This window comes from Sebastes fasciatus, chromosome 3, assembly GCF_043250625.1.
Source record: "Sebastes fasciatus isolate fSebFas1 chromosome 3, fSebFas1.pri, whole genome shotgun sequence".
NCBI lineage: Eukaryota > Metazoa > Chordata > Actinopteri > Perciformes > Sebastidae > Sebastes > Sebastes fasciatus.
This window is the reverse complement of record NC_133797.1, coordinates 14,515,317-14,584,962: the sequence shown is the minus strand read 5'-3', so window position 1 is coordinate 14,584,962 and position 69,646 is coordinate 14,515,317. Positions and strand designations below refer to the sequence as shown.

General features: G+C 40.2%; 2 protein-coding genes and 1 long non-coding RNA gene across 4 annotated transcripts in view; all 3 read left to right on the top strand.

The window, feature by feature from the left end:
- Positions 1 to 13,184: 13,184 nt before the first annotated feature.
- Positions 13,185 to 32,714, top strand: LOC141764169 (adhesion G protein-coupled receptor E5-like). The gene is made up of 17 exons (XM_074629163.1): positions 13,185 to 13,504; positions 20,993 to 21,067; positions 21,533 to 21,673; positions 21,757 to 21,888; positions 23,659 to 23,808; positions 24,128 to 24,165; positions 24,399 to 24,509; positions 24,610 to 24,763; positions 24,894 to 25,013; positions 25,095 to 25,294; positions 25,419 to 25,592; positions 26,308 to 26,502; positions 27,773 to 27,990; positions 28,122 to 28,280; positions 29,209 to 29,377; positions 29,557 to 29,658; positions 30,796 to 32,714. Exons 1-17 carry the CDS (start codon positions 13,474 to 13,476, stop codon positions 30,835 to 30,837), a joined length of 2,211 nt encoding a protein of 736 aa, XP_074485264.1. The 5' UTR covers positions 13,185 to 13,473; the 3' UTR covers positions 30,838 to 32,714.
- A 9,815-nt stretch (positions 32,715 to 42,529) lies between these two features.
- Positions 42,530 to 43,894, top strand: LOC141765282 (uncharacterized). The gene is made up of 3 exons (XR_012593440.1): positions 42,530 to 42,543; positions 43,588 to 43,697; positions 43,810 to 43,894. It is a non-coding gene; the product is annotated as an uncharacterized LOC141765282 (long non-coding RNA).
- Positions 43,895 to 60,284: 16,390 nt separating this feature from the next.
- The window catches only part of LOC141764170 (adhesion G protein-coupled receptor E5-like), a 19,973-nt gene continuing 10,611 nt past the window's right edge, over positions 60,285 to 69,646 (top strand). The window contains exons 1-4 of one of the 2 annotated variants that reach the window (XM_074629164.1): positions 60,285 to 60,610; positions 68,466 to 68,540; positions 69,006 to 69,146; positions 69,230 to 69,361. In XM_074629164.1, the coding sequence (XP_074485265.1) occupies positions 60,580 to 60,610; positions 68,466 to 68,540; positions 69,006 to 69,146; positions 69,230 to 69,361 (379 nt within the window). In that variant the 5' untranslated portion in view covers positions 60,285 to 60,579. Of the gene's footprint in view, positions 60,611 to 68,465; positions 68,541 to 69,005; positions 69,147 to 69,229; positions 69,391 to 69,646 lie in introns of both variants that reach the window. The other variant, XM_074629165.1, reaches the window with a different exon arrangement.

Sequence of the window (69,646 nt, the reverse complement as noted above, 5' to 3'; positions counted from 1 at the left end):
ATATTACAGTAGGAGTACACAGCAGTGTTACATTTACTCTGGACCACACGTTGCTTATGTTAGCCTTAAGAGGCGAGGAAAGAATAAAAAAACATGCAATCAGTCTTGTGGCTGTATCAGCACACAAGGAGAGTAAAATACTCCCAAACATTCATTTTCCTCTACGCCATATATTCCAATAATAATTAAAAGCTGTTGCTGTTTTTAGATAAAGATCAGCGTGATGTTCCTGCAGTAATAATGATAATGGTAAAACGCGATCATTCAGGAAGGAGCCAATGAGGTGACAGCTTCCTCAGGAAGTGATAGGTGGAAGTGGGGTGGCTGTCAAGACTGTTGCTATGGTTTCCACCTGGTAAACTCAAACAAGCTGTGGCGGGGCGGCGGTTTGTAGAAACAACAGTTTCTTCAGGACGTAGGAAGCTGATGGAGCGATAGGAAGCGGAGTTCCTGTATTGCGTTGGCTGCAGAGCCAAGTTGACTACCAGAGTGCATAATATCACACACCGCCTTCGATCTGATCTCGCATTGCGTCAGAGAAATGTTCCTGTTTCTAACAAGCGCAACAGGAAGCCACAACAATTTGCCCATGACGCTGATCTTAACAAATGGCTTCATATCAATCAGGTGAAATGTTGTCATGCACAGAAAGAGGAAGAGTCAGAAACTCCCTTTGTGAAAATGGAGTTTAACTGCTGACAGGAAGGGCTATGTCCACGGGTCACTGCAGGAGAAAATATAGGCAGCACAGTATTCCATTAGACAAGTATTTCTATGATCTGGATGAATAATATATGAAGGTGCTTAAAAGCCCCGGCCTTGACATATGACACAGCAATCGGTGGAAATGTCACAAGATCATTTATGTGATAAGAAAAAAAAAATCTGTTACGTAAAAGTGGGTTTATTTTTTTCTGGCCATTTGTCTTGTGAAATACTGGACCTCTTCATGTCTCTAAAATTCCTTAAAGCTGCACATTTAATTTAATATATATTTACTGTATATTAAAAATGGAAAAAAATGACTGTGTAGTGTTAAAGGAGTTGCTCACAGTGACTAACCCGCAAATGATTATCACCCAACTGCATTTCCTCTACACTCTACAGAGTGTTTTAGCTCACCGTTTTGTTTTTTTACGTCCCACAGATGTACTGTTTTGGTTCACTCTCACCGGGGCAGGCAGCTGTTTTCAACCAAAAAGCACCAATTATCAGATAAAGTAAGTGACTAACTGGTGAACATACTGGAGCATTTAGCAGCTAAAGAGTCTGCTATTTCCCTCAAGAGTTCGTGGAGACTAAAAATAGAGCAAAAAGAATTTTGGACATACACTCAAAAATAAAAAAACAGTGTGTAACAATTAGGGGGATCTATTGACAGAAATGGAATATGATATTAATAACTGTGTTTTCATTAGTGTATAATCACCTAAAAATAAGAATTGTTCTGTCTTCGTTACCTTAGAGTGAACTGTTTATATCTATATACAGAGTGAGTCCCGTCTCCACGGAGTCCGTCATGTTGCACAGTGGTGCAACATGTTTCTACAGTAGCCCAGAATGGACAAACTAATCATCGTTAACTTTTCCTGCTTGGGCCGCAGTCGATAACGTTACTCGCTTCCTAACCCTAACCCAAAACCTGACAAGGAGCGCCACTCTTTAGGAGGTCACGAACCAAAAATGTTGGGAACCACTGCCATAAGAGACTTTTGCAGTTTACAAGTTTAATTCTGTATTTTTAATTGTTTTATAAATCTAAAGAAACAGAAACCTTGGTTTGATAGTTTGCCTCAGAGCTCAAGTGTGAACTGAGAGCATCTACACTTTGCTGCGGCTGCTGTTTCTGTTCTTGGTTGTAAAGGTGCACATTTTCACATGCAACCTGGCTCGACGCAGCGCTGGCAAGAGTTACTGGCCTCAGCCTGAGTCGTGTTATAATAGTTTCAACAGTGAAGCAAATGACAAAGAGGACTGTTAAAGCATTTAACAAGAGTTTGTGGTATCACAGGACTATGATGTGGTTCCAGGATATTCATCTACAAACAATCCTAATTACAGTATACTGTATCTATGGTCTTTCACTATCCTGGGACAAACTCTGTGAAAACCTTTCAGGAATAAAGTCTAGTGAGATTCAGACTGAAGAGTAGGGTCACTATCTCCACCACACTAGAGTGACTTCAGCAGACACCACACTTTGTCTTAGTTTGATGTGTTTTTTAGATACATTTTAGTTCCCTTAAAAGCATTTTTTTCTGATGATATTTGTTTAACATATATAATAGTAGGGTGGCTGTAGGAGGGAATAACACATAATAACAGCCCTGTTGTCAGTAGCATCCAGCGGTGGTTAACATTAAAAACACAGCCAGCTCCATCTGGCTGTAAAGACGCTGCTGCTGCTGCTTGTTGCTGAGCACCATAAATACAAACCAGTGTTGGTACGTCCTGTGATCACGGCCTTCCCCTCCTCGCTTGAAACTCAAACCACATAATAGGCCATCTTAATCACACATAGTAGTGCACACACACTTCCACTACACTTTCTTGCATAAGCTGCACAATGCAGGAAGGTCTTTTGAAGCCATGACGGATTGAAGGCAAGTAAACTGTTAGAATCTCAAACACAATCGTGTGTGTGTGTGTGTGTGTGTGTAGTGTGTGTGTGTATGTGTGTGTGTGTATGTGTGAGTGTATGTATACCTTGCCTACTGAAAGTGTTTGTGGCGTCAGAAGGAAACCACTTGTTGTTCCGAAAAAGTTTTAGCAGCACTTCTGGTTAAAAATACCTGGTATAAAAGCAGTAGAGCGAGGGAGACGCGCAGACTGATCGAAAGACAGAGACAGAGCGAGTGTGGTTCAACATGTGCAGTACATCACATGTTTTAATACTTCTATTTGTTTAACCCAACAACATATTGGTTTTGCTTTACAAAATTCATTTATTCTGTACTTGTGTTAACGAAAACTAAAATGAGAACTGAATGAAATCAGTTATTTTCTTTACAATTATCCTCGCTATTATTGGGCTATACAGTATACAAATAGTTTTGCAGTGACCAACCATTAATAATAATGACATATGAAAACATATTTGCTCATAACAGACCATTTACTGTAATTGAACTAGAAAAAGAAAAGCAAGTGATGCTGAGTCAATTCTGTACTTTCTCACTATGAGCAATAACCCGCACAATCGACCCCTGACCTGTAATCTACTATTTTTAGTTACACTTGTCCCTACTTTAATTTCACGATGTTGTATTTTGCTTCATGATGTTGCATTACTGTAAGTTAGGAGTTGAACATATGAGACCAACAAGGAGTGATGACACTAGAGAAGAAAAGTGAGAACAAAGAGAGAAGAAAAGAGGCATTCAAAAAGGATGTGAGAGGGGGAGGAAAGAGGATGTGACAACTGAGTTAAGAACATAGAAAGATAATCTCTTTAGTCATCTGCAGTTTCAAGTGTCCTCGTGGAAAATAACATAATAATATGATGCCAGATTTAGTGAAAAGCTCTTTTCCAAAGCTTGTGTTTGTACAGTATGTCTTTGTGCCCAACTGACTCTCAGGATGTAAACAGCAACTGCAACTGTGTGATTATGATCCATTTTGTCATAGCCCGGCTCCTAGGCCATGACAAATACGGGAAAGGACGCAGTGAATGATTATAAATTACAGATATTTATTACAAATAAATGAAGGAAGTACAGAAATAACTACAAATGTGGAGTGTGTCAGTCAGTAACATCAGTAATGTAGATGTGGATGTGTGAGCATGATGAAGTGTGATGTGTTGTGAGTGTAAACTAAAGAAAAGTCAAACAAAGGCAGCCTGGCAGGTTCTGACAGGGATGAGTCCAGGTGAAGGAAAAGAGAGAGAGATCAGAGCAGCGCTTGATTGGGGCTTTTATGCTCAAGACGCGCCAGCATCAGGTGCTCTGCATCAGGCATCCTCTCCTGTGATACCTTCAAGGACACAGGGAAAGAATGAATGGCAAATCCACACTGGTATCTCAGTAGTGAGGCAGGGGCCGTCACATTTACTCTCCTCTGTTTCCATGTGTGCCAGCAGCTCTGGGCACTGACATTTAGTCATCTGTCAGTATTATAAAAATGTATCCCACATTTGTTAGGGATGCACCGATACCGATACCGGATTGGATATCGGGCCGATACTGACTTAAATAGCTGGATCAGGTATCGGTGACAATGGGGCCGATCTATTCAATTCAATTCTATGTTTATATACATTATATACAGGAATTTTAATTCCTGTTTAAGTTTTGACCAACTGGTTATAAAATGGCATTACAATGTTTGCAATTGAATTGTAATTTATGTAAATAATTCCTGTTATTTTTGAAGATTTGTTTTTTTACCAAGTTTCTGGTGTACGTTTTATTATTTTAATAATAAATAACAATTCAGTAAATTTATATCTATGTATTTATTTCTTACATTTAGTTTTACAAAGTTAGGAAAGCAATGTTGAAGCCAAGCCTGATGTTGCCTTACACATAACAGAATGATCCCCGTTACTTCCACACATTGAGGCATAAAGCTTATTAATCAAACACTGGTATCGGATCGGTACTCGGCCAGGTATTGTTTTCGGTATCGAGACAGAAGCTTTCCACCATATACTGAAATGCACCATGAAGAGCAACTTTTAAATAAATTATGCTATGACAATGACATCAAAGTAACACTACATTTATGGGCAGCTGGGGTAATTGCAAGATATATATCTTACTGTGAGATTGTCTGTAGTTGACGATGGATGATTAATATTTTGTTTATTGATGATGACCCCTTGGGGATCCATTCAAACTTTCCCACGATCCATGTCTGGCTTGTGAGATTATCTTTGAAAAACAACTATTTAAAATACTGTTCTCTTTGATGGTTTTGGGTGGAGAATAAACACCTCGGCTGGAGCTGACCACGCACACACTAACTGAAACCATTTTCAGACACCCGCACTGTGGGTGTTTGGCCTAGTAACCTGTTTTACAAGCCATTCAGATCAGCAATTATGAGGACAAATATGTCATACCTATAAAGCACAACAGTTATTACACTGCAAACCTATGCAGCTATCTAGTGTATGTGTTTTTTATTTACTAGCTATGGGTCATAAACATTTCTGTTGCCCTGTGAGTACATCATGACTTCACTTCAGTCATGACAGTTTTGTGTGTGGCGATGCTCATGTGATGTTCCACCCTTAACACCAGCTAAAACAAGAAATGTGAAAAAGATTCTCATGTTGCTATGTATAGTTTGTGACAAGAAGTCATCTAGAAGGAGATGCAGTGTGAGAGTTAGTAAAGCAAAGAGGCTATGATGTATGTATTACCAACAGTTTTACAGTTTTTCCATTCCCCTCATGCTCCTTGTTGTTGAGAATGTATTAAAGTTGTATTTGATCCATCGCTGTGATCATCCTGTCTGCTCTAATCAAAGGGATGCTCTTGTCCTTCATTCTTGACCTTGGAAATAGTGTTTTGACAAGACAATCCCAACTCAAGATCTACTTACTAGCTTTTTGCAAAGCTTTCAACTGTATTATACTGTCTACTATGGAGGACGGAACCTGCCAGAAATAAATGAATAAATAAACAAACAAAATGACTCGATAAATATATGAATATCTCAAAAGTTATATATAGCAAAAATAATATAAAAACTCTTCTGTTTACTTTTTCATTTTTTTTATTTATGTATTTATTTTTATTACATTTTAAATGTTTTTTTTATTTTATAGTTATATATTATATTTGTTATATAATAACAAAATGACAAATGATTACAAATGATTGTATTACTTTTTTTTTGCAATTTTGTTGCTTAGGCAAAATCATCAAAACTTTAACTTTTGTAACCGTGCCTTAAACATAGTTACCAAAAGTACAAACACATTTTCTGCTTTGCACTTTGTTTGCAATTCTGCAACGCACTCCTTGCAAAACACAGTTTCTTACATTAGACACACACGTTCAAGAATGAAATCTCTTCTAAACACAAAAAAAATTACAGTTTTTCTCAATTGCTTACACAATAACACTGGTACTTGAGACACAATAACCACATCCTTGTAACAACTCATGTACCAACCCCCTGAACCAATTCTGCTAAAACACAAGCACATATACTGCTTTACGCTCAGATTGCAGTTCTAAAACACACCACCTCAAAACACTACACACAATTATCTACATTTGGCCCAATCTACATTAATAAAATCTTGTGTGTTCACATAAAATAGTGTAACACACAAAATGCTAAACTTACATCCCCTACTATCCACTCTGACTCCTCACATAGACAAACACATGTTGCACGGAAGTGTCTCAGTTCAGCTATTTTGCGAAGTGAAAATATGTCACACACTCATGCACACATGCAGTTCACAACTAACCCAGGGCTTTCTCATAACTGTCTAATTCCATTAGCAATCAGAGCTTTAGCAATAAAAGGGCCACAGGTGAACTCTTGTGTTTTGGAGCAATAGATACCAACAGGAGAGAGAGGCATAGCAAGAGGAGTGAGAGGAAGCGGAGGAGGATAAAGAGGAAGAGAGCCATAATCCACTGGCGACTTTGGTTGACCATGGTCCAACAATGAGAGAAGCTGGGCAGAGAGTACAACCACATTTACTGTACGAAGGTTCACAGTAGGTAAGAAATCTACTCTCATTATAGTATTGTAGCACTGCATATCAATACAGTACTCAATGCGGTAGCATTGCAAGTGGGCCATAGTACTGTAAACAAAAAGTATGTTTCATAAACAGTACGTATGAGATCAATCATATTCCTACTGTACCTATACACAGTATTTATAGTATTGGCCAGGGAGAACATTGGCTGTGATGTTGATGAGGTGCTGTGCCCAGACTGAAATAGAAAACAGGATGCAGCCTCATTTTTTTTTTTTTTTTACTGTATACAGTACATGCTCCTATTGTTTGTTCTGTATGTAGAACACTTTACACATCCAACTTTGTGTTTGTTGGGATATACAAAGTGTCTTGGGGAAAAAAAACTAAAACATGTTTTTGTTAATATAACAGTATATTTGTGTGTTTTACATTTTTAGTATAAAAACACATTACGCAAAATATTTGACAACATTACATATTTTATTCTACAGGAGTAACACTGAATATGCAAAAGGGACAAGTCTCCTGATAATTAATTTACACAAGTGTTTTCCATTCATAGTGTTTTACATTGAGTACATCAGTGTTCACCTGGTTCTTAGAAATGTCTATTCATATGATGGGTGTGTGTTTATCATTTGGACACAAAATACCATTTTGAAAAGACATAACATTGTTTTGAAGGCAGAGTTTCAGTTTGCAGGAGATTTGTGGAGTTTTGCCTATTGTGTGTGTGTTTTTGGATTTGAGCGTTGAGTTCTGAGAATAAGAGGTATGCTTTCAGAACACGTGTAAATTGAACACAAATCAGTCTGATCCTTAGCACTATATATAGACCTCAGGTCAGCTCACCTCTTTTGTGAGAACTTTGCAAACACGGAGGCAGTGATAGCGAGACGAAGAGGTAGATGAAGAGGAAGAGAGAGAGGTAGAGGAAGCGGAGAGGAGGAGGATGAGGAGAAGAACAAAGAAGATGACATTGCTTGTGATGTTGCCACAAGTGTGTTTGCAATAAAGAACTGTATATGGGGAACTCACTAGATATAGTCTGACTTCTAGTCCCTGGTATGGCTCAAGCACAATTCCCATAAAGGAAGTTACAGTTTTTCTCAATTGTTTACACACAAATACTGGTACTTGACACACAATGACAACAACATGTAACTCATGCACCAACCCCCTGAACCAATTCTGCTAAACTACAAGCACAATTCCTGCTTTACACTCAAATTGCAGTTCTAAAACACACTTTTTTCAAAACACTACACACAATTCTCTGCATTTGGCACAATTTTCATGAAGAAAATCTCGTTTTCACAAGGAACACACTGTCATTCAAAATTCTAAAGTCAATTGCCCTACTATGCACACTGACTCATCACATGGGCAAACACCTGTCACACAGTGTTACAATTAGCAATCAGAGCTTTAGCATAAAAGGGCAACAGGTGAGCTCTTCTGTTTTGGAGCAATGGATGCCAACATTGGAAACAGAGGCAGAGCCAGAGCCAGAGGAGTGAGAGTAAAAGGAGGAGGACGGGGAGGACGAGGACGAGGAAGGCCAAGGACCGTAATCTCTGATGAGATCCGAGCCACTTTGGTTGACCATGTGGTCAACCATGGTCTAACAATGAGGGAGGCTGGGCAAAGAGTACAGCCAAATTTGAGCAGGTACACTGTAGCATCCATCATCCGGACTTTCCGAAATGAGAATAGGTAAGACATCTACTCTCACTAGAAAATTGCAGTACTGCATATCAATACAGTACTCAATGAGTACAGTAGTACAGTATTGCCTGTGGACTGTTCTGTAGGACTGTAAAAATAAAGTATCTTTCAAGTATTTGGGAAATGTATTCCTACACAGTATTTACAGTATTTTACTATTTGTATTGCAGAACTGAAAGATTACCAACACAAGGTGGTCGGGAACGTCTTCTGTCCCCTGAACAGGAAACTGAAATCATGAACATGGTCCTAGAAAATAACGCCATGACATTACGGCAAATACAAAGAAAAATAATAGAAAACAATGAGATATTTCAAAATATTGATAGGGTAAGCTTATCAACACTGGACCGTGTCTTGCGCAGAAATAATCTGAGGATGAAGCAGGTCTACAGGGTGCCATTTGAACGCAATTCAGAAAGAGTCAAAGAATTGCGCTATAACTATGTGCAAGTAAGTCCTATACAATCCCACAATTGATGCATACTCTCAACACTGCATAAATTATACATATTTCAGTATTGTAATCATAATGATTGTGCTTCACAATAGTGACCACTCCATGTCTGTTTCAGAGAGTCCTTGAGCTAGAGGTGGCTGCAGTGGAGCACCAGTTCATCTTCATTGATGAGGTTGGATTCAACCTCACAAAAAGACGAACGAGGGGAAGGAATATCATCGGCCAGCGTGCCATTGTTGAAGTCCCTGGCCAGCGCGGAGGGAACATCACAATGTGTGCAGCGATTACCCACCATGGCGTCATCCATCACCATGCTACCCTTGGCCCGTACAAGACTGCCCATCTGATCAGATTCCTGGACACCCTACACAACACACTCATTCCACCAGATCAGATAGACGGCCCAGAGCAGCTCAGGTACGTTGTCATTTGGGACAACGTAAGTTTCCACCAGGCTGCTCTGGTTCGTAACTGGTTCACTGCCCACCCACGCTTTTTAGTTGTTTATCTCCCTCCATATTCTCCATTCCTCAATCCTATTGAGGAATTCTTTTCTGCCTGGAGATGGAAAGTGTATGACCGAAATCCACAAACGCGTATACCCCTTCTCCAAGCTATGGAAGACGCATGTGGAGATACAGCAGTTGATGCTTTTCATGGCTGGATTCGACATGCTAAGCGATATTTCCCCCGCTGCTTGGCCAGGGAAAACATTGCTTGTGATGTGGATGAGGTGCTGTGGCCAGACCGAAACAGAAGAGAGGATGCAGCATAGTTTTTTTTTTCGTTTTTTTTTACTGTAACTGTATACAGTAAATTCTTCTGTTGTTTTGTATGTAGACCACTGTATGTGCAACTTTGTGTTGGTTGGCCCACTTCTTTCAAGCATTACGATGCAACCTCTTTTGATCTGAGTGATAAAGTTACACACAAAAACAGTGAAGTACAAATGCAAGAATGGATCTTACAATTATGCAGTTCTTAAAGCCTGATCATAAAACTTTGCACATACTGTATGGACTCATAGATTCACACGCAACATACTGGTGTTTTTAAAGTTTAGGTCAGGACAGAGGGAGTGGGGAAAAAGCCTCCAGTTACGTCATGTTTCTCAAAGACAAATCTTAACAACATGTGTTACACGTCTGTGGTGTTGCAGGTAGCTGCCTACAGATGGACAGATGGATTAAATTAGCACAATGATCAGCCATTTTGAGTATTTGCATACATACAGCGCTGTGTCAGTATGGAAGGGTGGTCACGGAAGTGTCTCAGTTCAGCTATTTTGCGAAGTGAAAATATGTCACACACTCATGCACACATGCAGTTCACAACTAACCCAGGGCTTTCTCATAACTGTCTAATGATCACTGCTACTTGTTAGTCTTATAAATAACACTCTCCCTCTGACAGATTACATTTTTCCCATACTGTTTCTCCTTTTGGATGACTAATGGTCACGATGGATGTCCATTTTATGCATGTAGGATTAAGGTTCACTGGCTGCCAACATGAGCGCATACACACACACACACACACACACGCGCACACACTGACTGGATCTTTCCATATGGAAACACTAAAGCGTACAATCGTACATTTACAAAGTTGCAGTTACTTTTCACAGCCTGGCACTTGCTGAAAGATAGACATCGATCTGTGCACCCCGCCTACACAAACACACACAAATCACATGTGTGGGTGATTAGTCTGTCTCCATGCGTCTGCTCATTTGTCTCCGTATGTCTGCTCCTCTGTCTGTGCGAATATGATGAGAAACGATGACAGAGAGTCAAGAGGATGCTTAAGAAAACCAAGACAGAGAGCGACAATGAGAGACTGAAGGGAGGAAAAGAGGTCCTATCAACTAGCTTTTCTCTCCCTGTGATGAGCTTGGGAAAGGAGAACACACAATCCGCTTCTGATGGAAATGACCCATGCGTGCAACGGTTACAGTGTGTTGTGCAACAATTCTGTATGTTTTGCTCTGTGGAAACAGCAGACAGTTGTTGACCATTCGCTTACTATCCACTGTCACTGTGTGGAACATGCATAGATAACCTATCTACACCTATCATGTGTACCACACGCTCATGACAGAAATTAATGTGGTAGACGCTGTTCCTGTTGTGTGGTGCATGGTAACCATGACTACTACCATATCACACATCTGAGTGTAAGTCTAAATCTACATATTAAAAAACTAAAACTACACGTTAAGTTATGTTCCTACTCCACTCACTCAATACTCAAACACAGTTCCATAGCCTAGTTACCGTAACCTACCGCATGGTAGGCCTGTCAAGCTTTGGTTTTCTCCACATGTAGAAGCAGTGTGCATGGGGCTGTAGTAAAAGCAATACTCCACATTTAAAGGCTACATCCTCACTAATACGTTTTCGTTTTAAAATGCATAACTTTTGCACGTTTATGCGTAGCGTCCACTACTCCGGCGTTTTTGAGCCCCTGAAACAACGTTTTGAGATGTTTGAAAAATCTACTTTTCAATGCCACTGACCCCGTTTTAGTTTGAAAACTCCGGGTTGCGTTTTGGTCTGGACGGACAGAAACCTTTGAACCTTTGGGTCTTATTAGTCATGATGTGTCCTTCCCTGATTCGTCACACCCCGTCACGTGACCCTTTTCCGGAAGAAAACAGACAACATCAGCCTCGACCACCATTGGTTAATTTCAACATGGATAACACGTTACAAGTGTTGCTGACCTTGTTGTCTATGCTAGTAGCTGTTGTGCAGTTAAATTCTGCTTTTTATAATGCTGCAACTGCCTACATGCGCAGAAGGAAAGCTATTATTTGAGCGCTTTGCATGAATTTCCGTGTCCAGCGCCGCTTTCTGTTTACACCAGCACGCACATGCCCAGTGTACATGAATGTATGTGTGGTCATATGCGTTTTCAGGCGTGATAGTGTGGATGGAGATTAATTCTGAAACGGTGTACAGCGCACTGGTCATTGTTGTGAAATAAAAGACGTATTGCCCTGAAGTGGTTGGCTGTACATACTAGCTGTACATTATCCCCCTTATTACACAGCTACTGACACAAAAATGGTCGGTCAGAGTCCGACATCAGGTTTGTTATACATAGCAACGGTCTGCTAGAAAGAAATAACAGACCATAGAATGCCGTGATTGACCAATCAGAATCTAGTATTCAAGAAAAGCCATTTAATAATTGGGGTTTAAAACAAGTCAACTGGATGCAAAGTTTTTAACCAACGTTAGCTACAGCTGATATAATCTGCCAGCAACAGTTTTCAGTCATTTTAAGATAACAAAATTGCATACTAGAAGCATGTTTTTGTCCCGTTCTTTATACTTTCATGTGGTAAACCTGCCACAGTTACCTCTGTACACTATTGGTGCTTGTCAGATGAAGCAACAGTAACCAAAGGCAGATGGGGCGTAATGGTGAAAGTTGAAGCTGCTGCAATTGAGTTTTTGTTTCCATGTAGTTAGACTCACCCAGCAACCGCCAAACCAAAGTAACCAAACACCCTAAATAAAGTGTTCTCACATATTTGATATTATTCCTTGAATGGTTTGTACTAGTTGAGTTATTATGATTATCTTGATGTAGTGATACAATATACTTAATGTTTGTGGATTATTTTAGCTCAGAGCTTTATGCATGTTAGATGATATGTAGAGTTATAACGACTTATATACCATCCTGTTTCCTCTGAACCACATCATTGTGGTTTTGTGGAGAATTTCACTTTAATAGAGGTCATCCTGCATCCGTCTCTAGTCTGTTTTCTTACTGTCTGGGGGGTTGAGAAAGCACAGAAGGTTTTTTCACTGGAATTGGGTGAAGGGCTGAACATTTGGGGGGGAAAGGAGAAAAAGTAGGAGGAGATTGAGAGTAGAAGTTGGGAGAATGGGAACCGATATGCGATTACTTACTGGCAAAACTCAAGTACAACAGCAGCTGTTTAGACTGAGTGTTAGTCATCGGCCTCTCTTCGGTCTCTGTTCCCTCCTCCTCTCTCTCTCTGTCTCTCATGAGAGTGTTGTGAATAGCTCCTGAAATAGAGCCCGCTGGAGCGTAAAGGCAAATGTGAAAGACGGCGTAGACAGAGGGGGGGTTTGTGTAAGCAATGTGATACGGTGCCAGCGTGAGAAATGTGTTCACATGGAAAGATACGGAGTGAAAGAAAAGAGCAAGAAAGAGTGACGCGACAGAGACAAGGCCACACAGAGAAGTGAAAGGGAGGAAAAGAGAGAGAGAGAGAGCAAGAGAGAGAGAGAGGGAGGGGTTGTGAATCAGGGGGAGAGCAAGGCGTGTTCAGACTGAGAGTCTGAATCTGAGAGAGGAAGAAAGCTGGCCAAGGTTCACTGTTATTTTCTCTGACATACAATCATCATCTACAGAAAGGATTTATCTTTTTTCAGGGGGTTTTTTACTCTCAAACTGGATTTTATGGACCTTGGACTAGAGAGAAGTCTGAAAAATACTCAAATATTTCTTGAACTTTGTGACAGGATCTAAACTTTTATTACAGGACATCAACCAGATCTACAAGATTTACAAGTAATTCATAGTTCTGATAAAGTCATCAGCTGTGTGGGGATATTGGTTTGCCTTTGACATGGGGTCTGGGAAGGAGCTACTTATTCTTGGTAAGTAAATCAATGAGAGCACAATGTGTGTGTGTGTGTGTGTGTGTGTGTGTGTGTTGCGAAAAATGAAGAAACCAAAAGTACAGGGAGGTTTGGTGGAAATGTTCATCAGCTGATGTACTTCTACTTTTTTGTTTTAGTCAGACACACCGCTTCTTATTCATATATGACAGCTATGGAAACATGTAAATACATGTATTTCTTTATCCATATATAAGCTTCCATTTCTCAATTTCTCACCACTAATATGGCAACTATTACCAACGGTCACAACTTGTTTATTTGATAGTAGAATGGGTGACATTTTTAGAAACTTAATTCTAGGTCACATGGGCAACATCAGTAACGGTCACCCGGTCAGACAGTGAGCACTGTGCACAGCCCTTCAGCTGTGTTTGCTGCTGTGACGTATGGACGAAGGTCAGAGTGGCTGCTGTGCAGTAAGAACCGCAGTCACCGGACCGACGCTGCAGGGCGGCCCAGGTCAGTTAGAGCAGCTCCTCAGGCCGTCAGAGTAAAATAAACCCAGAGCCTGAATGAGTTGTGGCAGCGTGCAGAGGTCTGATGGCGCACAATGACTCACAACAGGAAGAAAATAAGCGTGTTTTAGTAAACCACAAACCTTGACAGGATAGAAATATTTGTGGTTTATGCATCTGTGTCAGGCAGATTTCTGAAGCTCACCACCATGGGACATATTTATAACATACCAGTAAAATTCACTATGACTACAGTGTGTAACTTTTTACACACATGTTTTTTTACTCCATCTTTGTACTGATATCATTGAGTACACTATATGGTGACCATGTTATTAAAAATCGATTAACCTATGTATTGCGATTTTTTAGAAGTATACAGAATTCAGAAGTATAAACCATTACATGTCCCTTATAAATTAAAAAGAAAAAAAAACACTAATTTATAAGGGAAATGTCGTTAGTCTTTGATTTATGGGTTGCTGGAATTTTTTTTTTTTTATAAATAATGACTGATACAGTATATCTGACTTCAGGACATCTCTGACTTCATACATGCTGAAAATCTGAAATTTTCATTTTTCACTGTATTCATTTAGATATTTTAAGTAAAAGTCCCTAGAAGTGTATGATTCAACTTTTCCCATGGGCTAGTGTTACAAAAGTTAACAAAAATCGCAATAAATCTTAATATCAAATCGCAATACTTAAAAATCGCAATACCTATCCAATCGGCACCCAAGTATCTAGATAGTATTGAATCGGGAGATAGGTGTGTCGTCCCAGCCCTACCATGTCGGACATACATATTACATCATATCATATCCAAAACATAATAGGGTGTACTGAACTACCATATAACACTATACTACTACAGGTAATATTATATATCCAACTGTGTAAGTATATCTGAAATCTGCTATGAAAATTATTAAGTAAAACAACAAAATACATTAAATATGTATGTCAATATAAAAAGTAATATTCTGTTTATATATTTATCCATTATATTTAATGATCATATCACAGTTTGGTTTCCTAACCAGAGCCAAACGACACACTGTTGGTTCATGTTTGCAACAAAAGCAGAGGTACTCAATATAACAAAACCTCTGATATTAACAATTACTTTTATATTAACAATGGTGTGAAAAGGAGTCACTTATAGTGACAAACCCATCAAGAACTATCACCCAACTGCAGTTTCCCTCAACTCTACAGAGCATTTCAGCTTCTTACAGCTCAGAGTTTTGGTTTTCTGGCCCACAATTTTCTGGTTTTGGTTTTCACCACCTTGTTTCCTGTTGCAGCACGCTGCAAATATTTCAGTCACAAGTTGGCAGAGACCAAAAGAGAGATAACATAACATTAGATTCTACCCGACCTGAAAAGCCTCGGCACATCTCTCTGTGGTCCGTGTGCAGCTGGGTTATCAAGAAAGTGAGTATTTGAGGCACACAGCTGGAGAACCGAGACTACTGCTGGACAGAGGATAACGCGGTTGTGTCCAGAAAGTAACCCTCAAATTACGAAAACTTGCACTGACTGCAATGATGTTTTGAATTTGGACTGCTGTTACCCATTTTAAACGCTAGCTGTCAGTGCTCCTTTAAAGAGTGTGAAATTGAAATGTCCTATAGGAGGCCCAGTTTGAAAATACAGGAGGGGCTGTCATAAAAAAAATAGTTGAGCATTTACTTGAACAATGTCATTCAAGTTTGAAAGATTTTGAGGCAACACAATCAGACAGATGTTTTTTATTCTGAGGAGCTATTCCATGATTTATGACCCTAAAAACAGAATTGTGTCCAATGATTTTTTTTTAGACTACAGACGAGCCAGAACAGCTGCTCATGATCTATGCCTAAATTCATATACTAAAGGATGTCGAACACAAACTAAAGTCCATCCATGGTTTGTTTTATTGGTAATCAATATAATCGCTATTGTAATTTGGTATGTTTAGTTTACTGAGCATCAAGGTATTGAACCAAAAAGGTTTTATTATTTTTTTCAGCACTGCTAGCAGAAGCAAACTTTACAATAGTTTTGAAATAGGTGTTGAATTGTAAACATGTGACTAAACAGCTTTTATTAGTCAGCTTAACTTTTAGTTAAGTTAAATGAGGCCTCTGGGTTATAAGAAATTGCAGTTGCTCTCATATGCATGCGACATAACACACACACACAGATAGAGACGAACCCTGGCATATGCAAAAAGGGTTGGTTGCGTTTATAACTTCCACTTTCTATCAGTCCCAGAGGTAATGCAACAGGAAGAGAGACAGACTGACAAAAATGCAACATACAGCTTATGAATAAATGCGAGAAAGAAGAGGCACACAGAGAGGACAGTTTATGTTACAGACAGCTTCTCATTCACCACTCTGCTTACTGGTGAATGAAAGTCAGCTGCGAGCTGAGCACAAAGTCACTCTTTGTATATTTGCAGGCTTTGTTTCTGTCCACAGTTATTTAGTCATGAAGTTAGACTCAAGTCACACTGTTTCACACACTCGCTGTCAAACTCTGCCTGGATTTCCTTAAGTGGTGTTAGTGTGGGAGCTCCAGCTTCATCAGAGAACGACAGAGGGCTCATTGTGATCGAGGGAGGGAAACACAGGAGGGTTTGGAATATTCTTGTACTTACGCCATATGAGGGGGCGTCGTTTTCTTCACCGGTGAATCATGAGTCAAAAAATGTGACTGACATGTGTCTGTTGTGGTGTGTGGGTAATATGACCAGTAGGAGGTGGAGTTTAGCAGGAGGAAGAAAACAATCACTGAAATCATGCACATATATAATTCAAAAGGTGGCATACAGCAAACCAACACTAGCTCACCTGAAAACTGTCTAGTTAAACCCAACAATTAATGAAAACACGTCACTGAAAGATGGCAGACGTAGTCAGCCTGATGTCACAGCAGCTACAATTGATTCCAATAGTGACCCATGTACCAACACGACCAAGGCTGCGGTCGAAAAGTCAAAAAATGACGTGCTAATGTCTTTTTCTAACCACTTTTCCTTGACCTCGGTGAAAAACGTCATGGGGTCAAGGAAAGATGTGAAGGAGAATTCATAAGGACTTATAAAATACAACCGCGGCGTTGAGAGAATCCGACTGCACTTAAGTTACACTAGGCTCTGTAATTATGATGCAACGGCGGCGGTTGTTAGTGACGCAGGTCTGCTGTTGTGAAACTACAATGTTCTGAAGATGATCTACAAAAGGCCAATGCTCGCCCCGTGCGTTGTTAAACAGGTCTTTCAGTGACAGGCTACTTCACCCGCAGTGTGTGAAAGAGAGACACCACAGCTCCTTCTGCTGCTTTAACTCTTTACATCAACAGATAATAAAGGGTTATCTGACCTAACGTGGACAACCGGTGAAAAATATCACTTCATTACTAAGGTTGGAATTGAAATTAAAAAAAGTAATATATGATAAATATTTAGTTAATTGTTTGAGTTATGGAGAAAGGGTAGGACCATGTATAGGCTGTGACAGTTACTTCATCCCACTCCTTTTAGTTCATGGAATATTTAATTATGTTGATTATTTGTTTATTGACAGATTTCTAAATCTTTACTGTTCATTTTATTTGTTATTCTTGTTTTGTTTTTTACTTAGGTATTTGTTACATGTTTGTTACAAGAGCCTACGGCCAAGTCTGCAGCACACCAACACTTTATATTATGCATAAGTTGATATAACTAACTTTAGACTGGAATGATGAGGTGTGTGGGTTTGGATTCCTAAAGTAGCTACCACGAAGGGTTTAGCTGTTTTGGGTGAAACTTATAATTCCATACGACAGTATATATACATATATATATATATATATATATATATATATATTGAGGATATATATATATATATATATATATATATATATATATATATATATAGGCCCTTTTCTCAGCAGGCATCTTGACATGTCATTGCAGGGTAAACGCAGGTTTAACTAATAATATTAATGTTCCTGTTCCATTTAGGTGGGCCAGGGTCCTGGTATTGTGCATGCGGGCTCACTGGAACGGCTGTGACATTAATAAAGAACGGGACCATAATTCATTTGATCAATTAGATCTGTGTTTACCCTGCAATTACATGTCAAACTGGCTGCTGTGAAAACGGCCTATTCTAGTTGACTATGCTCTATTATAAATAACTGACCCCAGACAAATATTTGGAACGAAAAGGAATAACTATTACTGACTGATTTTTGAAATGTACAAACAATATTTACCCTCTCAGTTCAAAGGTACAAAAAAAATAACACAATTTAGACTCCTTTAAAATAATAAATGGTAACCCTTAAAATGATATTAAACAAAATTACCTCTATGAAAATTAGCAGATCAATTAATTACCTGAAAGAAATACCAAAATATTACAATCCTCTCAGGCAAAATCCCTTTAAATAACCCTGTTAACCACAAAGTGAGCTCTTTAGCAAACTAGACCAAACCTCACACTCCCACACACCCTAACACACCTTCACACCCTAACACACCTTCACACCCTAACACACCTTCACACCCTCACACACCCTAACACACCCTAACACACCCTCACACCCTCACACACCCTCACACCCTCACACACCCTAACACACCTTCACACCCTAACACACCTTCACACCCTCACACACCCACACACCCTAACACACCCACAAACCCACACACCTTCACACCCTCACACTCCCACACACCCTAACACACCCACACACCCTAACACACCTTCACACACCCACACACCCTAACACACCCACAAACCCACACACCTTCACACCCTCACACTCCCACACACCCTAACACACCTTCACACCCTCACACTCCCACACACCCTAACACACCTTCACACCCTAACACACCCACACACCCTCACACACCCACAAACCCACACACCTTCACACCCTCACACTCCCACACACCCTCACACTCCCACACACCCTAACACACCTTCACACCCTAACACACCCACACACCCTCACACACCTTCACACCCTCACACTCCCACACACCCTAACACACCCACACACCCTCACACACCTTCACACCCTCACACACCTTCACACCCTAACACACCCACACACCCTCACACACCCACACACCCTCACACACCTTCACACCCTCACACCCTCACACCCACACACACCTTCACACCCTCACATATCAGATAGGAGAGAAGTTGCAGGCCTGTGTGTTGCTCAGGTTATCCTCAACAGAGAAAAAACACAGAAAGTCAAACTCACAGTTCAGCGTCAGTCCTGGAGAAACAGTTTGTGGTGCTAAAGATCGAGCAAGACGGCAGAGGAGGTGAAATCCTCGTCAGAACAGACACCATTTCCGGTTAGCAATAGCGACCTTGTAGCATCTTAACGGGCCAACAGGTGTCTTCATCAGAGGACCCACACAGCTTTCCCGCTCACCGTGGGGTCAATCTGACCTTGAATGCAGCGCCGGGTCCAAGCTCACACTCAACTCGTTCACTTATCCACTATTCACACAAGCTAACTTAAAGAAACTGCTGCTAGCCGAAGCTACCAGATAAACTGAATTAGCATCCTGTAGCTCAACAGTTAGCATCGTTACTCCCGCTAGCTTAGCGGCTCACGGTTACGCACACACAGACACTAACGGTCGGGCTAATTAACCAACATTAAAAAGAGAAAACTGTGTGTTGGTGTCTTAGCATACTGCTACTATTTTTCCTCCATTTACTCGACCTAACTCTTTTTCCTGAACTCTTCGCTAGCGTCTCTCCCGTGTGTTTCTCTTTCGCCCGCCCTCTTCCTGATCTACAACCAATCACCACACAGGTGTCACTGACTGACACCTACAACAACCAATCACCACACAGGTGTCATTGACTGACACCTACAACAACCAATCAAACAAAAGAGCTGAAACTAAAGGCTTATTCAACTATTTACATCCTACCTTGTTTACAACTAAATTATCTTAATCTCTCATTTAACAATTTTCTGTTTCAGTTTAATAACTAACTTGTCAACAATAAGCTAAGATAAGATAAGATATTCCTTTATTAGTCCCACAGTGGGGAAATTTGCAGTGCAGAGCAGCAAAGGGGATAGTGCAAAAAAAACAAGATGCATGGGTAAAAAACTAAAAGCAAGATACAACACGGTGCAAAAAGCAAAACAAAAGTGAAACAAAATATGAACAATTAATATAACAGTTAATTATAAATAAATAGGAAAAATATAAACAAGGGGAAATATTAAAAATAGGTACAATATAAACAAGGGGAACTATTCAAAATTGGAACAATATATACAGTATTGACTATTACCAGACTATTAACAAATGTACAAGTGGAAAAATTATATTGCACAGTGAGAATGAATATTGCAAAGTATGGATTACACGAGTAGTAGTGATGATATTGCAAGGTCAGTGTAGATGTGTAAATGTAGATGATCAGTAACATGTTCAGAATGACAACATGCAGATGTTTAGCAGATGTTCATTACCATGTTCATGTCAATATATCCAATAGTGTTGAGACCGGTCGTTCAAAAAGTCAGGAGTTTGAGACATTTCACAGGAAAATAGAAAACTCTGAGGTATGTTTTGACATGTAAATTAATACCATCATTGCTGGAAAACGTGTAATAGCTCAGCAGCAAAATTGCATATAATTCTCAAATTTAAGTCTGGGGAAGTTTTGTCATATTTTATATATTTATCAGGAGCAAAAATTAAAATGGGGCACCACTAATGTGGGTTACAATTTTTGCTCAACTGTTGCACCATCCCCAGTGTAGCAGCTTTTGGAGCCAACTCGGGGGGTTAATTGAGCTGTTCAAATGCCCTTTCTGGGAAGAATTATGCTTGGAGGTTTCCCATGAAGGCCTGACTGTCTGAGTAAAGTTTTAAAAAGGGCACAATGTGTCAATTGTGTCTTTCTTGTTATTGCAAGATTCTGCCCTAATTGTGAATTGAAACTAAATGACCTCTTTCTCTCTTTCCCCACAGGCTTATTGTGTACGCTGGGGAAATGTTTCCTTGATTGTGGCCAGGGCTACGAAACAAAAGGCGGTGGATGCGTTGGTAATAATCTACCATGACCTCTCAATTTAACCATCCCTCTCCACTGTCTTGCTTCTGTCCACCAATGTTTTTGTAGTGGCTTCTACTCAAGACAAGAGCTCACAGAAATAAGAGGTGTTCTCATTATGCAATACCTCTTACTGGAGTTGACCAATAAAAGTAGCCTTTTTTTTGGTGACTTTCCACTTCGTTTTTTCCATTTTAGGATATATCCAGAGTAGATTGCAATGAAAACAACAGTAGAAGAGGTTTAAATTCTTAGATCACCACGATTTCAAGCAACTAGCAAAAACAAATACAAATGGACAGAGGAGCTAAAACAAAAAGAGCTAATAAGAAAGATTGCTTAAAATCAAGACGACAAGTTTATTTTTACCGACAAGAATGTTTTATTATGTATTGACCTGTGAGAGTCATCACTATAATTGTATTCTCTTTTCTTTATGTATTTGTATCCAAATCCAGATGAGGATGAGTGCGCCAACAGACTATGTGGGGATAACACAACCTGCTTCAACACGAATGGCAGCTACTATTGCCAGTGCCTGCCGGGCTACAAAAACATCAGAGGGCAGGTTAACTTCACTCTAGACGGACAGTGCAAAGGTGAGTGTGTGTCTCTGTGTGTGATCAGTGTCTCTCTCTCTTGTACAACTGGTATTATGCAACTTGTCTTGCTTCTCTGTCAGATGTCAACGAGTGCACCGATGATGGCAATATCTGCGGTCACGCTGCCAATTGTACGAACCGGATTGGGACCTACGAGTGCACCTGCCACTTTGGGTACACCAACGCCGCCAGTAGCCGTGGAAACTGCAAGGGTGAATATATACTATTATTTACACTTGTCTACAGTTGATTTGTGTGACAAGTACAGAAAATAACACACGTATTGTTAGCAATAAAATAGAAGTGCGCTCAGAGAGGCAGGTTTCATGTACGTCGTTCATGTAATCCTCCAAACGGACAAACCAACAAACCAACAAACAAACCAACAAACAAACCAACAAACCAACAAACCGACACCGGTGAAAACATAACCTCTTTCCTAGGCCTTCGGCCTTGGCAGAGGTAACAATGTAGATGAAAGCTGCACTGCACTGTCTCTGCCGACACTTGACATTGTTAAATTAAAGTTAACCAAAGCATCTCTGCTACTATTTGATTATCAGCTGATAGATATCCAGCGACACTGTGTCATGTGTCCTCTGCACTCCATTTTAGCGTGTTTTCCTGCCCTTGCCACTACGTGACAAGCAGCACGCTGTCATGGCCAAGTAGAGCGCCATTCTAAACCTGTCTAATACTCAGATGTCATGTCGTACGACTTAGCATACTGAGGCCTTAAAGCTGCAGTGGGTACGATTAGAGCAAATATGATTAAAAAAAAGTTATTTTTAGAAAACGTTCAGTATATCCTGACAGTAGTGCATGAGACAGATAATCTGAAAGAAGTCATGTGACTTTGTGTCCTCTGGTGTCCTCTGGTGCTCCTAATGACATCTGCAAGATTTCACAGACTGGAGGAAAACAACCAATCAGAGCCGAGCGGGAGCCTGCCGTCTCTGAGCAGCTGTCAATCATTCACAAACGCTGATCAAACGGTCAAACTAGGCAGTGCTGATCAAATATGAATCAATATTCTGTTACTGTAATGAGTGATTGACAGCTGCCTCCGTTGAATGAACAGCCAATAGGAACGCTCTCTCTCTGAAATGACCTGTGATTGGTCAAAGTCTCCCGTCATAGATTTTTCAAAGCCTGAAAACAGAGCCATGAGGAGGTGCAGAAGTCTAGTTATCTCTCAGAACACTTGAATAACAATATGCTGAAAGGTTAATATGGAATTTTTGCCCAATGATGCCAAAAATATTCTGCCTACTGCAGGTTTAATGATAAAAGATATAACATAGTAGCCCAGGTAAGATTGTAGTAGCAAAACCCCTGGGAGTATTGGTGCATTTTACTGCAAATAATTTCCACTTTTAATTCGTAAGGAGGAGAATGTGTCATTTCCTTTTTATCAAAAGTTACTTTAAGCCGAACAGTCGAGAGATTGTAGTGATAATGAAATCTTTTGGGAGCTTCTCAGTGAAGAACAGAAGCAACTCCTCTGACAACACCCCTGGTAATTTTACAGGCACATAGAAACACATTCAAATAAAACTCTTATGAAAGATTCAGGAAACTCATAGCTTCCCTCTCCACCTATAGGGATCATTTCCAAAATCAAACACTGCCTGTCCTGGGCTGATCTCCCAAAGGTCAGACATGCTTTTGTTTCATCGTGACTCAGCCATCCCTGTACTCTGACCTAAACCACAAAGCCATCTCCTGCCTCCTGCTAGTACAAATTGCAGCTCTTGAGAACATCTCACGACACCGGTTGCCCGGAAAGTTCGGAACTGTCTAAGATCCTTTTGCAACAATGAAAGACTCACACGACCGTGCCCCTGGTTACATTGCAGAGATGTTTGTTCCATTTGCAATGCCTGCTATATTCAGATCTGTTTCCAGCTGGTCTCACTGAAACCATTGCCATCGAGGAATGCCAGTGATAACTGATGTCTCCGTTCCCTCTCCTCACACAGACATAAATGAATGCGCCGAAGCTGAAGAAATAAGAAAAATAGAAGAACTCTGCGGAAAAGAAGGGACTTGTGAAAACAGTAATGGGAGTTACTGGTGCAAGTGTCCCCAAGGATACACCAATTATGGCATCCCAAGGACCCCATGCTCAGGTGAGTGTATGCATGCACGATCCCTCTCCATCACCATTACCTACCTACTTACTTTTCTCCTCATATTAAGCCTCTACTTGCTCACACCCTCCTTGGATAAACTTCCCAACACAGATGTCGTTGTTGCGTACTTTCTGCGTTGACTCATCTGAGCTCAGATAACCTGTGGTGTATGTCTCACAGGATAATGGGGATGAGTTTCTGTTCAGTGCTGCTGCTCTGCTGTGTAGATTATATCACACTCCTCTGCTTTCAATGCATACTGTAGTGACGAATCAAACTGAGATGATAATCTGTTGTTTCGCTCCGTTCCATCTAGAGCTCAGCTGTGACAACTTCAATGGAGGCAGCGGGCCGGTAAGCTGCATTGTTAGATACAAAATTATTAGCACAATAAGTTCTTCTAAAGGGTTTATTTTCCCACTTGTCCCTGCAGCTCAAAGTGCAGGTCAGCACAAGAACATTTCAACCAATTTCCTCTATTTGCTTGACCTCCCTGCAGCCCTGTAGGGTTTAGTATACATGAACTCTAGAGGGCAAACTGAATAGTCTTATTATTCTCTCCCCCCGTCTCTGTCTCTGTCTCTCAGACGCTCGGAGGCCTGGCAGACATTATGTCCTTGATGAGAAACAGCTGTTTGGCTCTGTCTAACCCAAGCGCTACTGGTGAAGGGAAAACCGATGGAGAGGCGCTACTGGAGGTCAGAGCAGCAGATACAACGCAAACGCACACATTCTTACACCTACAAACACATACGGTATTCTCAATTCCCCCTCTCTTGTGTCCTGCAACCTGGACAGAAACTTTTCACAGCGACAGAGGCCATCCTGTCCCCCGGTCACCTGGACAGCAGTGAAGATGTGAGCAGACTGCTTGGTACGGTTGAGAACGCCATTATGCTCATTGGCCCACAGCTCAAACGCAACCGCACCAAGATAGAGACCACTGAGACAGGTAACAGTGTCCACAAGCTCAGCCGTGATTCGGCCTTTTCCAGGACGAGGATGCAGGCAAAGTTTAATAAATAATGGTGGAAAAGCTAATGTGAACTGTGTTATTTGAAATTAGTTATTTGCTCAAATAGACGCAGAGATTGCAGTGCAGAGGGGAATGACGCGACCCACTGGACCAATCCATCTGACCAATGAGAATGCTACACTCGACACTGACTGGACAACAGCAGCTGGGACGGGATCCTACCATGGTAAATTCTCTTCTGACAAAAAAGGTCATACTTTTTATGTTTATCAATGAATACTATCATATTTCTTGTTGTCTTTTGCAGGTTTTGCTCTGGCTTCGTTGTTGAGCTACAAGAACCTTAAGATATCTGTTAACCGGTCCTTTGATAAGCTCACAGGACATGAAAAGGATGGTGTGAAACCCTCCTTTCAGATCTCCTCTAAAGTTGTGTCCGTTGTGGTCTCTAACCCGTCCACTCAGAACCTGAGCTCCCCTGTCAACATCACCCTCAGACATCAACAGGTAGTCCCTCCTGTCCTCTCAGTGTGGTTGTCCCACTTCTTTTGATCATTATAGTCAAAACAGGAGTACTGGAATATGAAGAAAGAAATATCGTCTGCTTTTGACATGATTGTATTGTTTATAGAACACAGCGAAGTCGGCTAAGGTGAGCTACATCTGTGCGTACTGGGATGAGACTGGGGCCTGGTCCACAGACGGTTGTTATAAACAGCCCTCCAACTCCAATGCCACACACACTGTGTGCACATGTGAACATCTGAGCAGCTTTGCTGTGCTCATGGCCCTCTACCCCATGGAGGTAAGAAGCAGACACACACACCATAAAAACCTATTGTCAAATTATGAAAAGTAACATTATGAATTAAAAAAAGTGGCTTGAAATGTAAAATCTTAAGTCCTATAACTCTTATTTATTAATTTTAATTGATTTAATTACTTGTTTCTTTTATATATTTTCCACAATTTATTTGTCTGATTATTTATTTCATTATCACTTATTTATTTATTCAATAACTTCTCATGCTGTTTTTGGCCGCAGCCGAAGCTCTGATAAATGATTTATCTACCTATGGCTACCAAATGACAACATTAGCGGCTAGCTGGGGAACATAGTGGAGCATTTAGCAGCTAAAGAGCCAGATATTGCCCTCTGGGGTTGGTGGAGACCAAAGAAGAGAGTAAATATTGGACTTAGTTCGTCAGGTGGCCTGAAACACGACTCCAAATGAATGATGATGTTGCTCCGTATCTGCTGGACGCGTAAATAGACAGCTGTTTGCTAACAAGTTTGCCATATCAACTTTATAAAGTGATAATATATCAATGCTGTGTTTACGCTATGTTTGTTTGCGCTGCTCCCAAGAGGCCAAAATATGAGTTATTGTTTTACCAAGTAAAGTATGATGGACAATGTTTCCGTCTCTTCTTCACTCACCTGCTGTCAGTGTGAAAAAACACTCACACATTATGAAGTAAATGATGACCTCGTGACCTAATGTGTCTTTCTCTACCAGCCCATCTTTGGGCTCAAGGTGGTGACCTGGATAGGGCTGACCATCTCCCTGTTGTGCCTCGTACTGTGCATCCTGACATTCAAGTTCTGCCGCTCCATACATGGCACCCGCACCACCATCCACCTGCACCTCTGCATCTGCCTCTTCATGGCTGACCTCATCTTTCTGGCTGGCATTTCACAAACTGAACCTGTGGTATGTTTGTGCAAGCAAATAATGACTTCAGTTGCACAGTTACACTGCAATAATGTCACTATTGACCTTGTCTTTATTAAGAAAGTCATTTGATTAAAATGTTACAGTGGGATTAACTGTTCCACTCATCTTCCTGTTTACATGCACCAAAGCAGAGCCCACATCAGAGCATTCCTGCAATATTAAACCTCAAGCCCGTCTTTCTGCCACGTTACAGTTGAATACCCCTGTGGTTATCTTGAGGCAAAAAAGGGGGAAAAACTGTGCTTTGAGACTTTTTCTCAGACAGTTCTCTTGAGAAGGCTGACAGTGGAGCGGAAAATCACAAAATAGGAAGTTTGTTTGTACGTACTAGTAGAGAGCACTTCTAAATGACCCAGAACTGTCTTACTCAGTGGCGGAAAATAACTGTATTTAAGTACAGTTTTTGGGAACTTGTACTCTCCATTTTATGCAACTTTACATTGTGCTCCACAACATTTCAGATGCACCTTTTTTACTCAACTACATTTATTTATGCCCGTGTCTGGGCAGCTGTCAATCACTGCTCGCAAAACAAAGAAAGTTTGGGACCTGGCCATGTGGAAAACTGTCGAGCCAAAACCAAGCACCGCCCACCGGCCCGAGCAAATTTATCATTTTACAGCTGAAAAGTACACTACAAGATGTTTCTGAAAACATTTGAGGCAAGAAAGAAGCATTACAGTAACTGAATATTGATTCATATTTGATCAGCGCTGCCTAGTTTGACCGTTTGATCGGAGTTCACGAGCTTCGGGAGCAGTGATTGACAGCTGCTGTAGAAACTGCTCGGCTCTGATTGGTAGTTTTCCTTAGGGCACATTGAAGTCTAGCAAATGCCATTAGGAGCTCCAGGAGGAGGCAGAAGAACATGATTTTTTTTCACGTATTATCTGTCTCATGCACTACTGTCAGGATATAGTGACAGCTTTATAGAAATAACTTTTTATCACATTTGCTTAAAGTTACCAACTGCAGCTTTAATGATACACGCATTGAAAGGATTTGAGTACTTTTACTTTTGGTAGAGTGGTATTCCTTCTTAAGGATCTAACTACTTCTTCGTCTGCTGGTCTTGATTTAATTCATCTGACTGTAATCTAACTGAGTCATGATAGTCACAAAGAGCTTGGACATTTCTTATTCAAAGTATTGTCTTTATTAGATTAGTGCTGTGAGACAGTTCATTCCTCTGCTCCGTCCTCTCTGATCTCATCTTTCTTAATGTTCGCATGTGACATTATTACAGGGCGGCTGCAGGTTCGTTGCAGGGTTGCTCCATTTCTTCTTCTTGGGAGTGTTTACCTGGATGCTGTTAGAAGGGGTGCAGCTGTACCGCATGGTGGTCCTGGTGTTCAACGCCAACATCCGGCCCCTCTACTTATTCGTCACTGGTTATGGGACACCCCTGGTTATCGTCATCATATCTGCCATCATCAGACCAAGTGGCTACGGCACTGACCGTCAGTAAGTGTTACAGTATGTGTGTTTGCATTCTTCATGTGTGATGGCAATTACATCAGTGCATTACAGAGACCTGCTGTCATCTATCTCACGAAAACCCTGTAATGCACATGTGTTTCCTTCCTCTCAACTAGCTGCTGGCTGTCCCTGAAAGACGGCCTCATCTGGAGCTTCTTTGGCCCCGTGTGCTTCATCATCATCTTCAACGTCATCTTTTTCATCGTCACCGTCTGGAAGCTCGCCCAGAAGTTCACCAGCCTCAACCCAGACCTCTCCAAATTGCACAAAATTAAGTCAGTCTGTGTGTGTGTCTGCTCCTGCTGTTATAATGTGTGAACCAATGTGACCCTCACCTTTTCCACTGCGCAAGTCAACACGTATGTTGCCCAAATGGAGCAGATTTGGGAACTGAAAAATGCATGGATGGAAAGAACGTGAGAGTTTTGTGGGGGAAAAATGTAGCGAATGTTTTTATAGTACCAACTCTGCTCTCTGCTGACGTGCTACTGTGCGCCCCCCCCCACCCCACTCCAACTATGCATGCTCATATTTTACTCCACTCGGTGCATTTGCAGACAACACTGTATAAACATGAGCAGCTGCAGACACATTTTAGCCTTGATGAAAAAATAATCCATCCTTGGATACACTGGTTCATCAATCAGTGATGTTCAATTTAGCCCAGGGGAATGTGAATGTGAATGTCTTGTGCTAAAGTCCAGGGAGGAAAAACTCTGAAAGCATTAGATTATAATCAAAAGGTTTCCATGGTTTTCTGGCAGTGGAAAATCATCCCATTCCTCATTTCAGATGGATTTTCTCAGATTCTGAGGGACTGAAATTAAAACCTGGTGTTTTAGATGGTTAAACTTTTATATGCTATTAATCTCCTCTTTATCTCGATGTGAGTTATATCGCCAGTCATTAATAGGAATAAGAGGCATACATCACCAAATACTACAAAGGGCCCGTGCAGAGTGCAGTACAGTACATTGCCGGAAACTGTTTTCCTGAATTTTCCTTTAATCTTTTATTCATCAGTTGCCTTTGGTTTCTCTTCTTCCACCATCTCTCAATAGACAGTGAACTGCAGGGGTTTTCCAGACTGCAACTGAGTCATCCGTGTGTTTGGGTTCATGTTAATCTTATCTTTCATTCTCTGACTGTTGCCTTTTCTCTGATCCCCCCCTCCCTTCCCCATCCTCCTTTTGAACTCTGCAGAGCTTTCACGGTGACAGCTATCGCCCAGATGTGCATACTGGGTCTGATGTGGGTGTTTGGGGCCTTCCTGTTTCAAGAGGGCACCACAGTGGTAGCATACATCTTCACTATCCTCAATAGCCTGCAGGGAGCGCTAGTCTTCTTAATGCACTGCCTGCTGTCTAAACAGGTAGGATACACTAGCTGTATGTGTGTGTGTAACTGTGTCTGTATACATAAGGGTCAGAGGTTAACACAATAAATGAAACTATAAAAATTCAGCTATAAGTGAAAGTGTAACAACAAAGATGTCAGGGGTTTTGAGCAGTGCATTTGTGAATTTCCCTGATGTTCTGCTGCCCTCTGCAGGTGAGAGAGGAGTACGCCCATTTCCTCTCCTATATCTGCAGACCACAGAAGAAGAGATACTCCGACTTCAGCAGTACCAATCCCTCCAGTAGTCAGACACAAGTAAGTGACTTCACTCACTATCGATCTCCCTAAGTCACAAACACATGTACTCAACTTCTGTACAATTTTGAGGTATTGTACTTTGAGTATTTGCTTTTTATACAACCTAATACTTACATTTAATACATTTCAAGTGTAAGTGTAAGTACTCTTTAATTTAACTTTTAATTTCACTACATTTATCTGACATTTACAGCAATGAGTTACTTTGCAGATTCAAATTTGACATACATATCTTTTAAAATATAATGCATTGTTAAAGATTAACAAAGATTGCATTAGCTCCACCTTGATCAACTATATGAAAAAAAAGATTTACATGGTAATGCATCAAAGATTTTATTTAAGTTATATAATATACAATTAGGGCTGTCAATCGATTAAAATATTTAATCGTGATTAATCGCTAATTAATTGCACATCTGTTCAAAATCTACCTTAAAGGGAGATTTGTCAAGTATTTAATACTCTTATCGAGATGGGAATGGGCAAATATATTTGCTTTATGCAAATGTATGTATATATTTATTATTGGAAATCAATGAACAACACAAAACCATAAGAAACCCTCACAGGTACTGCATTAAGCAGAAAAAATATGCTCAAATCATAACATAGCAAACTGCAGCCCAACAGGCAACAACAGCTGTCAGTGTGTCAGTGTGCTGACTTGACTATGACTTGCCCCAAACTGCATGTGATTATCATAAAGTGGGCATGTCTGTAAAGAGGAGACTCGTGGGTACCCATAGAACCCATTTTCATTCACATATCTTGAGGTCAGAGGTTAAGGGACCACTTTGAAACTGGCCATGCCAGTTTTTGCGTTAAAGAAATTAGTGGCGTTAAAACTAATTTGCATTAATGTGTTATTATCGCATTAACTTAGACAGCCCTATATACTATATAACAATATAGCAATATAGCACTTATTTTGCATGATGCATTCGTTTACTTTTAATACTTTAAGTACATTTTGTTGGTAGTATTTATGAAGTTTGTTATGGAGTATTTTTACATTGTGGTATTGCTGCTTTTACTTTGATGAAATCATACTTCTTCCATTGCAGCAAACACATTACATACAGTATGTTGTCTGACACTGTTTCTGAACTTGTGCTGTTTGTGTTCTTTTAGGGTTCTCGGAGCGGGCAGCACACCGGAGAATCCCAAATATGAAGCGCTCTATCTTATATTGAACGCCAAAGACAGACTATCACATCTTTAACCTATCTGGGCTAAGTTAGCCCTGATTTGAAAGGTTTGGATGACAAATAATAATTCAGTCATTATCTACTCACCTTGATTTCAACTGAAACTCTATTTCAGTTTCGTTGTACACCAACTGTTTAACGGTACAACTAACCAGGGCCCCCCAAGAGGTCTCAAGATAAATCTGAGGGGTCATGAGATATTTAACAAGAAAGAAAATGGGACCAAATTGTTTTACAACCAAAAATCTCCACTAATAGCATCATCTGTTGCATTATGGGTCAGAAATTCTACCATTTCCCTCTTAATTTTGCTTATTTTCCTCATTGATAATGTAAATGGTGGATCAAGTTGTATTGGTGATGACTGAATTTTTGTTTTAGTGTCATTATTGTCACAGCAGGCAAGAAGTAGCTAACTTCTAAACGTGTTTATTCAGGAACGCTTTAAGTGAAAGTGAAGATATTTCACTCGGTTCATCCTTAACATATCACAATCATAATATAAGCTGTATTGCCTTTGGAGGGATTGAAAGTGATACATACATACTGTAGACATAGAGTATTTATTTTCAAGGGCAAACTATAAAGTCTACATTCTGTAGGCTACAAGAAAATATGAGTGATGCTCTTTATGCTTAAAGTATGAGCAAACAGTTTGCGCTGTATTTTATATCAATGTTTTATGTAAAAATAAGGGTGGGTGTGCTTTTTGTTCATGGGTTCTTCACAGAAAATATTTGTTTCCATGTACAATATTAAACAGTACTGTATGTTATAATGGCAAAGATGATGGTGCAAATGTCCCATGAAGTGCCTCTGATGTTCCCTTCATGTTTCTGCAGATTTTATGTCTGTTGTTTCTTGATTTTAAACAAAATAAGTGATTTTTTTCAATCACTTGTGGCTATTTTGAAATAATCTTTTTTTTTATTTGCAATTAAGCTGTGCCTTTTGTCACCGGTGTATGTGAAGATATCATTTCTCTTTTTAATTATCAAACAAGAAAACAAATCCAGCCCAAAATAGATGCTTAGGAAATTTACGAAGAACAGACCCACCCTTCTGATAAGCCTGCAGCTTCCTGCAATCAAACTGTGTTTATGGAATAAAATTCCTTTTTGTTGTCATGTTTTCTTATTTTAGCTGTTAGCCTCCACACATTGTTATTGACTGTAAGGTTTCACATCCCTGAAAGGAGAACTTCAGCTGTTTTGATCAGGTCTAATGGGAGATTTACAGACCTGAGTTTGTTTATGTTATTGCACTTTTCTGTTGTAAAAAATGATAATGCAGCACATCTTCACTCACGTGGTGCATGTGATAATCAAGAAGACTTGAGAACCAGCCTCACTTACAGAACCTGAACAGTTTACTTGTTGTAATAAAGCTATCAATTATATATTTTTACATTTTCTATTTAATAAAAATTGATCAGACACATTGATCTGCAGAGAGAGAGAGAGAGAGAGAGAGAGAATCCACATACCAGCCTTTTGTTTATATTGAAATTGCTTCTCTCTTTCTTACATATGAACCCGATTAAGATGTATCGGCCAAAACAACTAAACTTTTTAGGTTCCTACGTGTGGCTGCACTTTTTTGTGACCATCGATACCTTTTATTCATGCATTGCAAAATGTATTTTTATGTGAAAAAGCTATTATGCAGCATTTTGTGAATGTAAGAATCTTATTTTTAGAATATAGGTTATTATAGATGTTCTAGTTTGAAGGTATATGAACTTATTTTTCTACTCTAGTTTGTTGTATGTTGTTTGGTACTGTTTTTCTTTAAAGAATATGCACCACACGTTTTAATAAAGCTTCTACTTCATCTGAAAAATCTGTAAAGTCTGTTGTTTATTAGAAAGATAGATATAGATAGATAGATAGATAGATTCCAATATAGTATACATATGAAAATTAGTCAGCATGAATCACACTGAGTCTACCTTCAGAATAAAAGCCTAACATTTCCAACAGGTTCCTCAGTTGTGAAATTTCTTAAAAGTTGCAAGGAAGAACTCGCCCACTTACTGCGCATCAACGACTGTATATCAAGAAGTGATGAATGACCAAGAACTGCTCATAAAACCTCACTGACATGATGATTATAAAAATTACAATCCCTTCAATATATCTGTGGTGGATAATAACAAAGTAGCTTAGGCCAGTGGTTTTCAAAGTGGGGTCTGGGGACCCACAGGGGTCGTAGAGGGGGTCCCCAGGAAAAAGGGAAATTATTTATTTTCATTATAATTCCATCGATAAGTGACACAATGACGAATATATGATTATTTTAGTTATGGGTTTCATAGACTTTCTGTAATAAAACATCTAAAAGCAAAGATACTATCGGATAGGGGACCCTGTGACCAAATCTTATCAAATGGGGGTCCATGGTCTATATTTGTGTTCGTTTAGGGGTCCTTGATGTGAAAACGTTTGGGAACCACTGGCCTAGGCTAATTGAGATATGTAACTTTTGCTTAAGTAACATTTAGCCTTCGATAAATGTATCACAAGCCATAAAGTTGGCAAACCGACTCAGTAATGTCCATTTCACAGTAAAGTCCCTTGGAAGTTTAAATAAGATGAACTGCTAACATTTTGCAAACAAACTGTTCTAAAATTCAGCGTTTGTGCTACTATTCAATAATATATATATGTGACGTCATTTTGATGTGCTTTAACTTTTGATACACTTTGCTGACAATAGGCCTACTTCTTTACAATGCAAACAAAGAAGCTTATTCAAGTGTGCTATTAGTATACTTCTTTTAAACTTAAAATAAGAGAGTATGCTTTCAATTTACTTTTTATGTACTTATCAGAGACATACTTAACAAAAGTATACATGAGTATACTTGGCTCATACTGACAAGTATACAGAAAAGTCTATGTATACTGACAAGTATACAGAAAAGTCTAAGTATACTTGGCTCATACTAACAAGTATACAGAAAAGTCTATGTATACTGACAAGTATACAGAGAAGTCTAAGTATACTTGGCTCATACTGACAAGTATACAGAAAAGTCTATGTATACTTGGCTCATACTGACCAGTATACAGAAAAGTCTAAGTATACTTGGCTCATACTGACAAGTATACAGAAAAGTCTAAGTATACTTGGCTCATACTGACAAGTATACAGAAAAGTCTAAGTATACTTGGCTCATACTGACAAGTATACAGAAAAGTCTAAGTATACTTGGCTCATACTGACAAGTATACAGAAAAGTCTAAGTATACTTGGCTCATACTGACAAGTATACAGAAAAGTCTAAGTATACTTGGCTCATACTAACAAGTATACAGAAAAGTATGTATACTGACAAGTATACAGAGAAGTCTAAGTATACTTGGCTCATACTGACAAGTATACAGAAAAGTCTATGTATACTTGGCTCATACTGACCAGTATACAGAAAAGTCTAAGTATACTTGGCTCATACTGACAAGTATACAGAAAAGTCTAAGTATACTTGGCTCATACTGACAAGTATACAGAAAAGTCTAAGTATACTTGGCTCATACTGACAAGTATACAGAAAAGTCTAAGTATACTTGGCTCATACTGACAAGTATACAGAAAAGTCTAAGTATACTTGGCTCATACTGACCAGTATACAGAAAGGTCTAAGTATACTTGGCTCATACTGACAAGTATACAGAAAAGTGTAAATATACTTGGCTCATACTGACCAGTATACAGAAAAGTCTAAATATACTTGGCTCATACTGACCAGTATACAGAAAGGTCTAAGTATACTTGGCTCATACTGACAAGTATACAGAAAAGTCTAAGTATACTTGGCTCATACTGACAAGTATACAGAAAAGTCTAAGTATACTTTGCTCATACTGACAAGTATACAGAAAAATCTAAGTATACTTGGCTTATAGGCCTACTTGTACTTAATCTTTTGATCGAGATATATTCAAGAAAAGTATAATGACGTATTCTTGCCTCATAGGCCTACAGAAAGGTATACTTGACTCGTAGTTGTGCTTACTTTTTGATAGAGTAGCCTATTAAAGTGTTGTAGCCTATTTTCACTATAGTTTCACTTCAGTAAATTAATTCTCCACCGTCATTTATGATATGTAGCATTCTGAATGTTACTCATGAAACAAACAATTATTTTTTTCCCCCAAGAAGTCAGACGTTTCCAATTTAATCTGACTACGTGACATGTTGTTCCCCCGGGGGGATGAATCACACCGCAGGGAGCAGAGCTGCAGTGACGTAGAGTTTATATGAGTTGTAACCTGCTCTGCTCTCAGCTTCAGTATGTGCTGCCTCTCATCACGTCTTGTACTTCTGACTTCTGACAGCTCGTCTATACTGCAGGGGCTCGACTAAAAAGTTTACTGATACATCTTTGGACTTGTGGAGGAGCGCTTTGCTGCTGTTTACTCCTTTTTCTTGGTGGAGCAGGATTTAAAAATTCTCGGACAGGTAAGCCTCCTCTCACATAAATCTATGCATATTGTGATTGTTTTTGTGCATGAAGTCACTGTTTGTATAAGTGCCGTTGCATAAATCTGTTCATGATATATAATTAGTAATTGATCCCATAAGTTCATGCAATAAATAAATAAATAGATAATTCATTTAATGTAAGGTTAAAAATTTAAATATGATGTGAGTAAAATTATTTGTTTCATACAGTTCAAAATGTGTAACAGGTAGAAGTGTTTCAGTCAAAAGTACATTAGTCCACTGTGTTTTACGTTCCGCCCCGGAACCAATGTTCCCTGTGTAGTACCACTACGACTGAATTCATTGAGGGACTGTAAACGATCCAACGTGAGTGAAGGAGCAGATGCCTTTCGCGGGGCTCTGTAAAGTGTTTAAAGCTATGATTATCGACGTCTGAAGCTAAAAGCAGACAGTCAAAGAGACTTTCAAAAGGACTTTCATGGACTCAAGAACCTCTTTTCATGACAAGCGGCCAACGAGGTATTGTTGTTCTACCTGTAAATGCACTTTAACTCATGTTCCCGCCAATTTGTACTTTCCTTTGTTCTCATGCTATGTCAATGACGTGACTCAGAAGTGAAGCATCAGAGAAAGACGTGTCCAAGCAATAAACGCCCGTATCAAAGAACCGACCTGTGTCTGTGTTGTTGTGAAGAGAGCTACAGTGAGAACTCACCTGCTCAACACGGGTAGGAGAGACGACACCGCAGCGGGTAACGGCGCGACGGAGATCCAGCAACAGATAAGCAAAGCCCATGGCGCATTGTTGCCATAGCAACCTCAAGCAACGGTGATTAGACTGTGTTGAAAGCGCAGCGTTTCATGCTGAAGCCAAGAAGTGCTCTACCACAATCTTCAAGTGAAAGTGGTGTGAGAAGTGGTTCAACTTGGAAACTGCAACTAAGGACTCATGTCTATTAACCTTTTACAGTGTGCTTAGCCTATGTGTTTGGGGATAAATCTAATGTGCTGGTGTTCGTGGTTGTTACATGTTATAAGGTTTAAAGGGGAACTCCATCCCATAAGTGAGGTTTAACAGTAATATGAATCCATAAGTAAGTGAAAGTCCTTTATAAAGATTAAAGGAAATAGGACATTAAGATTTGTAAAATTGTGCGTTTTTACGAAAGTAACCAAGTTAAAGGGCAACTTAAGTGAAATTTAAAGGGTTACTCTATTGATAGGGAAACCTTTTCTTATGTGAAGGATACGTGATTTAATGCATTTCTAAGCATATTAGCTCTGAAATTAAGGTTTGTTTGCATATTTGTGCCAAAAGTGATTTCAAATCTTATTTTTTGTTTTGAAATTGAAGTCCACTTGAAGTCTAGATAACTTTAAATGTTGATACAGTTGTCTTGATACAATATTGAAGTCTATATTAAAAGGGTTAGGCTTCTCATATAGTCTTCACACAGTTATCAAGGATTTCATACAGTTAACAACCGTCCTTGCTACTCACATTCAGGCTTGCTGTAACTTACATGTACACATAGTCTAATAGAAATCCAATTCAATATTTGCTCATACTCTTTAGCTATTCAAGTTATCTCAAAATGTCAGTTTCAAGCACTGAGACCTGCCTTGAAAATGCCAAATTACCCACTCAACCAAAAGCTACAGACACTGAATCTGAAGAAGAAGTGGAAGGGTTTCGAAGAAGTGAAAGAACACGAACCCTGACAGAGAAAGGAAGAGAACTTGAAAGGGAAAGGCTTAAGAGTGTACAACGCAGGTTCAGAATCGTCTATGAGAAGTGGAGGTATCATGCAAGAATAGGCAAGGAAATATTGATTGATGAGGCTTCCAACGATGAATTGAATGAACTAGTTGAGAACATAGAAAGCACCTGTTCTGATATAAAGGTAATTTATGAAGAGTTACGACGAAAACAAACTCCTGAACCAGAACTGCGACGCAGAGTTGACACATGCATGTCGCTTTCAGGATTCATTATTCAAAAGGCAAAAAGGCAACTTAAAGGGCCTACAGCAGATGAAGAAGAAGAATCTTGGCCTGATGTTGGTTCGATCCTAGACTCAACAGGTTCTTTATCAAGACCACTGTCTCGTCAATCAAAATGTGGTTCTACGCGGTCTAGCATCTACTCAGTCAAAAGAAATGAAGCTGTGGCTGAAGCTGCCGCGTCTCAATACGTTTTAGCAGTGTTGGCTGAACAAGAAAAGGAAGTGACAGAACTTCAAAGGCTCGAGGCTGAAGATAAACAGCAGCTGGCACAATTTGAATCTGAGAACCTAGCCATGCAACAGGCAATGCAAGACAAGCGTCGAAAGCTTGAGCGCCTACAGGAAGTCAAGAAGTTGAATGCTGCAAGAGCTCGAGTAAAGGTCTACAATCAAGTTGAAGAAAACTTTAAAGCTATTGACTTGCCGCAAGATGTTGAACTATCAGGAGAAAGCCAAGTTCTAAACCTCACGATTCCTACAGTCATTCCTTAATCACTGCCAGTTGTAACACCAACCTTCAATGCCTCAAGTCCCCCATTCGTTCCTAAACCCCTACCAGTTACAGGTCAAGCTCCAACAACTTTATCATCCATGTCTCAAGTGCAGAACAGCTCTGATTTGGTCAGCATGCTAGCAGAAGCTATAAGTGCCAATCGTCTTCCAACACCAGAGCCTACATTGTTCACTGGAGATCCTTTGAAATTCAAAGACTGGCGACTATCCTTTGAAACATTAATAGATAGGAAAAACATTCCAAAGACTGAAAAACTTTATTACCTAAGAAAGTACTTGGGTGGCAACGCAAAGAAAGCAGTCGAAGGATTTTTCCTACTGGGCACCGAAGCAGCATACGACTCAGCCTGGCAGCTGTTGGAAGCTTCTTGTCATTGTCTTTTGATTAGGGGGCGTCTGTGGCTCAGAGGGTAGAGCAGGTTGTCCACCAATCGGAAGGTCGGTGGTTCGATCCCCGGCTGCTCCGGGTCACATGTCGATGTGTTCTTGAGCAAGACACTTAACCCCAAATTGCTCCCGGAGGCATAGCCATCGGTGTGTGAATGAGTATTTAGATTAAATCCTGATGGGCAAAGTTGGCACCTCTGCCATCAGTGTATGAATGTGTGTGTGAATGGGTGAATACTGACATGTAGTGTAAAGCGCTTTGAGTGGTCGGAAGACTAGAAAAGCGCTATATAAGTCCAAGTCCATTTACCATTTACCATTAGCTGAGGTCTGGTGTTTCTTGTCAGGTATTATCGCATCGCTGCCTTTGGTTTCCACTCCTTCGGCTTGCGTCACGATGACATCATCTACAAATCGAGCGTAGCGTTAGTTCAGGCAGGCCATGATGTCGATGGCTATCAGCTGATAACAGCTGATCTTAAGCCAGCCCAATCAGCTGATGCATCAGCTGACGGATCAGCTGATTCCTCTCTGCATTCATTGGTAAATTTCATACAAGGCGCCTTATTTAAGCTGCTTCAGCCGGCCTTCCGTTGCTGCTTCCTCTACAAGCCGCTCGCAACATGAGAACAACCAGATTTTCCACGCACAAGCTTCAACTTACCCTGCTGCTCGTCATATCGATTTCCGTCCATGATGACTGGGCTATGGAGTCACAACAACAGCACCCGAGGCAGAGGAAGCCATCGGCAAAGAGAGCCCATTCCCTATCTGCTGGAGCTCGCATCTGATAAGTAGACATACAAGTTCTGCTCCTAGCATTTCCTAATGGCCAGTGTCCAGGCTCCTAGAAGTCCTGGTTGAAAACCAAATCACGGCTCCAGTCGGGTCTTCTCATGAAGAGCTTTTTGAAATGTTTTTGGAAAGCGTCCATGGCAAAACTCCACCAGCAGATCTTCTCAAATCCTGCGCTCCCAGGAAAGCCGCTGAGAAAAGGAAAGAAAGTGCCCGAAACTCCGCTGCAGTCCCAGCTACGGCCGCTGAGCCGCCATCCAAAAGAGCACGAGATCCTGCGGTCCAAGCCCCGGTCCAAGCCCCGGTCCGAGCCCGGTCCGAGCCCCGGCCCAGCAGTCCGAGCTCCAGCGGCCCGAGCTCCAGCCCCGGCAGCCGGATGACAACCCTGTCATGACAGCTCTATCCAGCATCCAGTCGTCACTTGCCAATATGACTCCAGATCCAAGCTTTGGGTCCGTGTCGGCATCTCCAGCAAGCCGGGTTCTTTCAAAACACGGAACGGCCGTCCACCTCTACGCGCGCTGCAGAACGATGACGTCATTCCATCGAGCTTTGATGACGTCACAGTCCCGCGGAGATTTCTGGGAATTGCAGTCCAAATCTCCACCAGGGTCCATTATTTCCACCTGCTGCTGCAATTTCGCACAATCTGAGAAGCCAAATCCTTGCAGCCATCCTTCATAAAGGGTGCTTGGTGCTTACACAGACCTATTATTAGAAACTGTTTTCCTCACAGCATTTTCAGGTTTCTTAAAAGTGGCGAGTTCAGTACACGCACCAAATTTTCAATCCTTCGCATGATCTCACTATAGCTGACGTAACCATTAACACTCAGTATTTCACCATATTTTTAAAAAACACTCAAGACTGATGGAGATAGGAAGGAACATCTGTTTTAATCTCTGAGTCTAATCCCGTCTTCAATGATCCACTATCTGAGATGCCGACCTCAAGCCAGCCAATAAGAGTCATTCTTTGTCACAGAGGAGGGGAAGCCCATGTCCCGACCTTGGTTTGCCTCACACCTTCGCCTCCTCTGCCAATCATGCGGACTGCCACCAGAACGCTGCACTGCACATTCTCTCCGCATAGGAGCAGAAACAACAGCAGCATTAACAGCTCTTGTCTCCACACTCGAGGCTTTGGGGCCGATGGTCATCAACCGCTTATGAGCGTTACCTCCGGCCGGAGGCTCAAGACATCCTCGAAGCTCAAAAGCTATGAGTGCTCAGTAACTTGCTGGCAATATATACTAAATGTTACGGCATATCTGCTTGACTCTCTCATTTAACTTTCTAGCCATATGCCTCAGCTTGCAACCTGTGAAGAATCAAAAGGCTTCACTGTATATGTTTTAGTCTAATTAGCTTTCCATTAAGTCGTACTGCAGGCCCCTCCTGTGGCTCTTCCATGTAGGCGCATGGAAGGCCAGGGAGGTTTTCTTGGTGTGGTCATTTTTTGGGGCTCCCTGCGCTCCCTGCTTTTAGCTTTCCATGTATGCACATGGAAGGGCAAGGAGGTGTGCTCTCCTTGCCTTATGCTTTCAACGTATGCGCGTGGAACCACGTATGCACGTGGAAGGGCGCAACCTGTGTAGATGCAGGCGAGCTGAAGCTTCATGAAGCATCAAAGCTTTCCAGCATATTGGTTCGGAAAAGGGTTAATTTCTGGATGCATCATGTGCACGAAACCACCTGGTGGTCAAAGATTGTAAAACAGGCAGATATGATCTTAACCATGTGATCTGTGATATACTGTATTTTGCGCCAGTAAAGGCTGTTCAGAATGACTATATATTACAAGGTAATCCATTTATTTCCATATAATATAATGTCCATTTTCTAGTAAGTATATTATGAGTTTATAACATACATGTATATTAAACTGTAATTGTTTTATGCATCTTATGTGTGTAAACCAATTCTTGGTCAATAATTGTATTGTAGTGTAGTGTAATATAATATAATAATGGCAGGAGGGGTAATATTAGTGTTCTGTGTCACTTCTGGAAAGTGGCATTGGTTTAACCAGTGTACGGGTTTCCACTGGGTGCTCAGTTAGCTCCTCCTGTGGCTCTTCCATGTAAGCGCATGGAAGGCCAGGGAGGTTTTCCTGGTGTGGTCATTTGGGGTTTTGCTGCTGCACTCCTGCCTTTAGCTTTCCATGTATGCACATGGAAGGGCAAGGAGGTGTGCTCTCCTTGCCTTATACTTTCCACGTATGCACGTGGAGGGGCGCAACCTGTGTAGATGCAGATGGCATCACTGTATGTCGTTTGAATCTGCACGGGTTTCACAGGGTGCTCAGCTAGCTCCTCCTGTGGCTCTTCCATGTAAGGGAGGATTGCCTGGTATGGTTGTTTTGGGGGTCTTTGCTGCTGCTCTCCCTGCCTTTGGCTTTCCATGTCTGCACATGGAAGGGCAAGGAGGAGTGCTCTCCTTGCCTCATGCTAACACGTAGGCTCGTGGATCCACGCATGCGCATGGATGGGCAGGGAGGTCCCAGAACAGAGCCATACCGCCAAATATAATGTATATATTACTGCAAATGGAATAAGTGTCTTTGACTAAAGTGGTCCTGACTGAAATCGAGCGTAGCGTTAGTTCAGGCAGGCCATGATGTCAAGCTCTGCTCATACGCTGATAACAGCTGATATTAAGCCAGCCCAATCAGCTGATGCATCAGCTCACGGATCAGCTGATTCCTCTCTATGCATTCATTGGTAAATTTCATACAGGGCGCCTTATTTAAGCTGCTTCAGCCGGCCTTCCGTTGCTGCTTCCTCTACAAGCCGCTAGCAACCCACCTCCACCCCACCACCTCCTTTTAATACTGTTTCTAGGGCTGGGCGGTATGGCCTAGGAATAATATCGCGATATTTTAGGCTATATCACAATACACGATATATATCGCAATATTTTCAAATATCCTCTAAGCACTTCATAAATGCTCAATTTAACCCTTTGATGCATACAATCACACCAATATTATGATTCTTGTAGTCCCTGCAGCATATGTCTGCATTAAAACCTTCTGTTGATATTCATTAGTGGTTCTTTGGAACAATTTAACCTTTCATACAAAAAGGGATGGCTTGGAAACATTACATGACAATTTGTGTTCGATGTTCGCGATGTAGTCGTTTTCTGTACCGCGCGGGGGACAAGCCGCGATACATCGACTGTATTCGATGTGTCGCCTACCCCTAACTGTTTATGACTTAATCAATGTCAATTCTGTTGTCATTGATGCCAGTTCTGTTCTGCACCCAGGGGGGTCTTTGCTGCTGCTCTCCCTTCCTTTGGCTTTCCATGTCTGCACATGGAAGGGCAAGGAGGAGTGCTCTCCTTGCCTCATGCTAACACGTAGGCTCGTGGATCCACGCATGCGCATGGATGGGCAGGGAGGTCCCAGAACAGAGCCATACCGCCAAATATAATGTATATATTACTGCAAATGGAATAAGTGTCTTTGACTAAAGTGGTCCTGACTGAACTGCCTTCCCCTGTATCATTCTGCAGGTAGGCCTCACCTTTTTTTACTCTCTCCCAGGCATTTTTTCACTCTCCATATTATATCATTGTGTCTTTTTACAATTCTCCCTTGTATTATACTATCAAAATATAACTACATACCAATTATACCATGGTGCCACGGTAATTACCATAATCATACTTAATAACTTTACAACAACAGTTCAGAAGATGCTATACTATTGCTTTCATTACTGAACCAAACATCACCCCATCAACATTAACACACCAACATTGCGATTCCTTTCTGAATGAACTGGTTGCTGGTTTTCAAGTTCTTGTATGGCATCCTTATGGCCCTGGTGTATATCATTGATTTGCAATAACCATGTCTTATTGTGGTGTATTTGGCTTCCATTGACTTATCAATAGTGACATCTGGCTAGTATACTGAAAAAAAAGCATTTCAGGGGATCTATTAGCAGAAATGGAACATAATATTCATAACTATGTTTTCATTAGTGTATAATTACCTGAAACTAAGTATTGTTGTGTTTTTGTTAGCTTAGAATGAGCCCTTCACATCTAAGTAGGGAGTGGGTCCTCTTCATGGAGTCCGCCATGTTGCATGTTTCTACAGTAGCCCAGAACGGACAGTGTTTGCTGGCGAGAGCCTTTTGCGCTTTCACATTACCTGAAGGCCACCGTAGTTCTGACACACTTGTGAAACTGAGGTAACGTGAGCAAAACTGTACTACCGCCAGCCGTCCTCTGACTTTGCTCCTAAAGTAGTGTTATTATGCTAAGGATGGCGTCTGAGCGAGGAGAACGGCGTTATTACAGTTTTGCACCCGGCGGCTCATGTTACCGCAGTCTTGGAAAGGGAGGAGTGAGCGGAGGGGTATTCAGTTGGTTGCAATCTGCAACCACACCACTAGATGCCACCAAATCCTGCAAACTGTAGCTTTAGGCTTTAGGGAAAAAGAATAAGAATAAGTTGACTATTATCAGTATGTGTTTCTTTGTGTGTATATAAACTGTTTGCACTGTACAGTATTATGTTTATGCATGCGGAAATATGAATGTTTACAGGTAACATCATGGGTGTCGGCCAGTGTTTGCTCTTTGGTTTGACTGTTGTAGTCAGAAGGAAGTTCTCAGCCAGTCGCTTCTGGGACGACTGTGTCAAACACAACTGCACTGTGAGTTAACAACACTGCCACCTTAACAATGAGGAGGACTGTGCAGCTGCAAGCCAGATGTTGTCAACTGATTATCTTGAACCAAAACTGACTGAGCACATTTTTCGTCAAGGTAATTCAATACATAGGTGAGATTTGTCGATACCTGTTGGCCCAGCCGGTCCGGTCATCTGAGGCACATCACCGGATGCATGTTGCAATCGGTAATGGCCTCAGCCCTTCTGTGTGGGAAGAGTTCGTCCAGAGATTCAGAATCAGACGAGTCGGGGAATTTTATGGCGCCACGGAGTGCAACTGCAGCCTGCTCAACATAGATGGAAAGGTTTGTGTATTGTTTTCCAAGTCTTCAAGGTAGAGTGAGGGGTTTTCTAGACTGCGTTCTGTCTCATGTACATGTCCTACATGCAGGGGCGTGTCCAGACATTTTTGATAGGGGTGGCACCAGTGGGGCACTGACTTATGCAGGGGTGGCATGAAGTGTGAGCAGGAGCGCCTGCGCACAGACATATACACTCACGTATGCACGCACACACACACACAAGAAAATACACACCCACACCCAGGTGTCGGCATAGCATTAATTTACCATTTTTGTCTCCACAACCCATATCTACTTCACTTACTAACACTGCAAGCAAGAATAGACCTACTAGTCACAACATTCAGGAAAAGGCAACATACAAATGTGATTGAAAACTACCATACTTTATTCTAACCTCAAAACAACCTTCCAAGGTATGATATACAGTACATACAAAAAAGACAATGCACTTTCTGTATAAAGTGCCAACAAAATTACAATAAATAAGCCTGTTTGGGCAAAACATTTACTTGACAAAACTTGTCACATGTGCCACAGTGTAGTAAGTTACTGTAGTATTCTCAGCAACAGAGAAACCTGAACTCCCAGGTATAAACAAAAGTCACATCCCTCCTCACATACCAGCAAATCTTGTTTTAACATTGTAAAGTGAACTGTTAAATAATGCCCAAATAATTTGTAAATTCCCAAAGTAGGTTACATACAAAAGAAAATCCTTATTTCCTTATTCTGCACCATACTGGCTAAGCACTGCAGAATTTCATTTTGTATAGTATTGCTTGTGTATTTTGCATTGCCTTTTGCTTTCATTTTTTTGGCTACCACGGGATTGTGTTTAGCAATCATTTCAAGAATTTCTAAGAAATTCCCTTTGTTGTCAGATTGCTCAGACTCGCAGTGCCCTCTTTGTGCCATATTTTGTGTGGCTGTCAAAAGCAGTACATCTGCAACAGTTTTAATGTAACTGCGATTCTCTTCAACCTTCTTTTTGTACTCTTTGTTGATCATGTTTAATACAGAAGCATCTGTAAGTGCAGCCCTCTTGTGTTCACTCCAAGCTAACATGGCAGTAATGTGAGAATCTGATTTTTCATGCAACTTAAAGCCAGCATCTTTATACATTGCTTTTTTCCAATGTGAAAAGCCGGATTCTGAGGTGAAAACGGATTCTGACGTGCTAGGCAAAGAGAACTGTCTGCATGCATAGCAGTAAGCGGAGTCTTTCATTAGTGAGTACTCAAGCCATGAAAACGTGTTGTACCAAGATGGATTGGACGACCTCCTCTTCTCCCCTTGCATGGTTTTTGGATACATCTTTAACTGGGGTTGAGTGGGTCCTGCTGCTCTTGACTGTGAAATATCTGTAAGTGACAAATGTATGGGAATCAGAACCTTTAAGTGTCATTTAAGTCACTGATTTGACTTAAATGAATTGTTAAGACATACCAATAGGTCCGGGCCGGCTAAAAGGGGCTGCCACACCACTATCCCCCTGTGGATGGCCTGCAGGAACATCTGGATTGTCAGCACTGGACACACCTGAAGCAATACAGAGATTTTATTAGTTTAATTATATTTCAAATTGCCACATTTAGCTTTTAAACACCAGTATTATTAATATCCTGATCCAAATAAAAGCAGATACTGTAATGTTTTTTTGTTTTTTTTGTTTTTTAAAGGTAAAGCATACATACCCTGCTGCATATGTGACGGGAAGGGGCCTTCATCACAGGAATCTTTGCCTGACTGCAATAACACATAGGTTGTCATTAGAATGATAATGTGCCTAAAATATTAAGTATATTATACTTCATATGAAAAATGAATTGTTAAGACATACCAATAGGTCCGAGCCCGCCAAATGGGGCTGCCACACCACTATCCCCCTGTGCATGGCCTGCAGGAACCTCTGGATTGTCAGCACTGGACACACCTGAAGCAATACAGAGATTGTATCAGTTCATTTATATGTCAAATTGTCACATTTAGGCTTTTCACACCAGTATTGTTAAAAAAATTGTCTACACGCGTAATGACAGTATATGCCACTGTAGTATAAGTGAAATATCCCAGTTCGAATCAATGCACATAATGTTTTAAAGAAGGTAAATTCATACATACCCTGATGTGTATGTGATGTTGAGGGTCTTTCATCTTTACCATCCACATGTGACTATAATAATACATAAGCTGTGATTAGAATGATAATACAATCAGCCTTTCCTAAGTAAACTAAGTGGTATGTTACAGTCAAACCCAATGAGTAAGTTCAAACATGAGAACAAACTTGAACTATCAGGATTTCACATACCTATGTGTACAGCTGAAGCTGAAGGCTGTTTCAGGACAAGCTGGCTCTCATCCTCTGACTGACTGCTCTGCCCCTGCTTTGGCTCTATTTTGGATTTCTTTCTTTTGAAGAAATCCTTTATATTCTGATTTCTTTTCATACTGTAATAGTCCCATAATGCACGACATTCTTATATGTTGTACAATAGATAATTGTGCATACACACGAATGAAAACGAAATGTAATTGATGTTACACGGGTCTTACATAACAATGTTACGCAGTACAGAATAGCTAAATGTTAGCTTTAGCATCGTTGACAGTCAAAACAGTGTTTGCTAATGAGATGAGATGATGACAGCCTTGTGCCAATTACAATAAAAAGAAATAAAACAAGACAGGGTAAATGTTTAGCTTATTACCGTTACAGCTTTTAACTACAGGCACAGTAAGTGTAGTAAAATGTAGGCTACTCACATCTTTCACGACGACGCTCCAGAGACGTGTTGCTTCGATAGACTGACTGTAGAAAAAAAGTTTGTTTCACCTGTAGGTTCACCTGCTCAAACTTCTTCTTCTTTGCGCCTTTTTTTTGCAGGCTACATACTACTTTAGCGCATCTCTGCCTCTCAGGTTTGAGAAGGAACTGCAACTCTAAACAAGAGTGCAGTTTACATTCAGTGCCGTGGCCCGCCTCTGACTGGGCATATAGCCAATCATATTTTAAGATATTGGGGTGGCACTTGGGGTGGCCAATCAGATTTCAGGGGTGGCCTGTGCCACCCAAGGCCACTCCCTGAACACGCCAGTGCTCCAGCTGCTAGCCTCAAGCAGAGATGAGGAGTGGGCTGCAGGGGTCTGGTAAGCTGCACAACCCCCGACCTTTTTTATTTTCAGACTTGTAGTTTTCAACCCCAGCGGATACTGACTTCACACAGCCCCCCCTGGAGCCACAAAGAGGATTATTTATTAACTGAGTTCACATATGCAGTAGTTATCCCCAAAACCTTTTAACAGACTTTGATGTGGAGATCCCCTTTAACCTTTAGGCTACGGCGACACCCAAATATGTCAGTTCTGAGAAGTACAGAATGGATCTTTGAGTGATTGGTAGCTATTTTTCTATTAAGATATTCAGTTTTAAACTGTTGTACCAGTGTAACACACACTTATTTTGAAACATTCAAACGGAAAGCGTTGCCATTTTTCCAAAGTCCAGCAGCCCACCTCCACACACCGGTAATTTTCATACAGTCCCATGATATTTACATTTGTTTTTTTTTATCATTTTGCCAAGTTAATGCCTCTATAACTGATAGATTATACGACTGATATCTAATCTGAGCATTGCCTCACAAAGTCATTTCTTTAACCACATGGTGGCAATATGTAGCTTCAAGGCACACACCCATTGCCTTCAGGCCAAGAGCAATTTGAGCCTTCACACCCTTAACAACTGGAGGGACAGATGCAGTACACAGTCAAGCTATTGTTTTCCACATGCCAAAGTTTAAAAAAAGCAAAACCACTTGGCTGATGAGTGCAGCTCTCTGTGTAAATATGGACTGTAAACTCCTCTTGAACAGAGGATAATAGAGGAGGGAAATCTACATGCATTTTTAATTTAGAATGAAATAGAGCTATTGAGCTGGAAAAGAGGAAAAAAATGCATCAGAGACGGAGAGGAAACTCTAATTCATTAAAACTGATCCCCCTCTCTCTCTGTGTATGCCTTTGTATACATATGAACTAGACATGGACATATGGTGTCTAATGGAGTCTGATATAAACAGTGAGGTTCATAAGAGTCCAGATGACATCCCAGAAAAAGGATGTACGCACACACACGCAGACAGTTTGTCACAGTATCTTAAGCATTGCATTGGTTTATATTACAGTAGGAGTACACAGCAGTGTTACATTTACTCTGGACCACACGTTGCTTATGTTAGCCTTAAGAGGCGAGGAAAGAATAAAAAAACATGCAATCAATCTTGTGGCTGTATCAGCACACAAGGAGAGTAAAATACTCCCAAACATTCATTTTCCTCTACGCCATATATTCCAATAATAATTAAAAGCTGTTGCTGTTTTTAGATAAAGATCAGCGTGATGTTCCTGCAGTAATAATAATAATGGTAAAACGCGATCATTCAGGAAGGAGCCAATGAGGTGACAGCTTCCTCAGGAAGTGATAGGTGGAAGGGGGGTGGCTGTCAAGACTGTTGCTATGGTTTCCACCTGGTAAACTCGGACAAGCTGTGGCAGGGCGGCGGTTTGTAGAAACAACAGTTTCTTCAGGACGTAGGAAGCTGATGGAGCGATAGGAAGCGGAGTTCCTGTATTGCGTTGGCTGCAGAGCCAAGTTGACTACCAGAGTGCATAATATCACACACCGCCTTCGATCTGATCTCGCATTGCGTCAGTGAAATGTTCCTGTTTCTAACAAGCGCAACAGGAAGCCACAACAATTTGTCCATGACGCTGATCTTAACAAATGGCTTCATATCAATCAGGTGAAATGTTGTCATGCACAGAAAGAGGAAGAGTCAGAAACTCCCTTTGTGAAAATGGAGTTTAACTGCTGACAGGAAGGGCTATGTCCACGGGTCACTGCAGGAGAAAATATAGGCAGCACAGTATTCCATTAGACAAGTATTTCTATGATCTGGATGAATAATATATGAAGGTGCTTAAAAGCCCCGGCCTTGACATATGACACAGCAATCGGTGGAAGGGTCACAAGATCATTTATGTGATAAGAAAAAAAAAAATCTGTTACGCAAAAGTGTTGTTGTTTTTATCTGGCAACTCTCTAATTTGTCTTGTGAAATACTGGACCTCTTCATGTCTCTTAAATTCCTTAAAGCTGTATATTTAATTTAATATATATTTACTGTATATTAACAATGGAAAAAAATGACAGTGTAGTGTTAAAGGAGTTGCTCACAGTGACTAACCCGCAAATGATTATCACCCAACTGCATTTCCTCTACACTCTACAGAGTGTTTTAGCTCACCGTTTTGTTTTTTTACGTCCCACAGACGTACTGTTTTGGTTCACTCTCACCGGGGCAGGCAGCTGTTTTCAACCAAAAAGCACCAATTATCAGATAAAGTAAGTGACTAACTGGTGAACATACTGGAGCATTTAGCAGCTAAAGAGTCTGCTATTTCCCTCAGGAGTTTGTGGAGACTAAAAATAGAGCAAAAAGAATTTTGGACATACACTCAAAAATAAAAAAACAGTGTGTAACAATTAGGGGGATCTATTGACAGAAATGGAATATGATATTAATAACTGTGTTTTCATTAGTGTATAATCACCTAAAAATAAGAATGTTCTGTCTTCGTTACCTTAGAATGAGCCGTTTATATCTATATACAGAGCGGGTCCCGTCTCCACGGAGTCCGTCATGTTGCACAGTGGTGCAACATGTTTCTACAGTAGCCCAGAACGGACAAACCAATCATTGTTAACTTTTCCTGCTTGGGCCGCAGTCGATAACGTTACTCGCTTCCTAACCCTAACCCAAAACCTGACAAGGAGCGCCACTCTTTAGGAGGTCACGAACCAAAAATGTTGGGAACCACTGCCATAAGAGACTTTTGCAGTTTACAAGTTTAATTCTGTATTTTGAATTGTTTTATAAATCTAAAGAAACAGAAACCTTGGTTTGATAGTTTGCCTCAGAGCTCAAGTGTGAACTGAGAGCATCTACACTTTGCTGCGGCTGCTGTTTCTGTTCTTGGTTGTAAAGGTGCACATTTTCACATGCAACCTGGCTCGACGCAGCGCTGGCAAGAGCTACTGGCCTCAGCCTGAGTCGTGTTATAATAGTTTCAACAGTGAAGCAAATGACAAAAGAGGACTGTTAAAGCATTTAACAAGAGTTTGTGGTATCACAGGACTATGATGTGGTTCCAGGATATTCATCTACAAAAAATCCTAATTACAGTATACTGTATCTATGGCCTTTCACTATCCTGGGACAAACTCTGTGAAAACCTTTCATGAATAAAGTCTAGTGAGATTCAGACTGAAGAGTAGGGTCACTATCTCCACCACACTAGAGTGACTTCAGCAGACACCACACTTTGTCTTAGTTTGATGTGTTTTTTAGATGCATTTTAGTTCCCTTAAAATAATTTTTTCTGATGATATTTGTTTAACATATATAATAGTAGGGTGGCTGTAGGAGGGAATAACACATAATAACAGCCCTGTTGTCAGTAGCATCCAGCGGTGGTTAACATTAAAAACACAGCCAGCTCCATCTGGCTGTAAAGACGCTGCTGCTGCTGCTTGTTGCTGAGCACCATAAATACAAACCAGTGTTGGTACGTCCTGTGATCACGGCCTTCCCCTCCTCGCTTGAAACTCAAACCACATAATAGGCCATCTTAATCACACATAGTAGTGCACACACACTTTCACTACACCTTCTTGCATAAGCTGCACAATGCAGGAAGGTCTTTTGAAGCCATGACGGATTGAAGGCAAGTAAACTGTTAGAATGTGTATGTGTGTGTGTGTGTGTGTTTGTGTGTAGTGTGTGTGTGTATGTGTGTGTGTGTATGTGTGAGTGTATGTATACCTTGCCTACTGAAAGTGTTTGTGGCGTCAGAAGGAAACCACTTGTTGTTCCGAAAAAGTTTTAGCAGCACTTCTGGTTAAAAATACCTGGTATAAAAGCAGTAGAGCGAGGGAGACGCGCAGACTGATCGAAAGACAGAGACAGAGCGAGTGTGGTTCAACATGTGCAGTACATCACATGTTTTAATACTTCTATTTGTTTAACCCAACAACATATTGGTTTTGCTTTACAAAATTCATGTATTCTGTACTTGTGATGACGAAAACTAAAATGAGAACTGAATGAAATCAGTTATTTTCTTTACAATTATTATCCTCGCTATTATTGGGCTATACAGTATACAAATAGTTTTGCAGTGACCAACCATTAATAATAATGACATATGAAAACATATTTGCTCATAACAGACCATTTACTGTAATTGAACTAGAAAAAGAAAAGCAAGTGATGCTGAGTCAATTCTGTACTTTCTCACTATGAGCAATAACCCGCACAATCGACCCCTGACCTGTAATCTACTATTTTTAGTTACACTTGTCCCTACTTTAATTTCACGATGTTGTATTTTGCTTCATGATGTTGCATTACTGTAAGTTAGGAGTTGAACATATGAGACCAACAAGGAGTGATGACACTAGAGAAGAAAAGTGAGAACAAAGAGAGAAGAAAAGAGGCATTCAAAAAGGATGTGAGAGGGGGAGGAAAGAGGATGTGACAACTGAGTTAAGAACATAGAAAGATAATCTCTTTAGTCATCTGCAGTTTCAAGTGTCCTCGTGGAAAATAACATAATAATATGATGCCAGATTTAGTGAAAAGCTCTTTTCCAAAGCTTGTGTTTGTACAGTATGTCTTTGTGCCCAACTGACTCTCAGGATGTAAACAGCAACTGCAACTGTGTGATTATGATCCATTTACTCTCCTCTGTTTCCATATGGAAAGATCCTGTTTGTGAGTGTGTGCCAGCAGCTCTGGGCACTGACATTTAGTCATCTGTCAGTATTAAAAAGATGTATCCCACATTTGTTAGGGATGCACCGATACCGATACCGGATTGGATATCGGGCCGATACTGACTTAAATAGCTGGATCAGGTATCGTGACAATGGGGCCGATCTATTCAATTCAATTCTATGTTTATATACATTGTATACTGGGATTTTAATTCCTGTTTAAGTTTTGACCAACAGGTTGCTGCATTAAAATGTTTGCAATTGAATTGTAAATAATGTAAATAATTCCTGTTATTTTTGAAGATTTGTTTTTTACCAAGTTTCTGGTGTACGTTTTATTATTTTAATAATAAATAACAATTCAGTAAATTTATATCTATGTATTTATTTGTTACATTTAGTTTTACAAAGTTAGGAAAGCAATGTTTAAGTTAAGCCTGATGTTGTCTTACATATAACAGAATGATCCCAGTCACTTCCACACAGTGAGGCATAAAGCTTATTAATCAAACACTGGTATCAGATCGGTACTCGGCCAGGTATTGTTTTCGGTATATATATATATATATATATATATATCTTACTGTGAGATTGTCTGTAGTTGACGATGGATGATTAATATTTTGTTTATTGATGATGACCCCTTGGGGATCCATTCAAACTTTCCCACGATCCATGTCTGGTTTGTGACATTATCTTTGAAAAACAACTATTTAAAATACTGTTCTCTTTGATGGTTTTGGGTGGAGAATAAACACCTCGGCTGGAGCTGACCACGCACACACTAACTGACACCATTTTCAGACACCCGCACTGTGGGTGTTTGACCTAATAGCCTGTTTTACAAGCCATTCAGATCAGCAATTATGAGGACAAATATGTCATACCTATAAAGCACAACAGTTTTTACACTGCAAACCTATGCAGCTATCTAGTGTATGTGTTTTTTATTTACTAGCTATGGGTCATAAACATTTCTTTTGCCCTGTGAGTACATCATGACTTCACTTCAGTCATGACAGTTTTGTGTGTGGCGATGCTCATGTGATGTTCCACCCTTAACACCAGTGTAGGGATTCTACTTAATAGGTTTTGGTTATTAGCAAATTAATTAATAAATAATAATAGAATTATTAATATTAATAAAGATTATCAATAAACATTAATAATAAACGGGGCACCACCCTGGAATCAGGGACCAATGACCAAAACGTTAATATAGTCTCATTATATATGCTCAACTATCAATTTGGAACGTTGATTAATAATTAAATTAATAACTATAACCAAAATAGATAGTAAAGGTTGAAGGATATCGGAGTTCTTGACATAGCAGAGGTTGGCATTATTCAGTCTTGTGCAACATTAAAGAGACCAGCATGTATATTCCACAATCATTTATTTACAAGATAATAAAGGTTTAAAACACAATATTAATCTAACTAAATAACTAAACTAAACAAACCAAACGCAGTGTGTGTGTGTGTGTGTGTGTGTGTGTGTGTGTGTGTGTGTGTGTGTGTGTGTGTGTGTGTGTGTGTGTGCGTGAGAGAGAGAGAGGGGGGGGGGAAACAAGATGGGTTCTTGTCTCAAAATGTCTGTATGGCCTACAAACAAAATGGCGGGCGCTGTAAAACTACAAAGATGGCGGAATCAAAGATGGCCGCCAGCATGTCATGACGTGACCTCTTTGTCCTTCCTGAGCACATGTGCTCAGGAAGGACAGGGGGGGGGGGGGGTGATGTGGGGTTAAGATTATCTGAAGCTGTATGTTTATGTTTAACTAATTCACAGTTTATGTATGTGATCTTAATGTGTGTTAGATATGCAGTGGGTTAGAAAAGATGGTTAGTTTGCATGCAAGACCTTGTCTATGTGAAGCATAAACTAAACACATCAAATGTGGCGAAGCCACCTGCCCGAATATCAAATACAGATGAATCACCACAGTCAAACTCAATGAATAACATTAAACCAAATCAATACAAGTACTTTCTAGAAATCAAAGTTGGACAGTCTTGCTCAGCCATGTGCGATTGCTAATGCTACGGTAAGCCCAGTAACCCCATGGAAGAACAGGGTTTGTAATTCCATGTGTTGAAGTTGTGGTTCCAAATCAAAGAGGTCGTCTTTGCTGTGCAGATTGGTTAGCTTGGTGCTAACTGTGAGAAGGCAGGCGCTCGCGTCTTCTACATTTTGGTTCCTTTAGTTGCTATGACTGTTTCCTAACAGAACATAGAATCAGAGAGCAGAGCTGCTTTGCAAGTTCTGGTCTGGAGCAGCTCTGATGAAGAGTAGAAAGAGCTGTGGCTCACCTCCAGCAGCTGGTCAGCTTGGGTGAGGAGGTGAAGAGGAAAGAGGGCAGCAGCTCACCTTTCGCATGTCAGGAGGGATGAGCAGATGAGTAGAAAGAGAAGGAACAAAGAAATTCCTCTGGTTTTGTTCTGTGGGATTTTCACACCTAGGTGTGAATTGTTACTGTAGCCAATGAGGAGCTGAGTCCAGAGTCAAGGATCATGTTACTGAGTTCATGAGGTGACTGTCTCTGCCACCAGAAATGGCAGGTCCCTACACCAGCTAAAACAAGAAACGTGAAAAAGATTCTCATGTTGCTATGTATAGTTTGTGACATTAAGTCATCTAGAAGGAGATGCAGTGTGAGAGTTAGTAAAGCAAAGAGGCTATGATGTATGTATTACCAACAATTTTACAGTTTTTCCATTCCCCTCATGCTCCTTGTTGTTGAGAATGTATTAAAGTTGTATTTGATCCATCGCTGTGATCATCCTGTCTGCTCTAATCAAAGGGATACTCTTGTCCTTCATTCTTGACCTTGGAAATAGTGTTTTGACGAGACAATCCCAACTCAAGATCTACTTACTAGCTTTTTGCAAAGCTTTCAACTGTATTATACTGTCTACTATGGAGGACGGAACCTGCCAAAAATAAATGAATAAATAAACAAACAAAATGACCCGATAAATATATGAATATCTCAAAAGTTATATATAGCAAACATAATATTAAAAATAAATGTAGCCATTAATTAACTGATAAAGTGTGACATAAATTTATATTTCTGTTTTAATTTGCTGTTTTATTTATTTATTTTTGTATTAATTCCCTTATTTATTTACTCTTCTGTTTACTTTTTAATTTTTTTAATTTATGTTTTTATTTTTATTACATTTTAAATGTATTTATTTATTTTTGCATTTATGTTTTTTTATTTTAATTTATTTTATATTTATATATTTTATTTGTTATGTAATAAAAAAATTACAAATGATTGTATTACATTTTTTTGCAATTTTTTTGCTTAGACAAAACGCATCAAAACTTTAACTTTTGTAACCGTGCCTTAAACATAGTTACCAAAATTACAAACACATTTTCTGCTTTGCACTTTGTTTGCAATTCTGCAACGCACTCCTTGCAAAACACAGTTTCTTACATTAGACACACACGTTCAAGAATGAAATCTCTTTTAAACACTTCTATTCAAAACACAAACAAAATTACAGTTTTTCTAAATTGCTTACACAATAACACTGGTACTTGAGACACAATGACCACATCCTGTAACTCATGTACCAACCCCCTGAACCAATTCTGCTAAAATACAAGCACGTATACTGCTTTACGCTCAGATTGCAGTTCTAAAACACACCACCTCAAAACACTACACACAATTATCTACATTTGGCCCAATCTACATGAATAAAATCTCCTGTGTTCACATAAAATAGTGTAACACACAAAATGCTAAACTTACATCCCCTACTATCCACTCTGACTCCTCACATAGACAAACACATGCTGCACAGTTGTTCCATTAGCAATCAGAGCTTTAGCAATAAAAGGGCCACAGGTGAACTCTTGTGTTTTGGAGCAATAGATACCAACAGGAGAGAGAGGCATAGCAAGAGGAGTGAGAGGAAGCGGAGGAGGATAAAGAGGAAGAGAGCCATAATCCACTGGCCACTTTGGTTGACCATGGTCCAACAATGAGAGAAGCTGGGCAGAAAGTACAACCACATTTACTGTACGAAGGTTCACAGTAGGTAAGAAATCTACTCTCATTATAGTATTGTAGCACTGCATATCAATACAGTACTCAATGCGGTAGTATTGCAAGTGGGCCATAGTACTGTAAACAAAAAGTATGTTTCATAAACAGTACGTATGAGATCAATCATATTCCTATTGTACCTATACACAGTATTTATAGTATGGGCCAGGGAGAACATTGGCTGTGATGTTGATGAGGTGCTGTGCCCAGACTGAAATAGAAAACAGGATGCAGCCTCGTTTTTTTTTTTTTTTTACTGTATACAGTACATGCTCCTATTGTTTGTTCTGTATGTAGAACACTTTACACATCCAACTTTGTGTTTGTTGGGATATACAAAGTGTCTTGGGGAAAAAAAACTAAAACAACAGTAAACAACAATATAATAGTATATTTGTGTGTTTTACATTTTTAGTATAAAAACACATTACGCAAAATATTTGACAACATTACATATTTTATTCTACAGGAGTAACATTGAATATGCAAAAGGGACAAGTCTCCTGATAATTAATTTACACGAGTGTTTTCCATTCATAGTGTTTTACATTGAGTACATCAGTGTTCACCTGGTTCTTAGACATGTCTATTCATATGATGGGTGTGTGTTTATCATTTGAACACAAAATACCATTTTGAAAAGACATAACATTGTTTTGAAGGCAGAGTTTCAGTTTGCAGGAGATTTGTGGAGTTTTGCCTATTGTGTGTGTGTTTTTGGATTTGTGCGTTGAGTTCTGAGAATAAGAGGTATGCTTTCAGAAAACGTGTAAATTGAACACAAATCAGTCTGATCCTTAGCACTATATATAGACCTCAGGTCAGCTCACCTCTTTTATGAGAACTTTGCAAACACGGAGGCAGTGATAGCGAGACGAAGAGGTAGAGTGAGAGGAAGAGAGAGAGGTAGAGGAAGAGGAGAGGAGGAGGATGAGGAGAAGAACAAAGAAGATGACATTGCTTGTGATGTGGACACAAGTGTGTTTGCAATAAAGAACTGTATATGGGGAACTCAATAGATATAGTCTGACTTCTAGTCCCTGGTATGGCTCAAGCACAATTCCCATAAAGGAAGTTAATAGAGTCTTTCATTAGACCCCCCTGCCTCCTATATGCCCACTTCTTTCAAACAACATACACCCACTTTGTAACACAGGCTTTCTGCTAATAATTTTAAGAGTCAATCCCAAACTCTCCAGAGCTATGTAAAACATTATACAACTGTTTTCAGAGGCTGAGTAGGACTCAAGAGTTCCTCTTTTACATCATTAGTGAGAAGTAGAGATCAGGGAGTCAAATTGTTCATCAGAGCTATCCGGTCAATGTAACCTTCCTCATATCTCTGTGACCTGAGTAAGCATTACGATGCAACCTCTTTTGATCTGAGTGATAAAGTTACACACAAAAAAAGTGAGGTACAAATGTAAGAATGGATCTTACAATTATGCAGTTCTTAAAACCCGATCATAAAACTTGCACATACTGTATGGACTCATAGATTCACACGCAACATACTGGTGTTTTTAAAGTTTAGGTCAGGACAGAGGGAGTGGGGAAAAAGCCTCCAATTACATCATGTTTCTGAAAGACAAATCTTAACAGCATGTGTTACACGTCTGTGGTGTTGCAGGTAGCTGCCTACAGATGGATAGATGGATTAAATTAGCACAATGATCAGACATTTTGAGTATTTGCATACATACAGCACTGTGTCAGTATGGAAGTGTCTCAGTTCAGCTATTTTGCTTAGTGAAAATATGTCACACACTCATGCACACATGCAGTTCACAACTAACCCAGGGCTTTCTCATAACTGTCTAATGATCACTGCTACTTGTTAGTCTTATAAATAACACTCTCCCTCTGACAGATTACATTTTTCCCATACCGTTTCTCCTTTTGGATGACTAATGGTCACGATGAATGTCCATTTTATGCATGTAGGATTAAGGTTCACTGGCTGCCAACATGAGCGCATACACACACACACACACACACACACACACACACACACACACACACACACACACACACACAGACTGGATCTTTCCATAGGGAAACACTAAAGCGTACAATCGTACATTTACAAAGTTGCAGTTACTTTTCACAGCCTGGCACTTGCTGAAAGACAGACATCGATCTGTGCGCCCCGCCTACACAAACACACACAAATCACATGTGTGGGTGATTAGTCTGTCTCCATGCGTCTGCTCATTTGTCTCCGTATGTCTGCTCCTCTGTCTGTGCGAATATGATGAGAAACGATGACAGAGAGTCAAGAGGATGCTTAAGAAAACCAAGACAGAGAGCGACAATGAGAGACTGAAGGAAGGAAAAGAGGTCCTATCAACTAGCTTTTCTCTCCCTGTGATGAGCTTGGGAAAGGAGAACACACAATCCGCTTCTGATGGAAATGACCCATGCGTGCAACGGTTACAGTGTGTTGTGCAACAATTATGTATGTTTTGCTCTGTGGAAACAGCAGACAGTTGTTGACCATTCGCTTACTATCCACTGTCACTGTGTGGAACATGCATAGATAACCTATCTACACCTATCATGTGTACCACACGCTCATGACAGAAATTAATGTGGTAGACGCTGTCCTTGTTACTACCATATCACACATCTGAGTTTAAGTCTAAATCTACCACACGTTAAGTTATGTTCCTACTCCATTCACTCAATACTCAAACACAGTTTCATTTCTCCCCCTCCCACCGGTGTCTTCTCCTTCACAGCTGCTGTTTTGCATCTTTGTTTTTTTGTTTTCTTGCATCAGAGGTAGAGCAAGATTCAACTGACCATTTGCCGAACAGCAATCATTCAACCATAGCCTAGTTACCGTAACCTACCGCATGGTAGGCCTGTCAAGCTTTGGTTTTCTCCACATGTAGAAGCAGTGTGCATGGGTCTGTAGTAAAAGCAATACTCCACATTTAAAGGCTACATCCTCACTAATACGTTTTTGTTATAAAACGCATAACTTTTGCACGTTTATGCGTAGCGTCCACTACTCCGGCGTTTTTGAGCCCCTGAAACAACGTTTTGAGACGTTTGAAAAATCTACTTTTCAATGCCACTGACCCCGTTTTAGTTTGAAAACTCTGGGTTGCGTTTTGGTCTGGACGGACAGAAACCTTTGAACCTTTGGGTCTTATTAGTCATGATGTGTCCTTCCCTGATTCGTCACACCCCGTCACGTGACCCTTTTCCGGAAGAAAACAGACGACATCAGCCTCGACCACCATTGGTTAATTTCAACATGGATAACGCGTTACAAGTGTTGCTGACCTTGTTGTCTATGCTAGTAGCTGTTGTGCAGTTAAATTCTGCTTTTTATAATGCTGCAACTGCCTACATGCGCAGAAGGAAAGCTATTATTTGAGCGCTTTGCATGAATTTCCGTGTCCAGCGCCGCTTTCTGTTTACACCAGCACGCACATGCCCAGTGTACATGAATGTATGTGTGGTCATATGCGTTTTCAGGCGTGATAGTGTGGATGGAGATTAATTCTGAAACGGCCCTAAAACGCTCATCTGGACGGAGATCGTTTTTGTTTTTAAAATGCGTTTTAAAAAACAAAAACGATCTCCATCCAGATGAGCTGGATTAGTGTGGATGTAGCCAAAGAGTTTGGACAGTTATTTGTAGTCTTTCCAGAACCAAAAGCACATGAGCAAAACTGTAATAAATGGATTAAATACATTGTTTATCTGCTCTAACTTAAGCTGCTATCGTTAGCGTGTTTAGTTAATTAGCTCACTGCCATGAACTAACTCCATTAGTTGGTTGGGTTACAGGTAACTATGTTCACGACAAACACATTCATTGTGTGATATTTCCCGACTGTATGGAAGGCGGCCCTGGACGCTGGGTTGGCTGTACATACTAGCTGTACATTATCCCGCTTATTACACGGCTACTTACTAAAAATCAATAACTGACACAAAAATGGTCGGTCAGAGTCCGACATCAGGTTTGTTATACATAGCAATGGTCTGCTATAAAGAAATAACAGACCGTAGAATGCCGTGATTGACCATTCAGAATCTAGTATTGAACAAAGCCGTTTAATAATTGGGGTTTAAAACAAGTCAGCTGGATACAAAGTTTTTAACCAACGTTAGCTACAGCTGATATAATCTGCCAGCAACAGTTGTCATTTTAAGATAACAAAATTGCATACTAGAAGCATGTTTTTGTCCCGTTCTTTATACTTTCATGTGTTAAACCTGCCACAGTTACCTCTGTACACTATTGGTGCTTGTCAGATGAAGCAACAGTAAACAAAAGCAGATGGGGTGTAATGGTGAAAGTTGAAGCTGCTGCAATTGAGTTTTTGTTTCCATGTAGTTAGACTCACCCATAAAAGAAAGCTGGCCAAGGTTCACTGTTATTTTCTCTGACATACAATCATCATCTACAGAAAGGATTTATCTTTTTTCAGTTTTTTTTTTACTCTCAAACTGGATTTTATGGACCTTGGACTAGAGAGAAGTCTGAAAAATACTCAAATATTTCTTGAACTTTGTGACAGGATCTAAACTTTTATTACAGGACATCAACCAGATCTACAAGATTTACAAGTAATTCATAGTTCTGATAAAGTCATCAGCTGTGTGGGGATATTGGTTTGCCTTTGACATGGGGTCTGGGAAGGAGCTACTTATTCTTGGTAAGTAAATCAATGAGAGCACAATGTGTGTGTGTGTGTGTGTGTGTGTGTGTGTGTGTGTGTGTGTGTGTGTGTGTGTGTGTGTGTGTGAATGTTGCAAAAAATGAAGAAACCAAAAGTACAGGGAGGTTTGGTGGAAATGTTCATCAGCTGATGTACTTCTACTTTTTTGTTTTAGTCAGACACACCGCTTCTTATTCATATATGACAGCTATGGAAACATGTAAATAAATGTATTTCTTTATCCATATATAAGCTTCCATTTCTCAATTTCTCACCACTAATATGGCAACTATTACCAACGGTCACAACTTGTTTATTTGATAGTAGAATGGGTGACATTTTTAGAAACTTAATTCTAGGTCACATGGGCAACATCAGTAACGGTCACCCGGTCAGACAGTGAGCACTGTGCACAGCCCTCCAGCTGTGTTTGCTGCTGTGACGTATGGACGTAGGTCAGAGTGGCTGCTGTGTAGTAAGAACCGCAGTCACCGGACCGACGCTGCAGGGCGGCCCAGGTCAGTTAGAGCAGCTCCTCAGGCCGTCAGAGTAAAATAAACCCAGAGCCTGAATGAGTTGTGGCAGCGTGCAGAGGTCTGATGGCGCACAATGACTCACAACAGGAAGAAAATAAGCGTGTTTTAGTAAACCACAAACCTTGACAGGATAGAAATATTTGTGGTTTATGCATCTGTGTCAGGCAGATTTCTGAAGCTCACCACCACGGGACATATTTATAACATACCAGTAAAATTCAATATGACTACAGTGTGTAACTTTGTACCCATAACATTTTGTTTTACTCCATCTTTGTACTGATATCATTGAGTATACTATATGGTGACCATGTTATTATCAACACATACTATGTAGTAGGGGTGGGGGAAAAAAATTTATTCAACTATGTATTGCAATTTTTTAGAAGTATACAGAATTCAGAAGTATAAAACATTACATGTCCCTTATAAATTTAAAAGAAAAGAAAAAAACACTAATTTGTGAGGGATATGTCATTAGTCTTTGATTTATGGGTTGTTGGAATTTTTTTTTTATAAATAATGACTGATACAGTATATCTGACTTCAGGACATCTCTGACTTCATACATGCTGAAAATCAGAAATTTTCATTTTTTACTGTATTAATTTAGATATTTTAAGTAAAAGTCCCTAGAAGTGTATGATTCAACTTTTCCCATGGGCTAGTGTTACAAAAGTTAACAAAAATCGCAATAAATCTTAATATCAAATCGCAATACTTAAAAATCGCAATACATATCCAATCGGCACCCAAGTATCTAGATAGTATTGAATCGGGAGATAGGTGTGTCGTCCCAGCCCTACCATGTCGGACATACATATTACATCATATCATATCCAAAACATAATAGGGTGTACTGAACTACCATATAACACTATACTACTACAGGTAATATTATATATCCAACTGTGTAAGTATATCTGAAATCTGCTATGAAAATTATTAAGTAAAACAACAAAATACATTAAATATGTATGTCAATATAAAAAGTAATATTCTGTTTATATATTTATCCATTATATTTAATGATCATATCATAGTTTGGTTTCCTAACCAGAGCAAAACATGTTTCCATGACACACTGTTGCAACAAAAGCAGAGGTACTCAATATAACAAAACCTCTGATATTAACAATTACTTTTATATTAACAATGGTGTGAAAAGGAGTCACTTGTAGTGACAAACCCATCAAGAACTATCACCCAACTGCAGTGTCCCTCAGCTCTACAGAGCATTTCAGCTTCTTACAGCTGTAAGTGTTTTGCTTTTCTGGCCCACAATTTTATGGTTTTGGTTTTCATCACCTTGTTTCCTGTTGCAGCACGCTGCAAATATTTCAGTCACAAGTTGGCGGAGACCAAAATTAGAGCTAAAAGGAGAGAGATTATTGGACTTTATCAAGTTACCTGAAACAGGACTACAAATGAATGATGTTGCTCCATGTCTCCTGCATGCTAACAAACATGTTAGCCATAACAGCTTAATAAGGTGATAATATTTAAATGTTTACAACTTGCTGCACTGCACCCACGAGGTAAATGAATGCAGGTTTATAGTACTCCATAATATAATAATATATTTTGGATTCAAAGGACCAATATGTAATATATTTACTGTATTAAATCATAAAATGACCATGATATGTCATCAGAGATTAAGGAAACATGCTGAATTGAAATACTGGCTTCTCTGACAACAACGCTACAGCCAGCATGTTCTCCTCTGACATTTCCAATCCGGTCTGTTTTTGTTTTGGCCGGTGTGATCCCGTCTACTGCCCATTTCAACACCCCGTTGCCACATATGAAACAAATTGGCACGCAAACACAGCCCTCTACCGCCATGGAAGCACACTAACTGGATCAATAGAGATAACATAACATTAGATTCTACCCGACCTGAAAAGCCTCGGCACATCTCTCTGTGGTCCGTGTGCAGCTGGGTTATCAAGAAAGTGAGTATTTGAGGCACACAGCTGGAGAACCGAGACTACTGCTGGTTAGAGGCTAAAGCGGTTGTGTCCAGAAAGTAACCCTCAAATTACGAAAACTTGCACTGACTGCAATGATGTTTTGAATTTGGACTGCTGTTACCCATTTTAAACGCTAGCTGTCAGTGCTCCTTTAAAGAGTGTGAAATTGAAATGTCCTATAGGAGGCCCAGTTTGAAAATACAGGAGGGGCTGTCATAAAAAAAATAGTTGAGCATTTACTTGAACAATGTCATTCAAGTTTGAAAGATTTTGAGGCAACACAATCAGACAGATGTTTTTTATTCTGAGGAGCTATTCCATGATTTATGACCCTAAAAACAGAATTGTGTCCAATGATTTTTTTTTAGACTACAGACGAGCCAGAACAGCTGCTCATGATCTATGCCTAAATTCATATACTAAAGGATGTCGAACACAAACTAAAGTCCATCCATGGTTTGTTTTATTGGTAATCAATATAATCGCTATTGTAATTTGGTATGTTTAGTTTACTGAGCATCAAGGTATTGAACCAAAAACGTTTTATTATTTTTTTCAGCACTGCTAGCAGAAGCAAACTTTACAATAGTTTTGAAATAGGTGTTGAATTGTAAACATGTGACTAAACAGCTTTTATTAGTCAGCTTAACTTTTAGTTAAGTTAAATGAGGCCTCTGGGTTATAAGAAATTGCAGTTGCTCTCATATGCATGCGACATAACACACACACACAGATAGAGACGAACCCTGGCGTATGCAAAAAGGGTTGGTTGCGTTTATAACTTCCACTTTCTATCAGTACCAGAGGTAATGCAACAGGAAGAGAGACAGACTGACAAAAATGCAACATACAGCTTATGAATAAATGCGAGACAGAAGAGGCACACAGAGAGGACAGTTTATGTTACAGACTGCTTCTCATTCACCACTCTGCTTACTGGTGAATGAAAGTCAGCTGCGAGCTGAGCACAAAGTCACTCTTTGTATATTTGCAGGCTTTGTTTCTATCCACAGTTATTTAGTCATAAAGTTAGACTCAAGTCACACTGTTTCACACACTCGCTGTCAAACTCTGCCTGGATTTCCTTAAGTGGTGTTAGTGTGGGAGCTCCAGCTTCATCAGAGAACGACAGAGGGCTCATTGTGATCGAGGGAGGGAAACACAGGAGGGTTTGGAATATTCTTGTACTTACGCCATATGAGGGGGCGTCGCTTTCTACTTCACCGGTGAATCATGAGTCAAAAAATGTGACTGACATGTGTCTGTTGTGGTGTGTGGGTAATTTGACCAGTTGGAGGTGGAGTTTAACAGGAGGAAGAAAACAATCACTGAAATCATGCACATATATAATTCAAAAGGTGGCATACAGCAAACCAACACAAGCTCACCTGAAAACTGTCTAGTTAAACCCAACAATTATGAAAACACGTCACTGAAGGATGGCAGACGTAGTCAGCCTGATGTCACAGCAGCTACAATTGATTCCAATGGTGACCCATGTACCAACACGACCAAGGCTGCGGTCGAAAAGTCAAAAAATGATGTCCTAAAGTCTTTTTCTAACCACTTTTCCTTGACCTAGGTGGAAAACGTCATGGGGTCAAGGAAAGATGTGAAGGAGAATTCATAAGGACTTATAAAATACAACCGCGGCGTTGAGAGAATCCGACTGCACTTAAGTTACACTAGGCTCTGTAATTATGATGCAACGGCGGCGGTTGTTAGTGACGCAGGTCTGCTGTTGTGAAACTACAATGTTCTGAAGATGATCTACAAAAGGCGAAAGCTCGCCCCGTGCGTTGTTAAACAGGTCTTTCAGTGACAGGCTACTTCACCCGCAGTGTGTGAAAGAGAGACACCACAGCTCCTTCTGCTGCTGGAACACTTTATCAACATTTAATAAAGGGTTATCTGACCTAACGTGGACAACCGGTGAAAAATATCACTTCATTACTAAGGTTGGAATTGAAACAAAAAAAAGTAATATATGATAAATATTTAGTTAATTGTTCGAGTTATGGAGAAAGGGTAGGACCATGTATGGGCTGTGACAGTTACTTCATCCCACTCCTTTTAGTTCATGGAATATTTAATTATGTTGATTATTTGTTTATTGACAGATTTCTAAATCTTTACTGTTCATTTTATTTGTTATTCTTGTTTTGTTTTTTACTTAGGTATTTGTAACATGTTTGTTACAAGAGTTTACAGCCCAGTCTGCAGCACACCAACACTTTATATTATGCATAAGTTGATATAACTTTAGACTGGAATGATGGGGTGTGTGGGTTTGGACTCCTAAAGTAGCTACCACGAAGGGTTTACCTGTTTTGGGTGAAACTTATAATTCCCTACGACAGTATATATACATATATATATATATATATATATATATACATATATATATATATATATATATGTATATATAGGCCCTCTTCTCAGCAGGCATCTTGACATGTCATTGCAGGGTAAACGCAGGTTTAACTAATAATATTAATGGTCCTGTTCCATTTAGATGGGCCAGGGTCCTGGTATTGTGCATGCTGACTCACTGGAACGGCTGTGACATTAATAGAACGGGACCATAATTAATTTGATCAATTAGATCTGTGTTTACCCTGCAATTACATGTCAAAATGGCTGCTGTGAAAACGGCCTATTCTAGTTGACTAAATGCTCTATTTTAAATAACTGACCCCAGACAAATATTTGGAACGAAAAGGAATAACTATTACTGACTGCTTTTTGAAATGTACAAACAATATTTACCCTCTCAGTTGAAAGGTAAAAAAAAAATAACAACACAATTTTAGACTCCTTTAAAATAATAAATGGTAACCCTTAAAATGATATTAAACAAAATTACCTCTATGAAAATTAGCAGATCAATTAATTACCTGAAAGAAATACCAAAATATTACAATCCTCTCAGGCAAAATCCCTTTAAATAACCCTGTTAACCACAAAGTGAGCTCTTTAGCAAACTAGACTAAACCTCACAGTGGGCCCACACACCCTCACACACCTTCACACCTTCACACCCTCACACACCTTCACACCCTCACAAACCCACACTCCCTAACACACCCTCACACACCCTAACACTCCCTCACACCCTCACACACCCTAACACACCTTCACACCCTAACACTCCCTCACACCCTCACACTCCCTAACACACCCTCACACACCCTAACACTCCCTCACACCCTCACACACCCTAACACTCCCTCACACCCTCACACTCCCTAACACCCTCACACACCCTAACACACCTTCACACCCTAACACTCCCTCACACCCTCACACTCCCTAACACACCCTCACACACCCTAACACTCCCTCACACCCTCACACACCCTAACACTCCCTCACACCCTCACACTCCCTAACACCCTCACACACCCTAACACACCTTCACACCCTAACACTCCCTCACACCCTCACACTCCCTAACACACCCTCACACACCCTAACACTCCCTCACACCCTCACACACCCTAACACTCCCTCACACCCTCACACTCCCTAACACACCTTCACACCCTAACACACGCACACACCCTCACACATAAGATAGAAGAGAAGTTGCAGGCCTGTGTGTTGCTCAGGTTATCCTCAACAGAGAAAAAAAAACAGAAAGTCAAACTCACAGTTCAGCGTCAGTCCTGGAGAAACAGTTTGTGGTGCTAAAGATCGAGCAAGACGGCAGAGGAGGTGAAATCCTCGTCAGAACAGACACCAACAGTCATTTCCGGTTAGCAATAGCGACCTTGTAGCATCTTAACGGGCCAACAGGTGTCTTCATCAGAGGACCCACACAGCTTTCCCGCTCACCGTGGGGTCAGTCTGACCTTGAATGCAGCGCCGGGTCTAAGCTCACACTCAACTCGTTCACTTATCCACTATTCACACAAGCTAACTTAAAGAAACTGCTGCTAGCTGAAGCTACCAGATAAACTGAATTAGCATCCTGTAGCTCAACAGTTAGCATCGTTACTCCCCCTAGCTTAGCGGCTCACGGTTACGCACACACAGACACTAACGGTCGGGCTAATTAACCAACATTAAAAAGAGACTGTGTGTTGGTGTCTTAGCATACTGCTACTATTTTTCCTCCATTTACTCGACCTAACTCTTTTTCCTGAACTCTTCGCTAGCGTCTCTCCCATGTGTTTCTCTTTCGCCCGCCCTCTTCCTGATCTACAACCAATCACCACACAGGTGTCACTGACCGACACCTACAACAACCAATCAAACAAAAGAGCTGAAACTAAAGGCTTATTCAACTATTTACATCTTACCTTGTTTACAACTAAATTATCTTAATCTCTCATTTAACAATTTTCAGTTTCAGTTTAATTGCCTTATTAGGAACTAACTTGTCAACAATAAGCTAAGATAAGACAAGATATTACTTTATTAGTCCCACAGTGGGGAAATTTGCAGTGCACAGCAGCAAAGGGGATGTAGCAAAAAACAAGAAGCATCGGTAAAAAACAAAAAGCAAGATACAACACGGTGCAAAAAGCAAAACAAAAGTGAAACAAAATATGAACAATTAACATAACAATTAATTATAAATAAATAGGAACAATATAAACAAGGGGAACTATTCAAAATAGGAACAATATATACAGTATTGACTATTACCAGACTATTAACAATTGTACAAGTGGAAAAATTATATTGCACAGTGAGAATGAATATTTCACAGTATGGATTACACGAGTAGTAGTTATGATATTGCACAGTCAGTGTAGATGTGTAGATGTAGATGATCAGTAACATGTTCAGAATGACAACATGAAGATGTTTAGCAGATGTTCATTACCATGTTCATGTCAATATATCCATTAGTGTTGAGACCGCTCACTCAAAAAGTCAAGAGTTTGAGACATTTCACAGGAAAATTGAAAACTCTGAGGTATGTTTTGACATGTAAATTAATACCATCATTGCTGGAAATCGTGTAATAGCTCAGCAGCAAAATTGCATATAATTCTCAAATTTAAGTCTGGGGAAGTTTTGTCATATGTTATAATTCTATCAGGAGCAAAAATTAAAATGGGGCACCACTACTGTGGGTTACAATTTTTGCTCAACTGTTGCACCATCCCCAGTGTAGCATGCTTTTGGAGCCAACTCGGGGGGTTAATTGAGCTGTTCAAATGCCCTTTCTGGGAAGAATTATGCTTGGAGGTTTCCCATGAAGGCCTGACTGGCTGAGTAAAGTTTTGAAAAGGGCACAATGTGTCAATTGCTTCTTCCTTGTTACTGCAAGATTCTGCCCTAATTGTGAATTGAAACTAAATGACCTCTTTTTCTCTTTCCCCACAGGCTTATTGTGTATGCTGGGGAAATGTTTCCCTGATTGTGGCCTGGGCTACGAAACAAAAGGCGGTGGATGCGTTGGTAATAATTTACCATGACCTCTCATTTTAACCATCCCTCTCCACTGTCTTGCTTCTGTCCACCAATGCTTTTATAGTGGCTTCTACTCAAGACAAGAGCTCACAGAAATAAGAGGTGTTCTCATTATGCAATACCTCTTACTGGAGTTGACCAATAAAAGTAGCCTTTTTTTTGGTGACTTTCCACTTCGTTTTTTCCATTTTAGGATATATCCAGAGTAGATTGCAATGAAAACAACAGTAGAAGAGGTTTAAATTCTTAGATCACCACGATTTCAAGCAACTAGCAAAAACAAATACAAGTGGACAGAGGAGCTAAAACAAAAAGAGCTAATAAGAAAGATTGCTTAAAATCAAGATGACAAGTTTATTTTTACTGACAAGAATGTTTTATTATGTATTGACCTGTGAGATTCATCACTATAATTGTATTCTCTTTTCTTTATGTATTTGTATCCAAATCCAGATGAGGATGAGTGCGCCAACGGACTATGTGGGAATAACACAACCTGCTTCAACACGAATGGCAGCTTCTACTGCCAGTGCCTGCCGGGCTACATACACACCAGAGGGCAGGTTAACTTCACTCTAGACGGACTTTGCAAAGGTGAGTGTGTGTCTCTGTGTGTGATCAGTGTCTCTCTCTCTTGTACAACTGGTCTTATGCAACTTGTCTTGCTTCTCTGTCAGATGTCAACGAGTGCCACGATGATGGCAATATCTGCGGTCACGCTGCCAATTGTACGAACCGGGTTGGGAGCTATGAGTGCACCTGCCACTTTGGGTACACCAACGCCACCAGTAGCCGTGGAAACTGCACAGGTGAATATAGTGTCTATTTATTTACACTTGTCTACAGTTGATTGGTGTGACAAGTACACAAAATAACACACGTATTGTTAGCAATAAACTAGAAGTGCGCTCAGAGACGCAGGTTTCATGTATGTCGTTCATGTAATCCTCCAAACGGACAAACCAACAAACAAACCAACAAACCAACAAACCAACAAACCAACAAACCAACAAACCAACAAACCAACAAACCAACAAACCAACAAACAAACCATCACCGGTGAAAACATAACCTCTTTCCTAGGCCTTCGGCCT

Bases quoted from the DNA above. Each gene is read 5' to 3' on its own strand.
- LOC141764169 (XM_074629163.1), top strand. From the start codon at position 13,474: ATGGGGTCTGGGAAGGAGCTACTTATTCTTG. The intron at 21,889-23,658 runs GTGAATATATAC...CTCCTCACACAG, and splicing joins TAGCCGTGGAAACTGCAAGG to ACATAAATGAATGCGCCGAA. The intron at 26,503-27,772 runs GTATGTTTGTGC...ACATTATTACAG, and splicing joins TTTCACAAACTGAACCTGTG to GGCGGCTGCAGGTTCGTTGC.